At 40.8% G+C, this 72,089-nt stretch overlaps 1 protein-coding gene across 1 annotated transcript; it reads left to right on the top strand.

Moving 5' to 3' along the window:
* The first annotated feature begins 15,595 nt into the window (after nucleotides 1–15,595).
* Nucleotides 15,596–60,911, top strand: HECA (hdc homolog, cell cycle regulator). Its single transcript, XM_081044678.1, has 4 exons — nucleotides 15,596–16,134; nucleotides 46,799–47,839; nucleotides 54,260–54,414; nucleotides 57,347–60,911. The coding sequence occupies exons 1-4, from the start codon at nucleotides 15,864–15,866 to the stop codon at nucleotides 57,509–57,511; spliced, it is 1,632 nt and encodes a 543-aa protein (XP_080900804.1). The 5' UTR covers nucleotides 15,596–15,863; the 3' UTR covers nucleotides 57,512–60,911.
* Nucleotides 60,912–72,089: the final 11,178 nt, after the last annotated feature.

Here is a 72,089-nt window from a genome sequence, read left to right as displayed (position 1 = left end):
AGTTTTCACATGTTTTAACATAAGATATCTTAAATTGTCACTCTTTCAACCTAAAGGCTTCTCCACAAATTATAAAATAGCATCTTCCTGATAAAAAACTATGATTAATGGACAGAAATTATATGGATGAAGGATTCATCTCAACATACAAAGGAATTTTCTGGGAACAAAAATGTTCAATAATGTAGTAGGCTGACTTCCAGAGGGCTTAGCTCCTGTCATGGAAGCATTCAAGCTAAGTCTAAATGATCAAGCAAGACTTGAGTCAGGATAAGACTAAATGACCTTCTGTTTCAGGGTGCAGTGGAAGGAATTCCAGGGCTCAACAATAGATTGGATTGCAAAGTCTCTTCCGAATATCAGGTTATATGACATTAAATAAAATAAATCTCATACAGAATACTTTTGTTTCTGCCACCGGTCAGATTTTAGATAATTCAGTTCATCAAGTATTTATGAATAAGACACTAATTTAAAAGTAAGAGAATGTAGAATTTGGCCTTTGTAAGCTACCACCCCCTCACACTATATTGGAGGTTCCTTAGATAATGTTAGTACTTTAAAAAACTGAATTATAGTCCAGCTTCATTGTCTTGTATTCCTTTTACATGTATTTCTTTGGTCCCTTTTATGTCTTACCTGCCAATGTGTTCTTCTGCTTCATGTTTTACCTATTCATTATGTCAATTATATTTGATTATAGGGTACTTTCATGGTGGATTGATTTCCATTGCACACTTGGGTGAAATCACATACATCAGTTCACTAATAACCTTTGCAGCCTGAAGTCTTGGGCTCTGTATCTACTTCAGACATTAGGATCGCCAAAAATGGTCTATCACTGGTGCTTTGGATGAAAAACACATAACATAAAACAATTTATTTCTTTTAACTTGTTAGAAGCTATTTCAACTATGATAGCAAAGTTTATTCCTTAACAAAATGGGTGCAGATTAGATAGAGTCCTCCTCCCTAATGCTGGGCATTGCACATGTTGGGATAACAGCTGAGCTGGGGGATACTCACGGTCAGCCCCTGTCCTTGCAACTGGCTGAGGATCGCAGTCTGAGACTCTAAGGTGCAGCTGTGGGGGTTCTTGTCAGAGGTTTCTGAGCTACAGCAATGAGAAAAATAACCATTTTAGCTATTATATATATAACATACCGGCCTCCAGTAGATATCTTGGTAACGGAATATCTTGGTTAAGGAAGGATAAATGAAGTACACAGTAAAATAAAAATATTTTGAACAGTCTTCAAGTTATTTAGTCCACTCTTTTATTATCTTCAGAATAAAGAACACTGATTGTAAAGAAAAACAAAAATGAAGAGGTATTTGAATAAGAGAACATATGGGGATCAACATTGGTGCTCGAATATGTATAAATGTTGTGTGATTTAAGTTCTTAGAAGCTACAAGTAACACACCCATTCCAAATAAAATAAGACTGGTTATGAAAAAAGAGCGCATGGGAAAGATTATTTTGAGAGTAAGTGCATTAGACTTGTACAGCAGACCTGTCATGTACTCCATACACATAAGCTATAGAATTTTCTTCCACTCCCTTCTTTTTCTTCCTTCCCTTTTCATGCTATTCCATTCCTTTCTATTCTCTTCTAGTTCCCTTTTCATTCCCTTTGCCCCTCTCTCTCCTTTGCTTTCAAAAAGATTTCTTAAACATATTTGTGTCTGAGGTATTGTCAAATCTACCAGAAAGCAGCCCTCATATAGCTGCTGCTGTTGCACTCAGGGATATAGTGTCTTCGTAAATAATTCAAACATAAGTTAGAACATGCCCAATGGGGTAAGTACAGAGAAGCATGATTAGTATTGAGGGGTGGAAGAAACTGTATTCTGCCAGAAGTCACGGAAGGTCATGGAGGGAAAATGGTAGTAAAAATAGAATGGAGGGGGGTCTACTTGTGAGAGACGTTGAGGCAGAATTGACAGGATCTCAAATTCACTGGATAAAGCAGGCAAGAGTGAGGCGGAGTCAAAGATGCCATCAGCCGTTCAATTATGTTTACTGGTTCCTCACAGAGTTAGGAAAGCATTGATGAGTGCACCCGTCTTCTCAGGGCAGCCTCTGTTCTTGCTCCACTCCAGCTGTAAAGTACGATTGAACAATACTCATTACTGGTTTCCCCAAAGAAAATCTACCCCATGAACCAGTATAGAGAGGTTGGCATTTTACATGCAGTTTTATTTGTGTGTAAAAGACTATGTGGAGACTGGGACAGCTGGAAGGTAATTACAGGGCAAGACATTTCATTGGAAAAATGGGGACGGTCTCCTCCCCCAAATCTCTTTTCTCCCTGAAATCTTTTTTCTCCCCCTCACCGGCAGCTGATGAGTCTCTTATTCCATCTTTCCTCTTCCCTTCCTTTCATAAAACCCATAGCTACCTCCCCTTTGTTTTCTCCACACCTTCCTTTCCATTCTCTTATGCATAGAAAGACATCTCATCCCAACTCCTCACCCATCACTGAATACTATGTTCAAGAGTCTGTAAATCTGAAGATGACTTCATTTATGCTCAGCAAACAAAAGATCCTTATTCTGGAAGATCCACCTGCTTTATAGGGTGGCAGATAGATTTTTAAATACTCTGTCACACACACACAATTGTCAATCTTAGTATCTAAAGCAAGGCTGAGTGAAGATTTTAAATATCATTTTGTAATCTCAGCAACTAATCACATTACTTGGATATAAAGTCAGTGCAAATGTTTCTCATGCAGTCAGCAAGTAGGGTCATCTCTGACTTTTCATCTGCCAGTCAAGCTCATTTTGTGCATGTTTAAATGTGGGATTTAGCATTATCCTTTGTTATCTGGTCTTAGCCCCAATAGTAGTGCTATGGAGGCCCCTTCTGCTACTCACCTGCATGCCTTATGGGAGCTACTCTATACCCCTGGCTGAAGAAGCTAGTCACTGTATGAAGAGCTGGGAAATGCTACTTCCTTTTCACACCTGGCTGAACACTGAAGAAAAATATTACCTTCATAAAACCATCCACAGAAGCATATTACATTCTTTGTGCTTTTTTTCCCCTTCAAGACAAAATTTGTCAGCTCTTTTTATTGAATGGATGAGAAATCTAAGGCATTTTTTATTTTTGAGACTGGATGTGTGCATCATTTTAGGTTGAGAACTTCCTTTTGTGTCTACTCTTTATTATTTGGCAGAAATATAACTCTTGACCATATCCTTTTAAAATAATGCAACGTGGAATCAGAACTGATCCCCAAAGAACTCCTTTTGTTCTGTGTTCTTGGAGTTCTTGGGGAGCCAGCTTTAAACTTGATATAATTTTAAACCCTCATTGATTGTTTGGGTACTTACCCCTCATGTAGGCAGACTCTATTTTCTTATTTTTTTCTCATTATATTTAATTTTAAGGGTGAGGCATGATATGCAAACCACAAAGAAAATGAGAATCTTTCTATTAAAGGTATGTTTTAATTTTTTAATGTGAATTTTGCTGTGATGAGAAAGTCCTTTTAGAACAATATTCCATCCATAATAAAACTATGAGTTCTAGAAGAGTTAGGTGTTTGCAGCAAAACCTGTATATTTCCTTTGGAAATGGAATAGAAGTTTCCAGAATCTCCTTGATGACGATGTCTGCTCCAACCTTGGATCACGAAATTGAAGTTGCTCTGTTTTCCCATAGCAGTTGATGGTATTTCTATCACTGTACTTACTACATTGTAATGAAATTTTCTGCTTAAGTGAACCTCTGTAAAATTGCTTTCTCTGAACTGGACTTTGATCATAAGCCATCAGCCCATACTTAGAAGTGCTATAGGAAGCAGCCTCTCTCCATTTGCTATTAGGATATCTTTGAGGTTGTAGTTCAGTATATCATAGAGTATTGCAGTGCAGGTTCTTTGAGGGTTTGTTTGTTTGGCTTTATATCAGGACTAGTTATGTTTTTCCTGAGCAATTGTTCTGCTGTTATCTGGTGGAACCTATGGGTTGTGCAACTGATCATGTTTTTTCCCTTTTATAGAGATTGCTAAAAAGCTTAGAGCCAAATTCCTGGTGGATCCATAGCAAATACTTGTCGTCCTTCATTGCATTTTCATTTTGTGCATTAGTCCATCTGTATTGTATGATCCCATTAGTGCTTTCCTTTTGCCTTATCGTTCTCACTTGCTTCTAAATATACTTTATTTTCTTGTGTTGCATATGTTTTTCTTACTGTAAGTCCTATTGAAGAAAGGCATGAGAATAAAGACATAGCTGCATGTTCCTCTTACCACGATGTAAGTTCCTTGAGACTGGACTGGGATTGTTGGTGGCACTTTGCACTTAGATCTGGCACAGACCTTCATTATATGCTCAGTAAATATTTTTCAAAATGACCCAAATGAGTTTTCCATTATAAAATATAAAAGAATTGTCTAGTAATTTGAGTGATGCCAGTTTTCTTTTCTGTGGTAAGACAAAAGGAAAAGACTTTGAATCTAATTGTCACCCACAGATAAGAAGGCAGAAGATACTCCTTCTGTGGGTCAAGGACAAACCGATGGACTAAATAAAAATTCCTTCTTTTTAACCTGTTGATACTATGGTCATGACACTTGTGGCTTAGAAACCAAGGAAAACGAAAGGTGCTTGCTATCCATCTATTACAGACCTTTGCACAAAATTGGTACTAGATAAACACATTGAGTTAGCCCTGCCTCTGTGGTTACTAGGTTGGGAAACGGTCACCTAGAATATTTGGCAGAAAATATCTGGCACTTCTTTTATCTCAGACTGAAACCTCAAAATGTCTTGGGAAATCACTGAACTCAGGAAGGTTGACTTAATCCAGAGTTGGTACAACACACATCTAACTCACTGAGCAATGTCTTTTAATGACCAAGTTACCAATTTTACCCAGAACTTTCAAGTCTTGATTAATAGTAAATTAATTTTGTTCTTTAAAAGCAAACAAACTAACATAGTTAATATTGGGCTCTTTTTTACCCTTATAGGCTTTCCTAGAATAGAAGATGGCAACAACTTATTTGTGGGTATTGAAATTCATGGTATCCATCTAAATGGAAAAAGATGTCGATGAAATTGCCTTTTGTTAAAATCAATGATTTTTTTTGTCTTTAGGTTCTATGATTTCTTCTTCCATGTCTGCCACATACATTCTTTCATCTTGGTTCCCTTGGTTAACCACCTAATCCCAAACTTTCATGGCCTTGCCCCAGCAATGATACAATGGATTTTCAACTGGCTTCCCTGTCACCACTTTTTCTATTAAATCAATTCTGAATGTTACTGTCAGACTATTCTTGCAAAAATACTATTTTTATTACATAATTTAAAAAAGTTAGTAACTTATAATAACTCCTTATAGCCACACAAATCAACTTCAAACTCTTGGGCAAAGCATCGCTTCTCATAATCTCCTCCCATCCTGGCTTCCAGCTGTGTATACCAGCGTGTGCTCTGTTGCCACCTCAGCATTCTGCATGGGTGCCTGGTTTTGACTGTCCCTTTAAGGGACCCGTATTTGCATGCAACAGGAAATAGGGTGTGGTTTGTTCTTGGAGGAGACTAAAGTTGTGTGCTGAAAACAGTGTATCCTTGACCTAGAACGAGCATTGCTTTTAGAAAAAAAATTGTTCACAGTTAAAAGTCCAATAGCAATAGTGAATATAAACTTTAAATGCTTCTGCTACTAAAGATAATAGCTAATATTTATTGAGAGTTTACTATGTGCTAAGTACTACACAAACATTATCTATCTTAATTCTGAAATAGATACCATTATTATCCTTATTTCACAAATATGTTGCCCGAGGTCACACAGCTGCTAAGCCAAGATTGAAACCCAGGAAGTTTGGCTCCATGCATACACTCCTAACCACAAAACTATAATAACTCTTAATAAACCTAAATCTACTGTCTACCCTGAAACCTGAGAAATGGCTGCTCTAGGAAATAAGAAAGAATGTTTTGGGTTTATGTGCTAGAAGAAATTCCCTCTATCAGGAAGGAAAATGTTTTTTCCTGAACAAAAGTATGCTCTAGCACGAGCCCAAACCTGACACAGGTAGTCCTCTCACCACCCCGACTTTCACTTTTGCCTGGTTCCTTCAGTTATTGTTCAGATGGTGCATTTCACAAAGAAAACCCAGTTTAGTGAGGACATGGTTTTATCCCCAATCAGACTGTTTGCCTCAGTGCTACAAATCTGAGAGTGTTGTGGGATTATTTTGGAGTGGAGTTCATGCTGTGATCCTCTGTGGGAGCTTCTTGACTAACCCGTTTGACAATTTTAATGGTGCAAAAAATGGCACAAGTCAGAAAGACTGTAGCATCAATGTCTTGGCATTTAAAGAAGAAGCTTCCATTAGAAATGTGACCACAATATACAAGTAGAGAACTCTGACTCGGTGGTCAACTGAACACAGGAAATGCCGATGCCTAGAATTCATACAGACACAGGATGTTGCCTCAGTTGCCTATTGCAATGTAACCAAGTCCTATTGGCTCACAGGCGCCAATTGAGCACGCCTTTTTCCAGCCTTGGGTTCAGGGTTTATGTTGGTAGCCTAAAATTGGCCATTGAGTATTTCCACCATGGATAAATACAAATGCTACAAATCCGGGTTCCCTCTCTTGCGCCTCCTCAGTGGTTTAACAACAGTACACCACTGAAACTACCCCATCAGTCGCTTAAAACAGCAGCTATGTATCATTTCTCACACTTCTGTGGATTGACTGGGCTCATCTGGGCAATGTGCTGCAGATGGTAAAGCTCTGGTGACTCATGGCTGCACTCAGCCAGGAAAGCTTTTTCAACCTTGGTACTACATTAGATGCTGGATAACGTTGTTGTGAAGGCTGCCCTCTACACTATAAAATTTTAGCAGCATCTCTGGCCTCTCGTTACTAGATGCTAGGAGTGACAACCAAAAATGTTCCCAGAGGGCAAAATTGCCCACGCAGAGAACCACTGAGCTAGGGGCTTGGCTGAACCTGGAACACCAAAGGTGGCTTCTCATCTTCCAGGTATTGAGGATCCTTTGTTAAAAATGTATTCATGACACTTGTTAAAGATAGTAAAGCAGACTTTATTCTACTACAGAAACTACTACAGTGGGGTTTGCAATAGGGGAGAAAGATCAGGCTCAACTCCAAATACAAAGAAGAGTGGGAATTTATAGCCAAGGAGCAGGGTGGGGGTGACTGAATGGAAAATTACTAAGAGGAAACATCAAAGATAGGGAGATTTTGGTTAAACCGACTTGACGGGATTTTTGCTGAATGCAGAACATGGTGATAAGTTATCAAGGGCGATCTGATGCTAAATTTTTGAAATTTAGCAAGAACCCAACTTAGCAGCATTCTTGCTAAAACTAGACTAAGCAGGCCAAGGGCAAAGCCCAAGGTTAGGGCCTCATCAAAAAGAGGATTCATAGGAGTCTGACTTAAATTTGATCTAGGAGAGAATCTTTGTCACTTTCTCCACATGGCCTCTCATCATTCTATAGTCTAGTTCAAGTTCCTTCATAGCATGGTGGCTGACTTTAAGAGAGTAAGAGCAAAAGCTAGGATGGGGATTGAAGCAACATCAGTTTTGCTGCATTTCCAATTGGTCAAAGCAAGTCACAGGGCCAGGTCAGATTCAAGAGGAGAAGAAATAGTCTCCACCTCTTAAAGAAAAGAGTAGCAAATCTGTGGCCATCCTGAACCCCTGCAGTACCATATTTTCATTCAAGGACTCAGAATTAATATTTTTCAGAAGGCAAGGAAATCTTGAGAGATAATTCTATTCAGGATCAATCAAAATTAACTCCAGAAACAGACATAACAGCTCTTATTACTGGACTAAAGATGAAACTTGATATGTGATGGGAAAGAAAAGAATCACATCATATTCCAAGGATATTCTTCTAGATTCTATAGTATTTATTATATCAGAAGTAAGTTCTGAACAAGACTTGGAAGTTGCTTGTGGTTATAATATTGGTAAGGATGTATTCCCATTTAAGAAAAAGTAGTTCTCACGATGTTGTGAACACTAATTTTGTTCTTCAATGGAACACTGATAGCATAATTGATGTTTCTGAAATTGGAAGCAGTATTGTGAATATTCAATTGTTTCATGTAATTTAGAGTACTTAATGCATTTGTATCATTATAACAGTTGGAGTTTACAGAGTTTTAAAGATATTTCCCAAGACATCTTCTAAAGAACTGGTTGTTTACAAGGGGGATCCAGTGTTTGCCTTTTTACTTGAATTTTCACCATTGTATCAACTCACTTGAATGTTAATGGTAGAGGTAGGCATTTTGAGCACTAAGGCATTATTTCTCAAGCATGTATTTAGCAGAACTCTACTTTTATGGGCTATTAATGGGTATTACATGTAAAGGGATTCATAGGTTGTATAAACTTGGGAAATTCTAATTGAGAATAAGCAGATTTCTTTACTGTTGGGACTCTTATGGTCTTTACTATAGTAATGTATATTATGACTCATAAAAATACAGTGTTTCCTAGACTTATTTAATCACAGAAATAGAGGCATGTCTTATATAACTACTGTTCCTTGGGACATGCTTGTTAGAAAATATTCTAAGTGGGAATAAAGGAGGAGGAAGAATCCTGAGGAGAGAATTCAAGATCAATCAAAATTTACTCCAGAAACTGGCACAGCAGTAGCCCTTGCACTTACTAGGTGTCCTTGACACAGGCCCTCAGCTCTAACAATATACTATACGGTTGTCTTTGTTCCAAACATCAGTAGTGTCTTGAATATAGAGGACTGAAACAGTCCTTATGATTTCTAAAATGAACGTATATTAATCATTGTTATGAACTGAACTGTATTCCCTCCAAATTCATATGTTGAAGCCCTAATCTCTAGTACCTCAGAACGTGACTGTATTTAGAGAGATGATTAAGTTAAAATAGGGTCGTTAGGGCGGGCCCTATGACTGCTGTTCCTGCTGTTCTTTTTGTTTTTAAGGAGGGCGCAGATCACAGTGGCCAATGTGGGGACTGAACCAGCAACCTTGGTGTTATTAGCACCACACTTTAACCAACTGAGTTAACTGGCCACCCCCATGACTGCTGTTCTTATAAAAAGCAATTAGGACCCAGAAAACACAGACCAGGAGGACACAGCAATAAGGCAGCCATCTGCAAGCCAGTGAGAGAGTCCTCATAGAAAGCCAAACCTATAGAAATCAAATACTTCAGGGCAGGGTACAGGTAGAGCAAGTGGCTTTCAGATTTTTGAAACAGTTTTTAGAAAAGGTCATTTTGCAAAAGTGATTCTAAATTTATAAAATTTAATCGGCCAAGATCATCAAAAATTGATTAGTTAAAACAGTTAGAAAGGAAGAAGCAGAACAAGTTCTTATCTTTTCTCACTTTTTTTGTCTTATTGACATATAAAAATTGTATCTATGTATGGTGTATGAAGATGGATGTTTTGATATATGTATACACTGTGAAATCATTATCACAATCCACCCTTCCTTTCTTAAAAACGTGAGGGCTTTCGGAATTAAGAATTTGGATTGCAAGCAATATATTAACATCCTTGTAGGTAGGCAACTTCTCAGGTGGTTTTCAAATGATCCCGATTCCCTGGTATTCATACCTGTGCATAATTCTCTTCCTTTAATTATGGTCTGATCCTAGAGAGTTGCTTCTATGGAACAGAGTGCAGCAAAGTGATGATGTTACTTCTGAGATTAGGTTACTAACAAGACTGGTTTCTGCCCGGCTTACGCTCTCCTGCTCTCTCACTTGCTCATCTGGATGAAGCCAGCTGCCTATGCAGAGGCTCACATGTAGAAGGCCTCAAGCCAGCAGCCCTTAGGAACTGACTCCTGCCAACAACCTCAGGAGTGCATTTGGAAATGGCTCCTCCCCAAGCTGAGCTTTGACGTGACAGGACTGCAGCCTTCCTGACACCTCGACAGCCGCCATGTGACAGGTCCTGAGCCTGGGGACCCAGCTAGGCCATGCCGGGATTCCTGACACAGAACTGAGAGATAATGTGCGTTTGTTCTGAGCGGCTCAATTGGGAGGTAATTTGTTAGGCAGCCATAGATAACTAGTGCAAAATTAAGAGAGATATTTGGAGTAGGCCAAGCTGTGCTATCTAAATCAAACCTTGCAGACAGCAGAAGGAAGAGGAAAGCACTGTGGTTAAATCGTGCCTTAGAATGACAGCATAGGAAAATACGGATTTAATCGGGAAGAAACACAGAGGGTATGGAAGATGAAATCTAGGTGATGAAAACCTTTGAATTTTCAGTGCCAGTTCTAGAGGTATCAGAAAAACAAGTTGTAGAAATGGATAACCGCATGGCCACTGCAATTGCTGAAGAAGATACTGCTGTTCTATGGGTGGCCACCTTGTTACACCAAACTAGCCTTTGATTGGAACCACCCCTTTTGGTTTAAATGGTATGCGAGCTACAGGGGAAGGATGTTATATCTACTGAGAACACAGTAATGTGGTTTTAGAGGTTCCTATTTTTTTTTCTTTGAGGTCTAGTTTAGATTATTCCTTTTAGGTGTTCTCCTATATGTTCCTTTATTCCACAAGTACGTACTGAACACTTACTGTATGCTAGGCACTGTTTTAGGCACTGAGGATTCCACAGAGAAATCCTCATCCTCTTGAAACTTACTTTCTACAGAGGCAAGACAGACTAAACAAACTAAATAAATATAATGATTAAAAAATACATAGTACAGTAATTAAGTACTATTGGGAAAAAGAAAGCAAGGAAGGGAGAGAGGGAGGGTGAGCTTCCTCACCAATTATCAAGGTCTGGACTGTAACCCGCTGTGTGTCCACTGCGGCTTTGGGCCAATCGTGATCTGTTTTCCAACTCTACCCAACAAACACCAGAGTCTCTACACCTCCCCAAGAAGCCTTGTTTGACATTCTAGCCTCCAGTAACCCCTCTATCTTCTGGGTATCTGAGGGGACCACTCTACCTCTAAAACAAAAGGTAACAAAGCGAAACAAAATACGACCTGCCTTTCTTGTTTTCTTTATTTTCAGGTTAATAGTTGATTAATTTTTATTTCACATGTGTTTGTTGTTGTGTTGCCCTCTACCCCATTAGAATTTCAGGTTTTTGAGTTTGGTGTTTTTTTTTTGCGTATGCATGGAACTTGCAAGGAAAGCACTCTTGATGGTGGTAAGTTCACTGGAAGAAATATAAAAGGTGAAAGATCTGATGCCTGTCTTCGGAGAATTTAAAAATGTACTTGGAGAGATAAAATGCTCCTTCTGAGGTAAGAAGACCATGGAAAGACAGCCTATATAAATCAAATACTTCATGGCATGGTATAGCAAATAGCTTTCAGACTTTTTCTTTTTTTTTTGACTTGCACCCATCAGAAATGAAATTTATACTTTATACATTATGTCTTTCTCTCTCTCTCTCTCTCTCTCTCTCTCTCTCTCTCTCTATATATATATATATATATATATATATATATATATATATACATATATTTGTGTGTTTAAATTAAATTTTACAAAATAATATGTATGTTTTACAAAACAATACTTAATTTGTACAGTCAGTGCATTCTGATATTTTCTACTGTGTTCCAGTTTTCAAAAAATGCTGATAGTAACCCTCTGAATTGATTTCACAACCTGCAAAGGGAATATGTATGACCCACAGTTGGGAAAACATTGGTGTAGCCAGGTGGTAAGCACACGAAGGTGTGAAGTAGTGTAACAAAGAGAGAGTACTGAGTAGTATGAATTCAGGGAAGTCTATCTTGGGAAAAATTATACTTGACCTAGCTCTCAAAAGGAGCATCTTGCTTAGATTACTGGGGTCCAGGACAGTGTTAACGTTGAGTGGGACAACAGGACAAGCAAATAAGGCACTAAGGTTGGAGGAAGCAGCAAGTTCAGGGTTTGCTGAGAATGGAATTCTGACCTTTTGTATGACTGTTTTTGTATTATAGATTATGGAAAAAATGTAAATGTCAAACTAAAGGCCTGAAAAGAGATTTTGAGGTTTTGAGAAAAATACTGATACTTTGGAATAGTATAAAGGGAGAGCAGATCTATGACATTTAATAATCCATGTTATTATTTGCATTAGTATTCCATTTTTGTCAAAGTTCTTTATAATCACAATTATCATTATTTTTCAAAGTAAACCTGTAGGCATAGGAGAGGCTACTTCCAGAAGAAGAAAATGGTGCATAGAGATAACATACATGGTTCAAGGTATATTTACTTGCAGTGACTTTAGCAGATCAGGCTAAATTCTAGCCCAGATGACTTAATTGACCCCAAGAATTCAGAAGACAGATACACTGTCAAGCAAAAAACAAAACAAAACAAAACAACAACAACAAAACAAACAGAGCAAGAACATTGAAACAATGATTGCTTATTCCCATCCAGCCCATGATTAGCTTGTTCCTCTTCACAAGGATAAGTTGTGTACCTTTCATGATCGTGCTTTGTTGCTGTTTTGTTTAATTTTGCGAAGACCCGGGTGATGGAGTGGGTGATGAAATTTGGGGGAAGGAAACCTTGGGTAGAGATGCATTTTTTTTAAAGTTTATTTCAGAGCATATGAATTGATCAGGGAAATTATTGAAAGAGAAGCCAAGTGTGGATATAAAGAACACAGTGGATTCCTCGGATTTCTAGAGCTCATTATATTTCCTTATGGAAGCATCTGAGGGGAGGGTTTTCTGTCACCATTTGCCATGTTTTCTCTTCAGGTAGGTCTCTCTCTCTCTCATTCTCTCTCTCTCTCTATCTCTCTCTCTCTCTCCCCCTTCAGAAATGGTGGGACAAAAGATAAAAGGGTTAGAACAACAGGATTCCTGTTAAATTCCACATGTATGGAAGTAAGAACTGAAATCCTTTAACATCTAACATCTTGATTTTAGTACATTTTCTTTTTTTGTAACAATAAATCAGGACTTTTGACTAAGGCTGAAAATAGATTAGCAAGTTGAGCATGAAAGAGGTGGCCCAGCTTCTCCTTCCTCCTTTTCATTTTGTTTCGGTTTGAATGAGAAGTAGGTGGCTCACACAATGAACGAGAACAGCAACCGGCTCTCTGTCTGTGTACTTTGAGCCAATTATGATATTTTTGTGGGAAAGTTTCCAAGTCTTGAATCTCAGTTATGTAGAGGTGGGAGGCAGCTGGTGTGAATGTCTGTCTGCAGGGTACATGCACAATTACTCTGATCCAATATGGCATGACAGCGATGTTATTCTTTTTTTAAAAAATTTTTATTGGGGAATGTTGGGGAACACAATGTGTTTTTCCAGGACCCATCAGCTTAAGTCAAGCCATTGTTTTCACTCTAGTTGTGGAGGACGCAGCTCACTGGCCCATGTGGGAATCGAACCGGTGATGTTGGTGTTATGAGCACTGCGCTCTAACCAACTGAGCCAACTGGCTGCCTGCGATGTTGTTATTCAAGAAAACAATTATCTCAATTTTCTTGTACTCTAACCTAAGCTACTTCATCCTCACCACTTAAAACAAAACAAAAGAAAAAAGAAAGGCCGAAGATTTTGAACTCTCTCAGCCACCTCTAATGAGGAATACCAGTAATGAAATTAGGCTAAGTCTGAATGGGCCACTTTAATTCATTATCTTCATCTGCAGTTCCACTGTCTTCTCCCAGATGCCTGCATTTAATTAACCATCATTATTTCCTCCAGTTTTCAGAATTTCTTGACTTCACTCTCTCCTTCACATCTCATGGCCAAGTGGTCACCAAATCTTGCTGCATCTATCTTCAAAGCATTTTCCCATTCATTTATTCATGTACTTGTCATGCATTTATTAAATACCTACTGTGTCCCATGAACGGTACTAGGCACCAAGGATACAATGATGACTGGGACAGTTTCTGCCATCACAGAACTTATAGTCCAGTGGGAGCCCAGACAAGAGACAATAGGCAATTTCAATATGTATTTGTGTGCAAGCTGGTATGGTGGGGAAGGTACAGGGAGCAAACGGGGAGCAAACGGGGACGAATCTAGCTTTGGTTGTCAGAGAAGACTTCCTACAGAATTGCTGATTTAGCTGAGACTTCAAGGTTCAGAAAAACATAGCCATAAGAAGAGTGCTTTAAGCATCCTCCATTCAACAAAATTTTATTGAACACTTACTGTGGATCAGACTTTATTCTAGAATCTGCAGTTAGAAAGACACAATCCTGGCTCTCTTAGTGCTGAGAGGATGTCAGGGCATGGGAGAAATAGACTTGTAAATATAGGCACACAGTAGCTATCTATCTACTATAACCATGAATATGGCCCTCTAAAGTCATTTTTCTCTAATAAAAATTAGGGAATTAAAAGGTGCGTTATTTTCCTACTGAAAAGTCCAACCAGCATTTCTAGTTGGACTCCTTCTTGCAGCTCCAGGCTCTGCTATGGACTGCAATGAATGCCTCGAGTTCCCAATTAGAATCCCCTCCTTAGGTGAGCACGCGGTGGGTACTTTTCCCTGTACTTCCCTGCCTGTCTCTACATGCTCCGTAACACAGCCACAGAGTCTTACTGAAGAGCTGGGTTAATTAAAGAAGCTCACACTATAGGAGGGGAAAACTGTAAACTGTCAGCTAACATAGCTTTCCCTTCACTCTTCATGGGAAAGGAATTTAATTTATACATCAACAAATACATGCTAGCTGTTTCCTGAGGTGCCCAAGACAGAAAAAAAAATCTGTCCTATGGAGCTTTCATTTGAGTGAGAAGGAAACAAGTAAACATATACACTGACAAAATAATTAGAGATGGATAGGGGAAAGAAACAGGGTGATACTTCTGATAGCTCTTCTGGGAAGGTGCCTCACCCTGAAGGAAGTGGTGTGTTTGCGCTGGGACCTGAGGGATGGGAAGAAACTGATATGTGAAAAGGCAGAACGGAGTTGCAGTAAAGGACCACATGAAACGCTTCCCGGGGGTCCTCTGCCCTTAGATCATTGCCTCTCATCACACGTGTTACCTTCTAATCTCTGTAGGTCACAAGTGGCCACCCATCTTTCAGGACAACTCAGTCCTATCCACAGGGATTGTTGGTTTCCCCCCAGGCAGGGACTGCTTTTTGGTCACAGGCAACATTTAGTTACATCCCTGGATGGTGGGTCCTGTGCAATGAACTGTCACCACTAGGACTGGTCCTGAATGGCAAAGCTTTTTCATGGATTATTAGTCCGAAATTTGAAATCCTTTGTTTTACATTCCTGCTCTACTCACTCACCTATTTTTCCGGACCATATTGTGTCAATTCTCAAATTACATGTGGGTCAGGAGGCCACTGAATCACTTCAGATGCCATCGGACTGGCCTTCGGGGCCATTTCAGGAAGGACGGCTCGCAGACGCCGGGAGCTCCCGAGGCCTGCGATGAGGGCGCCCGGATGACGTCACTCGAAGGTGGCCAGCTCAGCGCGGGGCGTGACGTCACGCGGGAGGGCCCGTCCGCTGTGAGGTCACCTGGTGGGCGCGGCCAGGCCGAATCCCCAGTGTCGTCACGGACGGGGGGCGGGGCCAGAGCGTGTCAGCGAAGCCGAATCAAAACAAGCGGGAGACCCGCCTTTTCCCTCCTGCTCGGGAGCGTCTCGCTCGCGCCCCGAGCCCGTGGCGCCCGCGCGGCTGCGAGCCTCGGGTGGCCGCGCGCCGGCTCCAGGAAGCCGGGTAGGGCGCGGCGGCCGGGATGGCGCGGCGCGGGCCGCGCGGCTAGACGGGCGCTGAAGGAGACCCCGGCCCACTCCCTGCCTTCTCCGCGTCCCGGAGCCGGCTGCCCGGAGCGGCCGCGCCGTGGGGAGCCGCCTTCGCTGACGCCGGACACCTGGACGCTCCCGAGATGCCCAACCCCAAAAACAGTAAAGGCGGCCGCAAAAACAAGCGCGCCAACAGCAGCGGGGACGAGCAGGAAAATGGAGCCGGGGCCCTGGCAGCGGCGGGCGCGGCGGGCGCGTCGGCCGGGGGGGCCCTGGCGGCGGCGGCCGGCTGCGGAGCGGCGGCGGCGGGCGCGCCGGGCACCGGGGGCGCGACGGGCACCGGAGGCGCGGGGACGGGCGCCGCCAACGCCGCGGCCGCCGCGGGGGCTGCAGCCGCGGGCGACGCCAAGAACGGTAAGACGGGGCTGGCGGGGCGAGCGCCGACTTCCTCCTCGACGGGGTCGTCGCGGTGGCTGGGCCCTGGGTGGCGCGGGCAATGCGTGGACAATGCGAGTCAGGAAGTGCTCACCCCGCCCCTCCGCCCCGCCGTGGCTGCCCCTTCCCGGTCCCCACGCCTGACGGCGACGCTAGGTCTGCAGCCCCTGCCCGGTGTTCGCGCCGCGCACGGGTCGCGCGCCCTGGGCAGCCTGCGCCCCAGACCCCGAGGGGCGCCCGGGTGCCCGGCTGCGGCAGCGCTACCCTCGGGCCCTGCTGGTGGTGCCCGCGCTGGCAAAGCCGAGGGTGTGCTCGGGGCCGGGAGGGAGGGAGGGAGGGAGAGAGGAAGGAAGGAAGGAAGGGAGGAAGGGAGGAAGGGAGGAAGGGAGGAAGGAGCTGCCCAAGTTGAGAAGAATGATCCGATTGAAAACTTAGGCAACCAGTTCATTCTTCCTCGAGCTTCCTTCGCTCACCCTCCTTACTTCTCCCCCCCTTCACCTCCCCGGTGAACAGCCTTAAATCCAGCAAATCCGGGCTTGCTGTGTCGATTGCCACAGGTGAAGAGGCCCCGAGACATTTTTTACTGTAGGGCGTGTGTGTGTGGGTGTGTGTGTGTGTGTGTGTTCGGTTGATCGCTTGAGGAAGGAAGAGAATCTGAATTTGACTTCCGTTCTCAGCCTGGAGTTTAAAAAAAAAAAATCATCCCCTATTTAATTCTGTTTCACATTTTTAGAAGGAAGCCTAATAATCGTAGGTAGTGCCCGAATGCACCTTTTGAGGGGGGCACTTACTGAAATAGTGAAAATGTGACAGGATTGCTCTTGTCACCACAAAGATAATAGTTTTCGTTACAGGGTGCAAACACTTTTTACTTACTTGGAGACAGTTCCTTTGAAATCCTCTGGTCAGGCAGTTTTTCAGGGACGGAGTCCAGATAGGTTATAACGGAAGGAGATTGAGAGCTTTATTTCTGGCTTTTAACTTGTAGCTTTAAGCTTTTGAGGTCATACTTTATGTAGACATGTCACTTTTTAAACAGGGCACCTGCACTTGACACCACAGTGAAGTGTTGCCTATTAGAGATAGAACCTGCGGGCCCATTGGCTGTGTCAGTAACAGGGAAATAGGAAGTTTCCCAAACTCAACCACATTTGTGAATGTTTGGTAATACAGTTTTTGGCCAGACTGCCTGCCTTCTCCGTGTTCTTTGTTTTCTTAACTCTAAACTTCATTTTGGTATTGATATGATTGAGGGGAAGGAAGACAGACTCCTGGCTCAGGCATTTAGAACTTGATAGCATCTTGGGAAGGTCAGTCTTTCTGAGCCTCAATTTCCTCGCCTGTAGAATTCAAAAAAAGAAATGTATGTATTACATAGGCCCCCTCAGGGTTATTGTAAGGCTCAGAGTGGAGCTTAGTAAAGTTCCTCAAGAAAAATAAGTGATCGACAATGATCGCTGTTATCCAAAAATGAAGCACTTGCAGAGTTACAAATACTGTGTTAAGTGTTCAAGGATACAGTGGTAATCGCCAGAGAGGACCTCCTGGTCCTCAAGGAACTTGCATTCCTGTTCTGACAGTGGTTGTGGCTTCTCCTGTTAGGTTTTGTCTGTACGGAAGCATCAATTGTCTCTTTCTTTCTTTCTTCAGTTGACTCGACCGTTTTCAAGTGGTGTGAGGAAAGTTTTTTCTTAGGTTGGTGGTGTCTCCTCATTTGTAAACGTTGATCTGGTTATGGTGTCGCCAGTGTTACTCTCCTCTGAAGTGGCAGAGTCAGGTATATTTAGTAGTTATGTATGTATCTGTGTGAAGCTACATATTTCTGATTTGGAGCTTGTTTTATTAATTGAACAGGGGAAAGATGGAAGCAATGGGCCACACATTGCCATAATCAGGGTTAGAGAAAGTACCAGCTGAGGTTTGTGATGCCCAACCCTTGATTCTGACATGATGCGCAGTCTCAGTGAATGCTCCACCTTAATTTGAAGAATCTCTCACTGCAGTTGATGAGAACTGAACATGGATGCTGTGTGCAAAATTGATGAATTACAAATGCATTTTGTTTTACCATTTAAAGCTGTGCATTATAGTATGGGATGGGAGAATTGACATTGCTGAATTTTTAAAGGCAGGGGCAACAGATATGTGCAAACTCTCAATCAACTGATAAGGCCCAGTTTTTGATTTTTAAAATGATATTAATGGGACTATTACAGTATTTCGAAGTATATTTCGGTTTTTTACTTAACTGTGACATTCGATTTTGTGATTATGAGTGTTATAAATCAAACAATTCTTCCAAGGATGCAGTAGATCTACGCGTTCTGTTGAACTTTCAAGTGGTTTGTTCTCACTGTTTGAATCAGTTGTGATCTACATCTGCAAGAATGAAACTTAATGACTTCACTTGAAGTTAATAATATTTATTTGTAGTTATTTGGAGTTCATAGAATGGTTTTTATGTCTTGTAGTTCCTGGGCAGTGTGGTCACCAGGGCAGGGTAATATCAATTCTTAGTTTTTCACTGTTTGTCAGTAGGCATTGATAACTACTTATTCTGTAAAAGAGGATTGCTAGCGAGGGAAAGCTTGGGGATACTCTGGTGTGGTTGTAGGTGAAGAAGTTGAACCAGTTACAGTTGTGCATCTTGGGTAACTTGAATATTAATTGTAAAGACTTTGTACCCCAATAAGAAATTTAATAGTATTGTTAGATAGTGTCTGTGTATGTTTTTACCATTTTTTTCTGCTATTTTGCCAGTCATGAAGCATTTTGCAGGGATTGGAGTAAAAGATGATGAATCACAATTTTCTTCATACATAGTAAACATCTGTATGCATATATTGTATGTAGCATTTTTTTTTTTTCCGAGGGAAGTGCAGCTCACAGTGGCCCATGTGGGGATCAAGCTGGCAACCTTGGTGTTATCAGCACCACGCTCTAATCAACTGAGCTAACCGGCCACCCCCTCTATGTAGGTGGACAAGATTTGCCAATTATTATGTTTAGGATTTAATCATACAGGAGATTAACTATGTAGTTTCATTCTGGAATTCTGGTTCCATTAGACCTCCACATTTTTTTTTTTTTTTCGCTTCAGGCCTAAAAGTATATAAACCCTTGATCATTGTATCTAGTTTTCAGTGGGCCTGGATCCCAAGTCCTTTTATAAATCCCTATTTTCTGGATGACCGTGGTTCACCACGCCATTCATTCCTGACTGCCACCATAACCCCTGGGCTGCTGAGAATGCCTTAACTCATTCAACAGCTCTTTCTAGGAGGCGGAGTTAGTTTACATAGTGATTGGCTTTGCAATGGGTAGACCTAGATTCACATCCTGCCTCCTCAAATTACTTGCCATATGATCTTGGATAAGTCATTTGACTTCTTTGAGCCTCAGTTTCTGCATATTTAAAATGGGATTATAGTACCTAGCCATACATATATAGTAAGATCTTTATCTCTGTTATATACATAATATATATTTAATGCATATTATGCATAAATGTATATATAGATGGTGCCCAAAAAATGTATACACATTTTAAGAAGGAAAAAAACTTAAAATTGTAATACTCAATATATACTGATAGCAAAAGATGAATACAAGTCATGTTTGACTTCTGCAATTACAAGAGGTACTCAAAGTGGTTACCATCAGCATCCAGACATTTCTTTTTTTTTTTTTTTCAGACATTTCTGATTACTATGAACTACTGCTTGAGCAACGTTGACCAAAGTGTCCACTTGTATACATTTTTTGTGGCACCGCCAGTATATGTAAACAATGCCTGAGTTATAAAACGAGCTCATTGAATGTTACCATTTGCCTTAAATCCTGGAAATAGTCTCTGAGATGGAGATTTATTTGCAGAAGGTTTACTGGGGTTGCTGTTGACATGATTAGTAGTTGGGGTAGTGAGGGAAGGAGGTTTGCGCAGAGGGAGGAGTTAAACCGTGATGAAGTTATAACTGAGCTCGAGCTGGGATGGCCCTGCAGAGTTATCTAACCTGGGGGCATGGGGGCGGACCCTTAAACCTCTCCTCCCCCCAGTGGGGAGGAGTCATTTGGACATGGGCTAGTCCTTTGGACATGGGCTGCCCCCAGGAAGAGGGTATAACCTGGGGGTGGCATCTCTTTGCTGGGAGCCTTTTGCTCCCAGTGTAGAAGAGCAGCTCTTACTCTCCTAGCATTATGGGTTTCTTCACTTAGACCTCTAGTGCCATTCACCCAAAAATGCAGGTGTGGGATAATAGTTCTCACTACGACTAAATAGGCTTGGTGGTCCAGGCTGCGAGTTAACCACCATTATAACGTTGTTTTGTTGGCAAAATGTGTTCGGAATGCCATACACCTGTGTACAAATATTGGCACACCATCTGTTCCCTGTAAACAAAATTTGTAGTTTTCTTCATACTTAAGCCACTGAACACACTTTTTATAACCCCAGGTTTGTAGTATATTTTAAATTGTTTCTCCTTTTAGGTGTTTACTTGAATTCTTATTACATTTTAAATTACTTATATCCATTGGAAGGAAAATAAGAGTGTTTGCCAGCTGTTTGTTTTCAAATCCAGGAATATTTATTGAGGGAGTAAGGTACGTAGAGCACCATTGTGGTCTTGGAAGACATTTTCTTCTTGCCTTATCTAGAAATTACCTTTGTCAGTTTTTTAAAAATATCTGCTACTTTTGGACTTTGTCTTTTAGAAATCCACCTTTGTAATGGGCGTTGGTAGAAAATATTGCCTCATCCATCAAAGCTTCATCTTGTGTGCTTTGTTATAGTAAGAACTACTCTGTGCCTGCTAATGGTGTTTTATGCACAGCCCTTACTCTTTCTCTCTTTACTTGTTACAGGACCTGAGGTTAAATTCTAGAAACTAAACTTTCATTGTCAGCTTTCTTGTAAGTCCAAGAATATGTATCATTCCATAAAGAATTGAAAACAGGAGCTAAAACTGGGAAATCTCTTGCAGCTTAAGCCTTCTATGAATTTACTCCAGGCTTTTAGCAATGAACAATTTAAAGAACTTGAAGGTACCAAAAGGAAGACTTTTGGGGGAAAAAATGCCCTGATTATGATCCAGCTTTTTGGCATTTTTAAGGGGTTGATTTAATTAAAAATACTTCGTCATTTCATTATTTTACCAGTCATAAAATGGGCATTGTGGAAAAAATGAAAAAATAATAATAATGAAAGAAGACAGGCAAAGTTCTTTTTGGCTCTCTAGTCAAACACATAATCCCACTACTTAGATCACCATTGTTAACATTTTGATATATATTCTTGTAGCCTTCAAATTTTTTGTCTTACAGACTTTTAAAACTACATACAGTTTTTGAAAAGAGAGGGTCATGTATTTTATAATCTGCTTTTTACACGTAGAATATTTTGCGGACGTTTTAGCAGAGCAGTAAATGAACAGGTACGTCACTTTCTTTTTCCAGTTTTTAAAAATATGTTTATTTTTTCAAAGAAAAATGACAATAGCCAATAGGGAACCTACTTATTCTTCAACTCCAATTTTGTTTTCTTTAAATTTAGAAATGACTTACTGATTTACTATTTTAAACAAACCCTCCCTTTCCCCTTGAAAGATTTACCGTCTACTTGTGCTGAATCCCTCCGAGGAGATTGCTCCAGCATATATCTCCAGGTCCTCGCTTTGCTCCTTTTACCCAAAAATGCAAAATACAATTGCATTGACATCACCATTTTTAATGATTGCATAATATGCCATCGTATGTCTGCGTCTTGGATAATTTGATCATTCTGCTATTGTTTGATATTTCAGTTCTTATTCATACATCTCTGGGCATTATCCAATTACTTCCTTAGGATAAATTCTTACCTGTGGACTTGCTATGTCAAAGGATATACATATTTTTATGACTTTTAATGAATGCTGACAGATTGTCCTATAAAAAGGTTGTACCAGTTTGACCCTGCTGTAGTCAGAGTGCCCCTTCCCTATGGCCTAATTCTTGTTGTTTTAAAGGCATGCTGGAGAATTACTGGTACCCCAAAATGTCTCAGCAATAGGAGGGCCTCGTTTGGTTGAGCACCTGACCAGATGCTTCCATACTTAGGGGAATCCCTGCTGGGGACTTCTGTGCTCTTTAGTGATTTGGTGCCAACAAGAATTCAACAAAATATCTAATAATTACTGATATTTTAGCAGTAATAGTGAGTAGAGGTAAGAGTATAGGCTTTTGAAATTCAGTCCGTACCATTATTCTAATCTTAAGTAAGGCCTAGGATTTTTAAAGTTTTAGTCAAAAAGTATGTGTTTTGAGTAGATCTGGGTGTAAACCGAGGCGCCACACTTACTAGCAAAGTGACTTTGGAGCGAATATTTAACCTTTTTTCACCTCCATTTTCCAAATGCAACTCTTTGGAGTGTTTTCGAAGATTAGCAAAAATATATATGAAAAATCTTGGCACAGGACCCGGCAGATGTGAGCACTGTCAACAATAACCTGTATAAGTTTCGTGATTTGTTCAACCTTATCCAATAACAAAACTTGTCAAACTGTTATGCTGTTGAGAACAGATACTGAGAGACAGTAAGGTGGTGGTGAAGGGTCTGTGAATATTAATATAGAAAAAGACTGGTATACAAGTTTTTAATTCAAGCTTTGATTTAACTGTAAATGATCTTCTTCCCTCATTACCTCTCTAATCATGGTTCACTTGGAAAAATCAGATGATTTAGTAAGAAAAAAAGAGAGAAAGTAGAAAGCAAAGTGTGAAAACTGTTACATCTTCCTTTCTTCATTCATTCACTTATCCATCTCATACATGTGAGTTTGTATTGTTTGTCAGGTACTATACTAGGCTCTGGGATTAGGGGTTACAGGGACAGAAAAATTGGGCCCAAAGGGATTTTGGTCTAGTTGGGAGACTTTATAGAAACAAGTGCAAGTCAAGTTATTACATGTACTGCACAAGGGCAGCTATAAAATAAAGAGCAGAAGCTTCTGAGGTGGTAAATACTAGATTAAATATGGGGATTGGATGTGAAGATACGGAGAAATGAAAGGAGTTTGTGGAGTTGAAGAGTCACCGAGAGGAGGTAAGGAGCTCAGGGTGTTCTTCAGGGGTCAGTCAGGGCGGGCGTGAGGGGCATTAAATGAAGGCCCTCCCATCTCCAGACAACCAGCAGGACGTCCATTCGTTAGTTCGTTCACTTGTTCATTTGTTTGCTTAGGCATTGTTTTGTTCATCTACTCACTCATCCGTGTACTAAACTTTGATCACCGTGTTTCCCCGCAAATGAGACCGACCCAGACCATCAGCTCTAATGCGTCTTTTGGAGCAAAAATTAGTATAAGACCCGGTCTTATTTTACTATAATATAAGACTGAGTATAATATAATATAATATAGTATAGTATAGTATAATATAATATAATATAACATAACATAACATGACATAACACCTGGTATAACATAACATAACAACATAACATAACATAACACATAACAATATAATACCTGGTATAATATAATATAATATAATAAATATAATATAATAAATATAATATAATACCTGGTATAATATAATATAATATAGACTGGGTCTTATATTAATTTTTGCTCCAAAAGGCCAAGTCCAGCTTGGTCTTATTTTCGGGGAAACTCGGTATGTGCTTACTTTACTGTCTTCTAAGACTGGAAGCATAATGTTGAATTATGTTGGAGGAGTTAGAATCTACACCCCCATGGGCTCTTGGTGAAGCTGTGACAGAGACATGTATGTAAACACTGGGAACCATGGTAATGTGCTGTGCTTTCTCAGTGGAAAAAATAGTTTGTTTTCTGGAGGGGACAGTTGAGCTGATTCTTGCAGGAAGAGAAGCAGTTAGCTCTGAAAACAGCGGAAGGATGTTTCAAGCAGAGGGAGGTAGGCAAGAGCCTTGGTTCTGGTTGCTGCCAGGAGTCTGTATCTGATGTGAGGTACCACTGGTACGGCAGGCGGGCCCAGACAGTCAGATATGGATGTTTTGTAGCCAATTCAGAACCATACCTGCGGTTTGTCAGCAGGGGCATGGTCAGCTGAACCTGTGGAAGGGAATAATCGTATGTGGTTGACAAACTTGTAAAGTTACTGTACATTTTAACAGAATGGGTATTTTGGCAATTTTTCTTTTGATACAGATAGTCATGGATTTGTGGTCCAACCAGTCCTCACATCCTGGATTGTGACTTTTCAGCAGAGCAGTGAATGGACAGTCTGCACAGCAGGCTGATAGTGTCCCAGCACCCACGGCTGCTGTGAGCAGTCTGTCTTAATTGTGAGCACCAACATTCCTGTGCTTCTGAGCCGTGGGGGGGCTAGCTAATTGAAGTTAACTTCAGAGAACCAAATGCCAAGGAGGGATTGGGCCCATCTGAGCAGAAAGGCTTTTCTCTGGAGAGAGGGGAGTCCCTATGGTTTATTTTTCATGCTTTGGTACAAAGTGTATATCTCTGTGCCAGCTTGGACTAATTATCTTGGTTTGTCATTTTATTTTTATCATCAAATCAGTTTTAAAACAATAAACTCTGGTGAGGGGGATATCATGGTTTTATACAAAGTGACTGTGTGTGTTTTAATTCTGTATATTTCAGAGAGCTTCCAGTTCTCAGTGGTTGGTGAAATAGCAACTTGATTTATTTAATCAACATGATGTTTTAGCTTGATTGTACTTGAGAGGTTTTTACAAACTGGCAAAAAGTGGGTAGCATTTTTAATACTTAATAATTATCTGTACTGATTTATTAGAAGTAGAAAGGGAAAACAAATTATTTCTGCTAAATTATACTTATGACGATAATACTTGAAAAAAATTGAAGAGTTAGAAACAAAGATTAAGAGGAAGTTTAAAGAAAAGTGAAGAAAGAGGAAGACTTAAAGAGGAAGCGTTAAATATTAATCATATAATAATTTAGACTGCAATTAATAAGAAAGTCAGTATGGTTCTCATATACACTCATAATACAGTGTATTTCATAGATTTAAATTGTCAGGGAGGAAGAACTTTTCATCTACCCTCTTAGGTTCAGTATTTGCGGGCCTGCAAATTAAACTGACCAAAGATAGATTAGCAAGAGAAAAGACAGACTTAATCACAGAAAAATATGACTCAGAGGCACCTCGGGTTAGAATTTGTGGCTTATGTATCATCTTAATAGGAGAAGGGTGACTTATGGGAAAACAAATGACTTCTTAATAGAAGGGCAGGGGAAGGGTACCTATAGGCAAACAAATAACTTTTTGGAAAGATATTATAAGTGAGTCCTTAGAGAACAGATGAGAGCTATGATAGTTTTGTGACAATGTCTGTTTAGATGTAGTGTGGAGACTCATCTCTGGTGATACAACTCAATCTTGCCTGGTTGCTCCTAGGGAGGGGATTTATGACAATTGAGTTATTTTGAGAGGTCCTGCTTTAAGGCAAATGAGAGATTTCAGGAACTCCAGTGCCTTCAGCTCAAAATAATTTTTAGGCCGTAGTGGCATATTCTGGACCCCTTCAAAATATATTGCAGCTCAAATCACATTATCCCCCATAATAGCAATTACAGATAGTCAGATAACAAAAGACAGTATCATAACTCAGTATTTCTATTTTTCATTTTATTGGAACTTTATTAGAAATAGATAGCCTTAAGGCATATGCCTTTATAGAGCTTGTAAAGGGGATGACTCGAGGCAAAAATTAGCAGGATATCAAATTGCTTATGGAAGCAAGGGAGATATTTGCTAAATATAAAATGCATATTTTTCCCTAGGGGTAAGATTCACTTTGGTGATATTGTAGATTATGTCCCTTTAAGTTAAAGCATCTCAAGAATGTCTTTCAACATTAATGTTGAAACTGAATCACAAACTATTTTAGGTTTTTAAATGAGCAGTCCTGAATGTGATGATGATTTGCGTACAATATTTAGTAGAACTTTGTGATAACACAAACTCTGTGTCTGGGCAGAAGTGGAAACTGGGGAATGGACAGAAGCAAGTTCTGGCTATTTTTGATTGGCAGCAGGTGCAGTCTGTAATCTGAGAGACTGAGCCTGGGATGGTTGGCGACGCTTGTTACTGAACAGACAGTGTTGCCAGAGCCATGTAGAGAGCCTGGCATTGAGAATAGGAAGTGTCCTCCAGTGGTGGAGGCAAAAATGTGCATATCTAATGTGGAGCAGGTCCAAGAATTCTTCCAAATGGTTTCAGCTCCTCAGGTCTCTTCTTACTGTGTAGTGCTTACACGTGGCAGGAACGTTAGCCCTGTAGTGATACGGTTCCACTATAATAGGCCTTTGGTTTTGGAGGTGCGGGTGATGGTTTGCAATATAGAAGCAAATGAGGTTAGATTCCTGGGTGGTTGGTGTATTGGGGCTGCAGAACCCATAGAATCCACAGAAAGAAGTGGCCGTTCCTGACGATAGGAATGATGATGATATTAGTGCTCTTTGTTGAGAGCTTCCTAAAACCAGGAGTGACACCCAGCAGTCTGCAGTGTCCATTTGAGGACAAGGACAGTGAGCTCCACAGAAGGCCTCCTCCCCTCTCACAGAGACTGCACGTGTCGGTCTGGGAGGCGTACATGACTCCACGCCGCAGTTGGATCCTACCTGACTGATGTTGGATTCATCTTGAGTGACTCACACGTGTGCATGAAGAATGAACAAGTTTTTACCAGAGGACTTAAATTCAGTATAAAAACATCAAGGAAGCAATAGAGCGATTTAAATTACTTTTAGAAGGCCTCATGCTTATCATTCTGGCACTTGAATGGAAGTTAAATTTGTAAAACAAAAAACGCTAGAACGAGGAGGCACCTTGCTCACACATTATACACTCAAGGTGACCTGATTCCTTCTCTTGATAGGACTTCCTGCTCTCGAAATTGTGGAGATTGTGCACATTTGAGTGGACACTTGCTGTTCTGAATGGATCACAGTTCACAACTAGGAACTGATTATCTTCTTCAGGCTAAAGTCCTAGAAGTGGGATCACTGGTCACAAGGCCTGTGGCGTTTCAGACTTTGATTCATGTTGCCAAACCACTCTCCAGAAAGCGTCTGTTACAACCTTTTTACTAACGTTGGCCCTGCATGGAGTGCTGCTTTGTTTACATTCCTCAGCATGGAGTTTGGTGACCATTTTCATCTTTGCCAGTCAGATAGATGAAAAAATGCACAGCCCCTTGTTATTTTTATTTGCATTTGTGGGATTATCAGTGAGTGAGTGTATGTATTGCTCATTAGTATTGTTTTCCTGTTTGTTCTTTTTGCCCATTTTACTAATGGGACATTTGGGTTCTTATTGATTTGCACAGTCTGTATATTCAGGATACTTCCTGATGTACGTTTTCCTAGGTTTATGGTTTGTCTTTTTGCTCTGTTTAAGATGTTCTCATTGGTTCAAAATGTTACAGTTTTGTATGATCACAGAACATCCTCATAGAGTAGAACCTGGAGAGGAAGACGGGAGAATGAGGAAAGCTGCATAAAAAATAGTTCGCAGGAAAAGTAAGTAGTTTGGGCATGACGTAAGGTTAGTGACTGGGTTCATTTGGGTATCAGTGTACAATAACACTGTTACACTTGTGGGGCTTTGTTTCCTTTTGGTGTTTAATTTTGGAGGCTCTGTTTCGCAGAACTGGTTGCAACTCCTGCCACCCTCCCTGACCCTCCACTTCCCTGACCACTGCTGTCCATTTGACAGCTGAGCTCCAGTGCTCAACATCTGCCACTTCTTGCACGTTTCTAAATCCCGTGCAGTTTTTATTCCAGTCAGTTCCAAGGACTTTGAAACTTGTAGATAAAGGCACATTATTTTCTTATCGCTTCTTCTCAAGAACCAAGCTGCAAACTGAGGCCTCTTATAGGCTAAATTGTCCATAAACCTCCTCGTGATAAGAAACTTAAATGCTGAATCATAAGAAAGTTCTCATTTTTCTCATTCTGGCACTTGGATTGAAATTACATTTGTATGTTAATAAAATGAGAACATAGCACTCAACTGAAACACGAGTTTATTCGCACCCCGTACATCATGCTGATCCGGTCAGCCATTGTGCCTTCTCAGATGTCTGAGACTTGGAAAAGGTTCCCAAACTCGTTGCTTGTTCTAAAGAGTGTGAGATTTGAGATTTGGTTAATAGCTTGGGAGCTGCCATTTTGCGAGGCCAGTGAACCTTTCTGAGCCCAAATGTTTTCTTATCTGTAGAAAGGGAGGATAACATGATATTGTTTGTGACTGCCTTTCAAACAAACTGTAAAGCTGTTGGAAAAAGCAAATAGTTGTGTCACGATTTAGTGTTTTCAGTGTTTTCTAGCTGGGTTTTCGGTTTTCAGTTTGTCATGTGGTAGTGTGGCTGCTTCCCAACTTGTGATGAAATGCACTCTGTGATTTGTTGGAAGAACTCAGGGCAGAACTTTGCTTTCCCCCATGGGAGTTTGCAGCAGTGTAACTCTCCTAAAATCCTTATTCTGCCTCCTTTAGGGAGCCTTTAGTTTCTCTTCAAGTGCAGATCTGGGAGCATTTGCTGTGTGGATTTTCCCAGAGACTTCTGGGCTTGCCTGCTGGTTTCAGGGCAAGCCAGGTTCCTTGAGTGAGTTGAGCCCTTCTGCAATTTCTGCAAAGGCCTTTCTGACCCCGAGTGGGGAAGCACTGTGGCCGCGGAAGCCTTGGGGAGGGTTCTTTCACCAGTGTGAGTCTAGCTGACTTGAGGATTGTTTTGTTGTGATCTGTGAATCATCCTGTGCCCAGGTTTCACCGTAACAGCAGATTCCACTGTGATTTTAACCATTTGATCAACAGAACCTTGCTTTTGGCCTGTTAGACTGCATGATTTGCAGGTATGTGCCTGTACTTGTAATCAGGCCTCACATAGTTTGTATCTTGATTCACTTCAGGCCTTTCTGCTTTCTGCTCTTTACCTGCCTCTAGGGTCCTATGAAGTGGGAGTTTAAAGTGTCGTAAAAGCATTGAAATGCTTACATATGACTTTAATTTGTTTCCCTACCTCCCTTTTAGATTTTGCATTTTAGGTTAAAGAAAAAGAAAAAGAAAACAAAGAACAAAGAAAACAAAACAAAAACAAACAGATTAGTGGTTACCAGTGGGGAAGTGGGGTGACGGGGAGTAAAGGGGGGGGTGAAACAAGTAAAGGGGGTCAATTGTATGGTGAGGGACGGAAACTGCACTTTTGGTGATGGACATGATATAATAGATGCAGACATCGATTTATAATGTTGCACACCTGAAACTTACATAATGTTATAAACCAATGTAACCTCAAAAAAATTTTTTTAAAAAAAGAATTGTGAGTAAACCAAATTGTACTATGGATTTTTTTTCAGAATAACTTCTAGAAGCATGTGATATTTGGTATGTATATGTATTGTATGTATATAAATGCGTCAATATTCTTATATTGAATCATTGCTTTTCTTGGGATTTATTGATTAAAAACAATTTGTAAACTTCATCTTTGAGCTGTTCAGATTTGAAATTTTTGACTTTGGAATAAATCAGTTTTCTTCATAACTTATTTTTTAACATTCTGTGCAATATGTGATATAAAGATTATGTGGAAGAATTTTTTAAGAATTAATTTGAAATGTTTTTCTCCAGATTTGGAACTCCAATTAGGTTGGTGCAAAAGTAATTGCGGCTTTTGCAGTTATTTTTAACCTTTTAAACTGCAATTACTTTTGCACCAACCTAATATTTAGAATTCATTTGGAATATAATCATATATACATTTGTCTATATTTACATATTTTAATAGAATTATATGTAATATGAAAAATTCTCTTATGGCAAAAAGAAATTTCTAGATATTTTTGGTAACTTTTATAAATGGTATATTATTTTTTCCTTCTAGTTTGGAAATGAACAGTTTTGAGTCTTTGAGAATAGTCATAGTATAAACTTGTATCTGTGTTTCACAAGTTAGTAATTGGGAAAGGAATGAATGTTTAGTTATAATGACATCACTGGTTTAATACATCAGTGGGGTCTAAACTTTGAGTTTCCTTTGCAGTAGGAAATTTTATGAAATACACTCTTGAAAACAAGTCATAAAGCAAACTGTGCTGAGTGTACTTAGGTGGTGAACTGCTGGGCCAACTACACGTGACTGATTCTTGTCTAGTTTTCGTTTTTACTGAGGTTTATATAAAACTTCGACGCGCCTCTCCTTTGACAAGTCTTTCCTTGTTGCAACAGATCCTGTAACTTGCTTGTTGGTTGCTGACAGCATCTGCCAATAGTGTGGCCCCCAGGCAAAGGCCTTGTCTTTTCTCCCTACAGCCCAGCAGAGTGACTGCCAGGGGGGAGGGATCGCTGGAAAGTGTTTTCCCAGGTTTAGTTTGAAGGGAAGGCAGGGGAGCAGAAAGAGTGTATTTTTCAGGGAGATCAGCAGGTCAGAAAAGGTACATGGAAAACAAAGGTAAGGAAATGAAGTTAGCCACATTGTGCTGGTGTTTTAAAAACGGTGGTCTTCAAAATGGTCCTGGGAGGTGGCATGTTGACCCAGTGCCTTGACCCAAACAGGGTTCAAGCAAGCCATGTTGAGCTCTGTTTCTCAATGTCAGTGCCTTTTCTGGTGCTCAATTTGATAGTCTCCATACTGACAGCGTAGTTTTTCTTTACATTCTTTCCAAGGAAAATTGATTATTCTCATTGAATGACAAGTAAGCCTTTGCTTATGACATTTTTTTTTTCCTTTTTAGTTTTGTAGTTCTGTTCGCTAGAGTAGATTTACTTCATTGTCTGTCTATTTTTGTTTTTAAGGAGTGCAAAGATTGGGGTCAGGAAACCTTTATAATGTAACTGGGTTTAGGCACTTGTGTCTTTAATTTGGTTTTCCTTATACCTAGTTTTCAAGTAATTCTGAGGATTAATACGAGTATTGAACATTTTGAATAAACTTTTGTATAACCGGATCATAGTGAATAGTTCTATAATTTTGAGTAAAATGCTATTCCAAATTATAGAACCACTTATTATGATCTGGTTACACAATGCCGTTGGTCACTGCCTCTCCTTATAAACTGGATCTATGCTGTTTGACTGGTCTGTGGTCCCGGGTGAGAAGGGAAGAGAGAAGTCCATTCACTATCTAAGTGACCTTGGGCGGATCACTAAAGGATCACCTGGGAGTGGGCTCAGGACTTGTTTGTAGAGTATGAACCAAGGGATTGCCTTATTTCTGTTCTGTGGAACTTTGGTATTTTTAAGAAACATTCAGGAAAAACTGAAACCATTATCTTCATCCTGATATTCAGCCTAAACCAGGCTTATTTGGGGTTCATGTACTTTTGGATATTGACATAGCCTCTGTTAGAGAAGGAAAATACGAATTTTCTACTTTATAGTCCATATTGATATAACATCAGAATGTTAGAGCCAGAATGGAAATAAAAAATAGGTAAAATAGAAGTCTATTGCTTTCTGTTTAGTTTGAGCTTTAGGCTGTGTAGGCTGGTGAGTTTTAATCGAATGTAAGAAATGAGTGTGTCTAGTGCTGGTGAGGTTGTCGAGAAAAGGGAATCCTTGTGCACTGCTTGTGGGATTGCAGATTGGTGCAGCCACTATGGAAAACAGTATGGAGGTATCTCAAAAATCTGAAAATGGAACTACCTTATGACCCAGCAATTCCACTCCTAGGTATCTATCCAGAGAAATCCAAAACTCTAATTTGAAAACATTTATGCACCCTTATGTTTATTGCAGCACTATACACAATAGCCAAGACGTGGAAACAACCGAAATGCCCATCGTTAGATGACTGGATTCAGAAACTGGTACATTTATACAATGGAGTATTACTCAGCCATAAAGAAGAAAGAGATCTTACCATTTGCAACAATATGGATGGACCTAGAGAATATTATGCTAAGTGAAATAAGTTAGACATAGAAAGACAAGTACCATATGATCTCACTTATACGTGGAATCTAAAGAAAAGAATAAGTGAATGAACTAATCAGAAATTGTCTCAGAGACATAGAGGAAAAACTGAGGGTTGCTGGATGGGTGGGGATAAGGGGGAAGGTGAGGGGATTGAAAGCACAATCGATAACCAAAAGATTGCCACGGGGATACGAAAGTCACTTTGGGGAACATAATCAAAAATGTTGTAAAGATTTTGTAGGGTATCCGATGGACACTTGTCTCGTTAGGGAGACCACATCAGGGATGGTGTAGATGCCTGATCACTGCACTGTACACCTGAAGCTGAAGCTGAACAATAATGAATGTCAACTCTAATTTTATATATATATTCACAAGAAGTGGAGTATAGAATTAGGAATAGAGACAGTGGAAATGTAACAGCTATGTACGATGTCAGACGGGTAGTAGATTGGGGGAGGGCGGTTATCACTTTGTGAAGGGTATAAATGATAAATGTCTAACTAGTACGTTGTTTTATACACCTGAAATGAGTGGGTCTAGGAGAATAAACTGAATGTATTGAGATAATGTTAAAAATCCAAGTTGTTATAGTTGAAGGGTTCATTGTTATTTTGTGGGGCATGTGAAGCTCCCATGTTTATTTGGGTAGAGTGGTTTGAGTAAAAGCCTTGTGTTTAAACCCTACTTTAAGCATAAAAAAGTTTAACTAACTATAATAACCATGTTCTCAACTTGCTACCCACTTTGGAACAGTCTCACATACTAAAATAACATAAGGAAGGATAAACTAAACCAGATAGGTAATACTTAAGTGAGCTTAGTGTAGCTCCTACACTAATTGAAGCAAAAGGAGAAAATATGTTTGTATTAACTTTATATATTGGACTAGTGTCTTTTCGAAATTTTTAGTAGAAAAAAGATCTCAAAATTGTTGAGAAAATTTATTTAAAAACCTTTTTAGTTTTTACTTAAAAATAATACTCACCAGTTAATCCAGAAATGATTTTTAGACACTCAGTGAATTTGAGGTGTGGTGTGGGGCATGAGCGGCCTGCAGTTAACCTTCTAACTCGTCTGGGTCCGCTCCTGCCCCCTCTAATCTGCTTTCTGCTGCGCAGCCGGGGGGATCACAGCTGAAGCAGAGGCTTTGCTCCTGGGCCTGGTGGGCGATCAGGTGGAAAGGCCCGAAGGAGGCCTAATTGTGGAGCTCCCTGAACAAATCCAAAGAACTTGGGGCTTCAGTCTGGGGGTTTTGAGGTTCCTGAATGTGTATACGGCATAATCATAGTGTAATTTTCAGAAGGCTGATTTGAAGGTGATGGTCAAACTTTTCTGCTTGTGTGTCCCCTAAAAGAATTTGAAAAAAACAGTCCTTCTTGAAACATTTAATGTTGTCATATCGTTTTTTTTAAAGGTTTACATAAATGCAGAGGATGCAGTTTCTAATTTATTGTAAACATTTTCATTTAAATGTATTTAAACAGTCCAAATATCATATTAGCTTGATAACCATTGTCGACCATTTAAAAATAAGTCAGAAATTTTACATTTTTTCTTTATTCAGTGTCGTGCGGGGGATCAGGCGGGGCGGCCTGCGGGGTCTCTGGTCCCGCTCCGCACATAAGAACACAGGATATGGTGAGGCCAACAAGGAACACCCACGGAGCCATAGATAGGGGAGTCAAACCAATATATTCTCGCTGGCGGCTGGGTTGGAGACACAGGAAGCAGGATCTACATAATCTGCAACCCGCCGTCCTAACAGCAGTCCACGCTTGCCAGCCACCATCTTCTTGCTAGCCCCATTTTTCTTCTGCTAGTGTAGCCACGGCAGTTATATTAGTGGCCAATGGCTCACTGGTTACAGCTGACGGCCAACTAGCCACAGCTGATGGCCATCCAATCACAGTTGATGGCCATTTACTATCCAAGCCAGCACCTTTCTGTGTGAGGCCGTGAGCCTTGTTACTGCTTTTTGGGACTTTGTCCCCACATTCAGTTCTTACACAGAATTTTATCCTAAGAGTATTACTTGCTTGAAAGGCTTTTATTGATTATCCTATCACTTTTCTATAAAAAATGTATATAAACTTAAACATTTATATTAAGAAGCACTTCTGGGATGGCAGGATAAGGACCTCTAGAAGTCTGCTTCTCCATAAAGGTAATGAAAACACTGGCAAAATGGCCAAAATCAACTTTTTCAGAAATCTAGAAATTAACCAAAGGCTTCCAATAATCTTAGGAGTGTTTATTTAAGGGAAATGGCTGAATTGTAGTAAGAACAATGAATTTTGTTTGATTTGAACTTGCCCTATTCCCACGCCCTCTTTCTCTCCCTTTGTGGTCACTTTAAAACAAGCAGCCTACTAGTCATTAGAGGGGGAAGCTCCCCCAAAAGCCCTAGACCCAGAGAATTGTCACTATTTGACTTGTTTGAAAGCTCCCAGATAAAGCTTCATTCAAAGAGCTTGTCTTTACTTGAGCCGATCTAGAGATCATCCAGTGGTAACAGCCCTCTTCTTGGGTGTCCGTTGAAAACAATCAGCAGCAGGTGTTTAACATGGCAGTTGCCTGCAGCAGTGATACCAGTTGGGACAAACAAGAAGTGGGCCAAACAAAATAGGATATTGTGGGAATGAGATGTCCACAGGGGCTTTGAAAAACTCTGATATATTCCTGGTGCTTGAGAAGACCATGCAGGAGCAGGGCTGTGCGCATACCCAGGAGAGACCTTGGGGCTCTGCAGAAGCCGAAAGTAAAGGCTAAATCAGAGGTGTAAACAGTCAAAACATTAACGGCTGTGTCCTAACACACACACAGAGCCTTTTGGTGAGTTCGGGGTGGGAGACTTACCGGTGTGGAGGCCTGGGTGACCAGAGAACACCTGATGCACCCGGCATTCAGATTTATATGTCACAACAACAGAAAGCCTCGTACTGGTCTAATCAGACACACTGCAGGCCAAACCAGCCCAGTGGAACTCTGAAGTAGAGCAATCTAGAAATCTAGAAATCATAGATCAAATAAATCAAATCTAGAAATAGTAGGAGCAATATGTGACATCATCTGTGCAATCTTTCTTAAAAATTGCTTCTCTCAGTTGAGCTTTTGGAAGATATTGAACAGCAAGCAGTGAGTTATAGGTCGTGTTCTCTGACAGATACCTGGTCTGCACATGACCCCCGTTGCCAGTGAAGCATGCACCCATATGTTCCTGTTGGACAGACTAGGGAGGAAGTAGAGTCACTCGTCTTTTCAGCTGAGGCCGTTGGGAACCGTAGGTAAGGGGAGGGGGCCAGCTCCACTATGGAATTTGGTCTCCAGGCACCATTTGGGGCCCACCGAGAGAGAGAAGCAGGCCAGCGTTTTGGGGGTGCCATGCTGTAATTTAGGTGGTCAATAGGGATCGCATGTAAAAATAGGATGTAGGAGTTTTGATTATGGCCACACTTTGAATATTTGTGCTGGCAAAGGGGAGGGTGTTGACAGGGTAATAAATCAAGTGCTGTAGTGTTTCAGAAGAGGCAAGGAAAATGCTTTAAAATTGGAATATAGTACTGAAGGATTACAGGAAGTCTTTCCTGTAGTCTTTAAAAATGGGACAGTTTAACAACTGGACGGTTTCCCTCCCTGTTACCTATATGCACATGTGTGCACACACTCATGCATGTAACATACACTGTAACCTGGGGTTCTGTTCCCATCTTAACAGGTTGTGATTTGGTTCTGAGAGCTCTTGGACCCAGCTTCCCTTCAGGGTGAGTGCTGTGTAGTTCTCTGATCCAGCCACCCTCAGGTTCTTGCTCTGTCCAATTATTAGCTGACCACTGAGCTAACTGAACAGAAACTTAAGTGGCTGCCCATGCCAAAAAAATACAGACTTGACAGAATTAGTTCACGGAAGATACCAAATACAGACAACAGCAGCAACAGCATTTCCTAGGAGGAGAGGGAATCAGATTTTTAGAATTGGCACCTTATGTTATTTAAAGGGTCTTGTTTTCAACAAGAAAAAGTATCAGGTAGTCAAAGAAAGAGGAATGTAGCGTGGCTTACAATCTTACCATTTGCATCCCGTGCTAACCTCTGCCCTGGCCACATAACAGGTATTCAAAACGTCATTTGATTTGACTTGCGTTGATTAGTCCTTGGTCGTAATTAGCTGATTTTCAGATCCCATGTATTTTCTTTCTTCTATAGTAAGCGTTTAACCCTGGTGTTTTTATTCTGTCTTCTAGAACAGGGTCCTTATTAAATGACAGCTATTTAAGAAAGCCATTCGTTTTCCCAAATGAGTGTTTATTAGTATCCTGGAAAATTTGAAGGCTCTTTCTTTATACACAGTAAACCTGCTAAGAAAACTGACTTCGTCACAGACCAGATCACCTTGAAATGTTTCCGAGATGAAGTTTGTCTTTATAGGTGGTTGTTAAAGTGTTTTGAGAATATAACTATATAGGTTTTGCAGAAGTCCAGATCTCTAGTGACCTATAGTCAAGTACTCACGTTATCCTATATATGACATTTTTATTATAATGATTCGGAGGATTTTGGTGTGTCATACCTAGTAAATTGGTGTTAAATCTAATCAGCACGTGCTGATTTTAAAAATCTGGCTCAAATCTATAATATTTGCAGATGACAAATGTACCATTTTCATGATCAGTTGTGATGATGGAAGAAATTCAGGGTCGTAATGTACTGTATTGATGTTCCCTGATTCAGTCCAGGAGCAGAAAAGAAGAAACTGGAAAGCCTGATGTCATCACACCTGTGCACAGAGTGTTACCAATATTTCCTGTTTCCAAATACTCATTTGTGTATAATTTTCTATATTTTTCATCATTCTGTTTACTCCAGTGTCTGAAAAATAAAGTAAACTTGCTAGACTGGCAAGCTTCAAAAATCCTGGGTCACTTTCAGGAGAAGATGCTTGCATCGCCGCTGAGCAGGGGCAGGGCTGATCTTAGTATCTTAGAGAAGGTGGTCAGAATTCCAAATGGTGGTGGCAGATTCAACTGGCCAACGTTCAGAGTGACATGAGAAAGGGCAACCTATAAAGTACAGTTGTTTAATGGCAATTGTAAGCAAGGCCAAGACGGGGGTTTACAATGGGTCACGTGGTTAAAGTTTAACTGTTAAGGAACTTGGTTAACAAAACCATTAACTCCTTTTTGAAGACTAGTTTGGGTTCATGATAAATTGAAGGCCCTCGTCTTCTCTACTTTTTGTTTCATAGTTTTTTGTTTGCAGAAAGCATAAGAACATAAGCAATTCTATGAAAGAGCATTTTGAATTTTTTGCACTAGAGCAAGTGAAAGTAATACGCAAGGGTTTTCTTTGTTCTTTGTGGAAATTATATTGCATCTAGAGTAGATGTGTGCATGTGTATCAAATCACACGGATATGGTTATATCTTTATTCATAGATAAGCTCATGTACATGATTGAGTGTGTGTGCCTTACTTCAATTGGCAGCTGTTATAAGCTTATTTTTCTTAATATTATATATGAGTATATATGTATTTTTTCCTGTAATTCTTATATTTAAGAATATAACACAATATCTTATATTATTTTCTTATAATTCTTATATGTGAGTATAGTAATTGGATTAGGTTACCAATGAGAGACTTTTTCTTATTATTAAAAGAAGCTGCCATTATAATTGCTAATGCCATTAACAAAGCCTAGAAAAGCACAGTAGTCTGTTAGTGTCCCTATTAAGTTGTCACGCTGACGTTTCGTACGTAGCCACTCTGAGGCAGTGGATTTATTGGCCTGTAGTTGTCAGTGGTGTGACGTGACCCAGCAGCAGGGTAAGATGATGTGGTCACATCTGTCTCACTTGCCGTTTCTCAGTTCCTTGCTCTTTTTTCTCTGCCTCTCCCCATAGATCTAGTCTCTGACGTAGATATGGGACTCTTCATATTTGCCAGAAATTAATTCCCAGGTCTGATGGGTGGGAAGGAGGGGCGAGAAGAGGAAGTAAAGTGGGTGCTGCTCAGCGTTAAGTGGAGACAACACTGGGCCCACACGAGGAGCACTTCACCCCGAGGAGTCTAGAGCCAAGGAGGGGGACCTCTTGGAAAAGACAAGGCAACTGAGAGTTGGGAGGGATCCAGACCCACTTCACGGTCTTGGTTTCGCCAGTGAGGCTGGGAGCAAGTGAGGGTGGGGGGAAGCTGCATGGCCCAGGTGGGGCCCGAAGGCCTGAGCGACAGGAGCCGGCCTAAGAAGTACCTGAGAGAAGAGCCGAGAGAGAAAGCAGGGGAGCTGGGAACAGGAACAGGCTCAGGAAGGAATGGAGTCTGAAGCTGAGGGAGCAGAGCTAAGGGGAAGTGGATGAGAGGTGTGGGACGGGTGAGGGGAGCGCGTCAGGACGGCCAGCTCTTATGCCTGTGCCACCAGCTGCTTCTCTGAGGGGCCAGCACCGCGCGTGGCAAAGAGAGTGGCCCTTCAGCAAAGGTGCTGTGTTTGTGGGGCTCCTGGGACCAGTGGGTCTACACTGGCCTCCCTTCTCACCCTTCTCTGGTCAGCTCTGCAAAGTGAAGAGGGAGGCGAGCCCTTTGGCACCTGGCAGGCACAGATTTTATACATATTAGGCGCAACTGATTAGAAAGTTATGAGAAGAGTGTTTTTTTTTTGTTTTGATCATTTGTACCCTTCTTCCAGAAAAAGTGGCTTACAAAAATATACATACTATTGTAAGGAATAATAAATGTGAGAATATTAGTAGTAGGGACAATACTATTAGGAAAAATAATGGATGTCTTGAGTCATTACAAGAGGTAAGTCACAAACTGGGTTTTCAGATTTCTTACACATAGAGGCAGGAGACAAACAAAAGTAGTGGTGTGCTCTGCAGTATCTATCAGATTTTTAAAAAAGTCACTTAGCCATTTATAAGACATTTAACATACTGAGCAGTGTCCATGACAGTATACCATTTCATAAACAAATTTATTAGGCCTGCTCACATCATTAAAATCAGTCTGTCCCAGGGAATGAAACAGTGTGGCCCAGGGAAGCAGCGCTGACACCTGGCTTAACTGAGGGACAGATTTTATCTAGCACAGGAGTCACCTTCAAACACCTCCAGGGTCCTGGCACATGAATAAGTATGTGAACGGGATGGGGGTGGAGGCCTGGATGATGGGAGAGCCTGCCGTGCTGCCCAAAAGGCATTCAGATTTATGTCACAACAACAACAGAAAGCCTCGTACTGGTCTACTAAGACGCACTGCAGGTCAAACCAGCCCACTGAAACTCTGACATAGAGCAATATGTGACATCATCTGTGCAGTCTTTCTTAAAAATTGTTTCTCTCAGTTGAGCTTTTGGAAGATATTGAACAGCAAGCAGTGAGTTATAGGTCGTGTTCTCTGACAGATACCTGGTCTGCACATGACCCACGTTGCCAGTGAAGCATGCACCCATATGTTCCTGTTGGACAGACTAGGGAGGAAGTAGAGTCACTCGTCTTTTCAGCTGAGGCCGTTGGGAACCGTAGGTAAGGGGAGGGGGCCAGCTCCACTATGGAATTTGGTCTCCAGGCACCATTTGGGGCCCACCGAGAGAGAGAGAAGCAGGCCAGCGTTTTGGGGGTGCCATGCTGTAATTTAGGTGGTCAGTAGGGATCGCATGTAAAAATAGGATGTAGGAGTTTTGATTATGGCCACACTTTGAATATTTGTGCTGGCAAAGGGGAGGGTGTTGACAGGGTAATAAATCACGTGCTGTAGTGTTTCAGAAGAGGCAAGGAAAATGCTTTAAAATTGGACTATAGTACTGAAGGATGACAGGAAGTCTTTCCTGGAGTCTTTAAAAATGGGACAGTTTAACAACTGGATGGTTTCCCTCCCTGTTACCTATATGCACCTGTGTGCACACTCATGCATGTAACATACACTGTAACCTGGGGTTCTGTTCCCATCTTAACAGGTTGTGATTTGGTTCTGAGAGCTCTTGGACCCAGCTTCCCTTCAGGGTATGTGCCCGTAGTACATGTAATGCGCGGGAGCTGTAGTTCTCCATGATCCAGCGCCCTCAGGGTCATGCCCGGGCAAGCGGAAACGCAGGCTGCTAATTTATTTCCTAGTGCAGTGTGATTCCATTATATGCAAATTGAATTGTACAAATCTCAACTAATGACACATAAATAATATTAATAGAAGCTTCACATTGTGTGTAAAATTTCATTGGATACATTCCCCCAAATTATGCATCGAGCCATCTCATATTTTCAAAGCTAGCAGGTCAGCTGAATTGTAAAAATGCTGTGTTACCCAGTGTCATCACCTTTTCTTATAAAGAGAAAAACTTACCCTTGTCACTATTATGTAAGCTCTTATCGTTTATAGAATTTCTTCAAGGATTTTGGTGAAATTTGTGTTACTGTATTAAAATTAACTGTTGTAATTTAGATCTTTATTATAGCTTTCAAAATATCCAAGTGTGCTAATACTGGTGCTGAAAAAAATCCTGAAAAATCAGTAACTTTGGAACAAAAATGTGATTAAACACGGTATGATATGCCATTCTGTCAATTTATGAGATGCAACTGAGAAGTTATTAGAAATAATGCTGATAATAAAAAGCATCAGTATAGCAACAATACAACACAATGGCTGCAGATTTATGTGTTCTGAGGATGCCTTCCCCACACTATCCTCAGACCATGGGATAATCAATTTTGAATTATGTAAGTTCTTCAGGAACACGTCCCATGAATCAAGTGCAGCCATGCTTTATGAATTCCTGGTACCTAGACTTGGAAAAAAAATCACTTCGGTTGAAAAATACATATAGCAACGTACTTATTTGACACTGAGTAGAACATCTTTAAGGGGTTAGAAGAAAAGAATTTTGGTTCTATTTCTTTAAAACTTCTAAGTAAATATTTAGCAAATTATATGGTGCATTCCACCCTGCTTTGTTTGTTGTGGGAAAGAAATCCATACTTTTTGTCCTTATTTATGTATGGAGATAGGAAGATGGTCACTTCCTGGTTGTAGCTTTGCTCTAAATGCATTCAAAGCATCAAGCAATACGTCAAGTAATACAGGACTTTCAATAATAATTGCTTGTATTTTAATGGTGCTTATTATATGCCAGGCACTGTTCCAAACAGCCTTAATAACTCCTTTAATCCCCAAGGCAACCCTTTGAGGTGGGTACTATTGTTTTTGCCAGTTTATAGGGAAGACAACAGAAGCACAGGAGGTTGAGTGACTTGCCAAAATCTAAAGACTAATGAATTGCAGAGCTGAGAGTCAAATCCAGGCTGGCTGGCTCCTAAGTCTGTGTCCTCAACCTCTGGCCTGTCAGGAAGCTGGAGATGAGGAGTTTTTTGGTAAAGCCTCCTACCCTGAAGGAAACTTGCTCAGCATGAGGGGATGTGTTCTGTGTAAGGGGAATTACTGTGTAGAAAAGATCTGTATAATAAAATAGTTGTTCAGAAACCCTAATATTTACATTTGGTAACTGGATACTGAAGGAGGATGGCGGCATAGATTGTAGTAAGTTTAAGGCGGTGAGGGAGGGCCAGGCTCTGCCCTGGGAGAGAAGTCCCGAGCTGAGTCTGGAAGATCTGCTGAGAGCTCCTGTGGAGCTGGGCAGCAGGGTGCGCTCCCCAGGAGGCCGCCGTCTTCCCTCTCCATGTACTCTCTGGGGAGTACAGAATCTGACTGGGCCATACTGTCCTTCAATTAGACATTTGTTGAACACTAGTGCGATTTTCATCGTAGTGGGTTTACAAGGGTGAAGAGGACCAAGTCCCTACCTTAGGTTTTGCCCAGAAAGCCTCATATGACTTCAGCAGATCCCCCTCACCACTCTGCCCTGCAGAACTCCCCTCCTGATTGTGATGGTTACAACCATTTAATGAAAACATTTAATTTCACAGGTGCAAAGCTGAAGATGGCAATGCCTGGTTTAAGGGTCTCCTGTTAGTGTGTCAAGGGGTTTGGGTTTGTTGGGCAGCCAGTGTAAATGACTATTGTCAGATCCTTCCTCTTAATGGGTAGCAGATCATGGAGACCTGAGTGGGGGCGAGGGATACAGGATGAGGAGCCTGGGGAGAGGGACAGTCTTTGCCCAGGTGCCCTCAGACTAGTTATCCTGTTGTCCAGAATTGAAACTGTTTGAGATTGTTGCCCAGTGAGGTGAGCCCTGATTATTTTCACTTGGGCAGAAAGAAATAGAATCTGAGTACTGAATATTTGATGGTGAAGCTATAAAAACAGGCACTGGAGAACTTACATACATTCTTTAATACAATACTGACTCAGCGTAAAGTAACATTTGCCCATATTGCTTGTTAGTCCAGCTCTCAGAGCTCAGATGAATGTCCCAAAGGATGTATGACACAAGCTCTTGGTGAATGTGGGATTCCCTTCTCCCCTTTCTTCAGTTAAAGGTATAGTGGTGTCACAGCAATCTGTATTCCATTTATACCTTTGTGGCACAGCTGTTGTTGAGAGCTAGGGGTTTTGTAAATTTAGACACAGCTTTCAGGAAGCAGTAAAATATGTTTCTATAATACTGCTAATTTCTTACAGGTGTCAATTTGAATGCCACCAGTGCAGTTTCTTACAGTTACAAAATCTTTTCCTGTGTGTCTTGGTGAATTGTAAGACTTGGGAAATTGAAAAAGAGGCACGGCATTATCCATTTATTTACCTACTTTTTAAACACCTGCTGTGTGTCCAAAACCTTAGGTAGAAAAGGTAGGAAGTATATTAGAGTAGTCTGCATTTCGATGGGGAGCTGAATTCACACGTATAAAGTTATTGTAGTGGAAGCATAGAAAAGGTGGGTTTTTTTTTAACTTTACAGTTTGCAAAGTGCGTCTACATATATTTGAGGTGAGTGAGAGCAGGTGTTTTCATCCTCACTTTGCAGGTGAGGAAACTGAGGAAACTGCTCCATGTCAAAGCTAGTCAGTTGCAGCACTGGTACCCAAACTCCTCTCATTTCTAAGAAAGCTGCCTTTCCAGTGTAATCAGTGGGAATTGGGTGGGGAGAGGGGACCTGGCAGGGAGATATGTTTGAAGCAAGCTTTGAAATAAATCATGTCTGAGTGTAGAGGTTGCCTACTGCAGCTTCCTCAGCAGGCTGTGAGATGCAGAAGCCTTGTCAGAGGTCCTGACTGTTGCCAAGGCTCACCCTGTTACTCACGGTCTCCCTGGGGCCTCGCCCTCAGGCTGGCGTGGGGTAACAGGGACAGGAGTCTGTTGCATATTGTTTGGTGTTAAACAAGCCCTTGGCTTTGTGTTTTTGAGGCCTAACCGCAAGGCCACATCCAAGTGGCTGAGATGTAAACAAGCAGGCTGGCAAGTCGGGGTGGGGGCTCTTGGTTGTTGAGTCTTGGAGGGTAGAAAGCAGGTTGAATGGCTGTGATTACAGGCCAGGTGACAGGGACGGAGCTGGAGCCAGTGCCTCCTCTGTGATCCAGCTTCTGTGAGAGCGCTCAGCAGGCATTTGCCAGTCTTCCCAGCTCCCAAGGCAGGAAATGCTCAGTGTTGGTTAAGTGGTACACTTGCAGCTCTTTTGAAAATATATAAATAGGATTTCTTCCCTGTTAGTCTATCTTTCTTTAACGTGAAAATACTTTTAAAAGAAATATCAAGTCAATCTCAGTATTTAAATTTTTGAAATTTGGATATTGGGAATGCAAAGGTATAGTTAGGCCATTCTTTAATTGCATTAGAGCTGGGGTCATATCACTTGGGTTACTGCCATCACGTTTCAGAGACATTTCCTTAAGGCTATTCCTTGAAGGATTGAAGATAAAAGCAACTGAACTTGTCACTAACATATTAAAGGACACTGAAGGTCACAACCAGGTGACTGCAGTTAATTTACTCAGTATTCAAACCACTCTTCTACCTCTTTTCAGTACAGTCAGGTCTTTTTCTCTAGGGTTATAGCTCTCTCTCTTCCGTCTGCTCTGCTTGTTATGTGGGGATTTCGGGTGCCAGTGTCTTTTTAATGCCAGTTTATTCAGCAGCGGATGTCTGCAAGGGCCCAGTGATTCCAGGGTCACAAAGATGAGTAAGAGGCAGCCAGCCTCTCCTGCGTCGTCACCTGGTGGGACCACAGTGGGGATTCAAGTCCGGGTCAGAGCAGACTGTGCTGGAATGGGTCAGGGTACAGGGAAGGTGGAGAGCCCTGGGGAAACTGGGCCTTGAGGGAAGTTTACTGTGTGCCAGGTCCTGCGCTGGGTGCCACCTGTGTATCCGTAGATTTCATTCTTAGGTGACAACCATCTAAGGTACATTCAGTTGTTACCTGCATCTTACACAGGAAACTGACTCAAAGAGAAGTTAAGTAACTTGCCCAAGAGCACACAGCTCATCAGTGGTGCTGCTGGGATTCTAACTCAGGTAGTGTGGCTGCAGAGTCCATGCTTTAGATTGCGCCAACAGGAGAGTGGGATTCGGACACATGAAGATTAAGGGTTGTGGCCTCCCAGGAGGTAGATGAGGAGGCTGTAGTGATCAAAGGTGCTCAGCTACACCAGTTGGTGAGGGCTGCCTTGCTGAGGTCCTGGGATCCCACACTGACGGGGATGAGTGTAACATACAGTCGTGGGCTTGACGGGTCCCATCGCTGTGCTGTCATTTGCTGGAAAGTCGAGTTTGTAATTCTGTGTCAGAGGTGAGGTTGTGAAGGTTTCTGATTAGCTTGTTCCCTCCTGCATCTTCAAGCTGTCCCAGGTTTTTGACATTCATTCCTCCGGTTGGTGAACATACTCAGGACTCAGCCTTTGCAGCCTTTGCCCATTCTGTTGGCTCCCCTCTACCGTTGTACTTCTGGAAAGAGTTTTCCGGAGGGTCATGTGTACTGCTTCTACTTTTTCACCTCACCTCCACTCCTTACCATGTGCCTGTGACCTGTCCCCCGCCATCCCACTGGAACTGTCCTTACGGAGGTGTCAGTGACTGACTTAACTGCCCATTTTGGTGAGGACTTCTCAGTCTGTATGTTCTGAGTAGTTCCCACCCAGGGGTGACCTTGCCCGCAGTGGCTGTCTGGCAGTGAGCAGAGACATTAGGGGTGTCACTGCTGGCATGTAGCAGGAGTGCTGCTGCTGAACATCAGCAGTGCAGAGGGCAGCTCCCCCAGCAGACTTACCCAGCCCCAAGTGTCAGTAGTGCAGGTCCCGAGAAACACTGATCTCACCTGGCCCGCCAGGATGTTTCAAGCCCTCCATTCTTACAACTTTTTGGACTGCCTTGATAGAATTCTCTCCTGACTTGTCTTCCAGTGAATTCTCGGTTCATTCCTTACCAATCTCTGTGGAGGACTCTTCTTCTCCCGCCTTTTAACGTTGCTTCCCAGGATTCTTTTCCTCTCTTCACGTTCTTCTTGGCCCAGCTCATCACTCGGGCGGTTTAACCTCCATATCTGGATATGTTCCTCCACATCTGTATTCACAGCTCCAAGCCTCTTGAGCTCCAATCACATCTTTCTTCACCTCAGTGGTACACAGGCACTCCCAATTCAGCAGGTCCAAAAACAAGGCCAGACCAGAGTCCTCTTCTGCTCAAACCTGCCCTTCCCATGTTTGCTGTCCACGGCGCCTGACCACCCCCAACACGGAGCCATGTTACTCTGCTGCCGTAGCCCAGGCACTGGTCATTTCTCACCTGGACTACGGCGGTGCCCCCACAGCCCACTCCGGCCTCCCTGCCTCCAGCCTCATGTCCCACACTGCCCCCAGGGTGAGATTTCTAAAGCGGAACTTGGACTGAGGGGCTCTGTGGGTTAGTCCTCATTTAGCTTCTCAGCTATAACAGGTAAAGTCTAAACTGAGCACGGCGTATGGAACTTTCCTTTATCCTACAAAGGGGCCTTTTGAAAATGTTATGGACATTGAAGTAACGGGAATTCGGTAGAGTTCCAATCTCCATAAATCCTATTTACTTCTTAAGAAATGGGTTCTACTTTGTGTCACCAAGTTTTTCCTCCTTTCTGGAAACGTGCTTGGCCTTTTGGACGCCCTGTGGGGCATGTAGTTAAATGGGGTAGAAAAATCTTGGTGTTTTCCCTTTCTGTCCTGTTAGCTTTAGGAGAATTCTGTTTTTCCTTCATGACCTGGCAGTGTAATTCTGTGTAGACCAGTAATTCGTTTGATCAAACATCCTTGTCATGAGGTGTCAGACCATTCTAGAAGAGAATGGGGGAGGGGCCAGTCTGTTTTCTCGTCTGTTTTTTGTGGCATTCAGGATAATAACCTAAACCCTGTTAAGGGCTTTGAAGGCCATTTTGGAGCTGCCACATGAACTGGTTGGTTAAGTGGCTTCATCATATTATTTCCTAGTTCATTGGCGTGATTCATTTTTAGGACAACCCTGGGACTGCCTGTCATTACGGCCATGCCTTGGGAAACCTTATGCTGCACTGTCGCAAGTACTGACATACAGCTGATTGCTCTGTGAAGGATTTGGACTTTCTGAAGCTTATTGGTATATTTTCCAGCAGATAACAAATATGAGAAAATAAATTCCCCTGGCACAGCACCATGCCAGAGAAAATGGTAAATGTTTTCTAATCACGTCTGGTGTTATCCCAGTGGTGGGGATCCCGGCCCCAGAAAAGTATGTTTGGCACGAGTGGGCTAATGTAGGATGCTCGCTTTGATCTCTGACTTGGTGGCAGCTGGAGTCCCACGTGCCGCCCGCTGACTCGCTGTCCTTGTGTTTCTCCCCAGAAGCCCCCTGCGCCACGCCCCTGATCTGCAGCTTCGGGAGGCCGGTTGAGCTGGAGAAGGACGACTATCAGAAGGTGCTGTGCAACAACGAGCACTGTCCGCACAGCGGCTGGATGCACCGGCAGTGCTTCTACGAGTGGGAGAGCAGCATCCTGGCCCAGTTTAACTGCATCGGCCGCGCGCGCAGCTGGAACGAGAAGCAGTGCCGCCAGAACATGTGGACCAAGAAGGGCTACGACCTGGCCTTCCGCTTCTGCTCCTGCCGCTGCGGCCAGGGCCACCTAAAGAAGGACACAGACTGGTACCAGGTGAAGCGGATGCAGGACGAGAAGAAGAAGAAGTCCGGGTCGGAGAAGAACACGGGGAGGCCCCCTGGCGAGGCGGGGGAGGAGGCAAAAAAGTGCAGGCCCCCGAGCAAGCCCCAGAAAGGCCTGAACCACGACCTCCCCCGCCGCCATTCCATGGACAGGCAGAACTCCCAGGAGAAAGCCCTCAGCGCCGGGGCCTACGCAGCCCGCTCCCCCTGTGGCTCCCCGGGCCAGTCCCCGCCCAGCGGCTACTCCATCCTCTCTCCTGCCCACTTCAGCGGCCCCCGCTCCTCCAGATACCTTGGGGAATTCTTAAAGAACGCCATCCATCTTGAGCCTCACAAAAAGGCCATGGCCGGGGGCCACGTGTTCCGAAACGCCCACTTTGACTACAGCCCTGCTGGGTTATCGGTTCACAGGGGCAGCCACTTTGATGCGCCCGTGCAGTTCCTGCGGCGACTGGACCTCTCTGAGCTGCTCACTCACATCCCCAGGCATAAACTGAACACTTTCCACGTGCGGATGGAAGACGATGCCCAAATGGGCCAGGGCGAGGATCTGCGCAAGTTCATTCTTGCAGCCCTCAGTGCCAGCCACAGAAATGTTGTAAACTGTGCCCTGTGCCACCGGGCACTCCCGGTGTTCGAACAGTTCCCACTGGTGGACGGAACTCTGTTCTTAAGCCCATCGAGACATGATGAGATCGAGTATGATGTTCCTTGTCACCTTCAAGGTACAGGTGTTAATTCACCTTGCCTGCTTTCTGTTCATTAAAAGCTGGACAGCGAACAAGACAGGACTTCTCTGTTCGGGCTTAATTGTAACTGATGGTACTTTTGTGTTCTAGTCAGGTGATGGGTAACAGCTGAATATTTCAGCTCGTCTAGTGAGGTGGTGGAGGTGGTGGTTGGTTTTGCTTTGATGTCACTGTCCCAATAGTACAGTTGCCCTGGTGGGTAACTTGATGTTTTTGTTGTACTGTAATTTGAAGAGCGGATTCCTGGTGTATTATTTCTCATAATTGGGAGGAAATTTAGAGAAGAACTGCACTGCCAAATAGTTACCTTTGAAACCTTTGTTAATGAGCCCAGGAAGATGTGTATTCTCTTTGATTCTTGGAAACATACAGAGTGAGGGAAAGGACGGGTCACAGAGGGCCAAGTGTTTTTAGATTAGTTGAATTAATCTTTTTTTTTTTTTAATTAATTTTATTGGGGTGACAATTGTTAGTAAATTTACATAGATTTCAGGTGTACAATTCTGTATTACATCGTCTATAAATCCCATTGTGTGTTCACCACCCAGAGTCAGTTCTCCTTCCATCACCATATATTTGATAAAATTAATCTTGACCTTTATGAAAGATGAGACTTTCTTGATAGCAGCAAATGGAAAATGGGTATTATAGAAAGCTCAGACATTCCCCTGGGGGTGAGAGTTGGGAGCTTATTAGCGCTGGGGATGACATACAAGGAATTGGTGACATTTCGGCCATAAGGTGAATGACAGGATTGGTCAGTATAAGAGAAATCTGTCAATTCATGTAAAACTATGGCATTTTTATAAAGATGGGATACATGTCATATAATAAATATGTTTACAAGTGTCTAAAAAAGCCTGTAGTAAAAATGATATATCCCACCTATCTTCTTCCCATCAACTCCTGCTGTCTCAGTTCCCAGAGACAAACACTTTAAAATCTTAACTGATTCTTCAGGTTTTAACTATCATAATTTTAAAACTGTTATCTTTATTCTCCAATTTTAGATATTACCTATTGACAAAATTTTAAGGTTGATGACTATGAGCTCTTATGTCTTCCTCTTTCTCTCAGGGTAATATATCACAATTCTTGGATAATCCGTAATTTTATTTTTTTACTATTTTTAGAATGTAAGTGCAAAGGATGCCAAAAAAAATGTATACACATTTTAAGAAAGGAAAAAAAACTATATTAAAATTGTAATAATATATATCGATAACAAAAGATAAATACAAGTCATGTGTACACATTGTTTTTTGGCACCCTGGTATTTAGTGTTGAGCCAAGTATAGGTATATTTCCTATATAGAGTGTAGTACATTCTAGGATACCTTTTGTTTTTATTGAAGTTAATAATTCACGTTTTCGTTTGCTTAGCCGTTTTTGAATCTTTGGCTGATTATTCTCACTCTCCAGCAGCGATACAGCACACCTTTCAAAAACATTTCCACATATTTGTCAGACATTTTATGGATTTTTTCTTCTAGAAATTTCCCTCATGGAGACTTGCATCTTCCTTCTCCTGTCTGTCCCGGTGCACTCAGTACCCGCTATACTACATAGCTGTCCTTCTGGGAATTCCTTCAGTTCTTTCCCATTTTTTGTCTTCTGTTTCCTAGATCCTCTATTTGCTTTTTTCTTGATTTATTCCCTCAATTTCTTAAGAAACATACCCTAGCAGCTTTCTGAAAAAAGGAGCATGGGAAGAGATGTTTTAAGACTTTGAAAGTCTGATAATGTTTTGATGCTATCTTCTTGCTTGATTGCTCGTTGGTTGGGTATAGTCTTCCAGGTTATAAATCTTTTCTCCTTAGAATTTTGAAGGCATTTTGTTACTGTCTCCTGTCTTCCAGTATCTGTATTGAGAAACCTAATACTGTTTTTATTCCTGTCCCCTTATCGCTCCATTCCTCCAAGAGTTTTAAAATTTTCTCTTTATCCCTTATATTCTGAAGTTTCACCCTGATGTTGGTCTTTTTTTTTATTCAATGTGCAGGGTGCTTTCTTGGCTTTTTGACTTTGTAAACTTACGTTTTTTAAGTTTGGGGAAATTTTCTTTTGATTTACCTTTATTATATAGTTTTTGGTCCTGTTGTTCATCTCTTTCATTCTGCATTCTGGAAGATTTCCTTGACTTTATATTCTAGTATTTTTACAGAGTTTAAAGATTTTCTGTTCTCATGTTTCTAATTCCCAAGAGCTCTTTTTAATAGTGTCCTAGTTTCAGGGATGCAATTTCTTGTCTTTTTCTCAGTAGGGAGTGGTCTCATTCATTTTCTAGAGTTTTCTAATCCCCTATGTCTTTTAGCCCTTGTTATAAGGCACACCACTCCAAAACGTAGTGGTATAAAACAGTGATGATTTATAATGTCTTACAATTGTATGGATTGTCTGGCCAGGATGGCTTCGCACACAAACCTAGCAGTTGGTAGACTAGATGCCTCTGGAGCCTCAGCTAGAATGGCTCGTCCCTGTTCTGTGGCCTCTCATCTCCCAACAGGCTAGCCCGGGCTTTTCACACGGTGTCCTCAGCAGGGTGACAGTGGAGCTACCGCGTCTCACTAGAAACTTAAGCTTGAAACTGAGTAATATCACTTCTATCACATTCTGTTCTTCAAAATAGGTTGTAAGACTAGCCCAGATACAGGGGATGATTAAATAGACTCTGCTTCTTAATGGACAAAGTTGCACGTAATGTATGGTCACTTGTGTACCCCACTATTTCCCTTTCAGACCTATTCCCACTCTTCTCCATACTTGTGGTCCAATTTCCGAGCTAAAACACTATTCCTTTCACCCAGTTTCTGACCTCACATTCCGTTCCAGGGTTGAGGTACTGCATAGTTTCATGGAAGATGGAGGTTGTGCTTTGTTCCTTGTTCTTTATACTGTTTTGGAGGTAATTTTAGAGGAAAGTAAGTGGGAATACCTTTACCATTTTTAGGCTGGGGATACTCTTTATGAAGATGAATGAGAGTACAAGGGTAAACGGTACACGAGAGTAGTGTTGTTCTTTTCCATTCGTGATAGACACATTCTTTTAATTGAATCCGTTCATCAACCAACCAAACATGAATTTCATACATGTTCTGGGGACTGTCAGTCCTTGCTGTTCATCGACTTACAGTCATAGGATGTAAGATGCTTTTTATAAAAATGTAACTAACTACTAGGCCTAAGGCCCTAGTACCACCAGTGGAACTACAATTACCGGGCTATTGTGTGCAGTAAGCATGCTGTAATTCCCAAAGAGAAAGGGGCCACTGTGGCCCTGGTAACCAGAGGCAGTATGAAGGCATATATCAAAAGGCAGGCTGGATTTTGATAAACAGAGGTTCTAGCCACCCCAGGTGTTTGTGGATAAGGAGAGGGAGCAATGTGAGCAAAGGAACAGTGCTTTTAAAAAACCCGGGAGACAGAACTGGAGAGAACCGTTTGGTTGAGCAGAGGTTCTAGAGTGGAAAATAAGTATGGCAGATGGAGAACAGGTTGTGGACGCTCTTTCAGGCCATAATAAAGAGTGTTGCCGTGTTCTTCATGAATTGAAGTGTTAAAAAAATGTTCTTTTAAAGCAGACGATTGCTTGGAGGAAAAGTCGTTTGAATGGGATGGAACTTAGATGCAGAAAGTTGGAACTCATATCTCTGATGTAGATGGAAGGAGATCAGAAACAGCTGGGTGCTGATAGTGGGACTACCTGCAAGAGATTATTTTAAAGGAGAAATTCCTTCAGGGACAACGTGTGACTGTAGAGGATGAAGATGTGTCCTCGTTGGCTCACTTTGGTTCTAGATCAGGTACAACGATGCTGTCACAGACCGGAGTGGAGAATGTTGGGAAAGGGACCTGGTCTTGGGGGAAAGACGAGGGCACTGGCGTATATATTGGGCTTGAAAAGGTGTGGGGGCTTTGTGTGGAGATGTCTAGCGAGCACTACTACTAATAAACATTTGGGATGAATTGGGGAGCTTATAATGGTGCTCAAACATCTTCAGAGCGGAAGAGCTCTTGAATGGGGAGAAAAGAGAAAGAAGAGTATATGACAGAGCCGAAGACCCAAGCTTGAGGGTACGCATCAGGGAGTGAGTGGATGGAGGAAGGTGAAAATTGGGCCTGAGAACGTGTGTGTGTGTGTGTGTGTGTGTGTGTGTGTACACACCTAAGAGCATATGCATCCACAAATAGATAATGGAGGTGTAGGTCTTGAAAACTGTGTTGACGATACAATCTGAAGCTCAGGGTGTCTTATCAGTACCAGACAAGTCAGTGCCACAGGTGGGGCCTTGACGTGTGCAGTGTTTTTATTGCCACATCTCCGAGAAGTCCATGCATTCTTTTTGATAGCAAGCTGGTATATGTGAATCATTTCTACCATCACACAGCCCCAGCCGCGGATTCCTTAAAGTGTTTTCAACCCCAACAGAAAGGCCCCGTTCCAGGCCACAGGATTCCAGGCTGCAGTTGATTATATACTGCTGAAATAACTTGTTATTTCCAGTGCTGGCCCATGCGGGTTGTCACTCCCTTACCATGCCCCTTGCCCTTCACTGCCCTCCTGGTCTCCAGTTCCAGCTTCTGCTCTCTGACTTTTCCTCTGATAAGATGTTTTTGTTTGATTTTAATAATTTAGTAAGACTGAGCTAATTATGCTTGTTTCCCACTTAGAACCACAGGTGACTGTTCTCTCGGGAATCTCCTTTTTGTTTGAACTCACAACCCTAAAGTTTAGAAATTTAAAATTCTCTGTATTTAGGACAATGTGTAATAGTAACTGAAACAAATCTAGAGACTCAGCCCAGGCATTCCCATGAGTTTGACAGATAGGAATTTAAGCCTAGTCTTTTATACTTAATGTCTTTGTGAACCTGGGCAAGCTACTCAAAGTCTCTAAACTTCAGTTCCTGCTATCTGAAGTGGGCTGACAATAATGCCTGCTCTGTAGTGTTGCTGTGGGGTTAAGTGAAACGATTCACGTAGCTTTGCAGCACAGCGCAGGCCAGACCCCGGTAAGAACTCAGGAAGTGTTCCAGGTCACTGCTACCAACACCTGACCTCTGTCTGTCCCTGCCCCCTCCCTTCCTGGCACTTCCATGGTGTCTGAATATTTGAGAATTGCAGTGAGTACGTCTAGGGCGCAGACTAGAAATGAAGCACGTCCTAAAATGCCCCCAGCCACTCTGAGTGGGGATGGCATGTGAACCCTTTTTATATTCAGTGCCCGAGAGCAGAGGTGGGCCGTATTGCAAGAAGCTCTTGTCACCCTTCCCATTTTCGACATATAGGTGCTCAAGGTTATATTGTCTTTGGCTATTAACATGCCCCTTCATTCATCCAACAGACAATTATGGGGTACTTTCCACATTTCAAATACTGGGTAGACATGAGCCTACAAGGATGAAGAAGGCATATTCCTGCCCTCAAGAGGGAGTCTTGTAAGCAAACGCAGTGAAAGATAGCTGAGCACTGTGTACCCCTCTGCAGTCAGTGTCAGGAGCAGGCTGGGCCTTAGCACAACAGGTGAAGAGTCAGGCTCTGGCTGACGGCCGAGAGCAGCTCGTTCTGAGTAGAAAGCCCCTGAGCAGTGTGTGTTCTCCTGATGGTAGTTTTGGGCGCCGTGGAGCTTCCTGACCCCACATGGAAAGCAGCGATGTTGCTGTCACACACCGCCCAGGCAGATCCTGCACATTCTGACTTTCCCCCTTCTATAGAAACTGGGTGGCCTCTTTCCTTTACAAGCCTTAGCTGTTGATAAATAATGGAGGAATGGGGATGTGACTTTTAAAGCCCAGTAAATAACAAGACATTGAACTCCTTTTAAAAAAGCACTTACAAGTAGGATGTAATTCTGGTTCCTAAGTTAGATGTGATGGTTGAGCGGTTGGAGACAAGGACAGTTAACATAGTAATTTGGGCTGTGGTACAGTTCTGCGCTCCCAGTACCAGGGCAGACTTTCGACTTTGTGATGGGACCTGTCCCTGGACAAGAGCTCATGACCACAGACCAGTGTTGCTAGTTCCGTCTCTATGCCACGTGCAGGCTTCCGAGCAGGGAAGCCTACATGGGCAGGGCTGGTTTTGAGCATCTGTGCCTTGGTCATTTGAGTTTGGATGTCCGTGTTGTAAACCTGGCAGCACTTTTTGGAAAAGTGCATTGAAGCAGGCACTTAAGATTGAACTTAAAGTACATGTTCCATTGACAATAGGAGTAATCATTACTCTAAAAGGACAACTTGCGGGTATATGATAAATGCCGTCTCTTTTGCTTTTTATATTCATCCAAATGATAACATGTTTGCCTATAATTGATAGTGAGCCCATTTTTAATCCCCTTTGTGGACAAAAGGTGGTTTCCTTGATGGCCACGCTCAGCACTGTGTCTTCTGTGTGCAGGGAGACTCATGCACCTGTACGCGGTGTGTGTGGACTGCCTGGAAGGCGTTCACAAGATCATCTGCATCAAGTGCAAGTCGCGGTGGGACGGCAGCTGGCACCAGCTGGGCACCATGTACACCTACGACATCCTGGCCGCCTCTCCGTGCTGTCAGGTTGGTATGGACCCCACAGCGCCAGCCGTCCCCACGTGAACGCGCAGGAGCTCAAAGCAGCCCTGCAGTTCTCCTGGGGGAGGCGGAGGGCGGGCGTGGTGCAGGGGCTTCAGTACTGAGCAGTCGTGGAACCCCCCAAAGTCCGGCAATGAGTGGTGCAGCCAGTACTGGACTACTACTGTGCAGTCAGGAAAAGGGATGTTGTAGAAAAATGCATGATTGTGTGGGGAGTATATTCAGTATTTGAAGTTAAAAAAGATTATAAATGGGATAATAGAACGCTTCCATTTGTAAAAAGTGAACACGCATGGGGACCTGCTAATGAATTATCGGGCGGTTTCTGGGTGTTGGGATGCTAGGTTGTTTCTTTAGTTTTCTTTTTGCTTGCTTCTATTTTCTGATGTTTTGTATGATTAGCATATCCTAAGTTTCTAGTAAGAAAAAGTTATTTTTAAAAAGGAAGTAGAATGTCTCACTTTTTAAAAAATTTATTGGGGTGACAATTGTTAGTAAAATTACACAGATTTCAGGTGTACAATTCTGTATTACATCATCTATAAATCCCATTGTGTGTTCACCACCCAGAGTCAGTTCTTCCATCACCATATATTTGATCCCCCTTACCCTCATCTCCCACGTCCCAACCCCCTTACCCTCTGACGTTTCACTTTAATAGACAGGATTTTCTTTTTGTGGGACGTTACAATTACCCAGGAAGCACCTGTCTTGTCAGGTGTTTGAGGTTGCCCTGAAAGATTTGTACTCCTTAAAAGACTGCTAAGAGGAGACGTTTCACACTGCTAAGAGAACATCTGAAATTTAGCCATCATCAGGAAAAGAGGGAAGTATGAACATGTGAAAACAAGTCCATAGGGAACTGTCTTGTCCACAGGAGACAAGACAAAATCTTGGAAATGCCTTGGTTTATTTCCAAGTGCTGGAAAAAGCAAGCCCTTGTTTTGTAAGTTCTTGATCTTCACGGGTAGGAGCAATATTTCCTTTGCTCTTCAGTGGCCAACCCTGACTTTCTATGTAAGTGCCCAAGAAACACTTTATTAGATTACTACATAGTTTTGTATCTTTAGCATTATGGTTTGATTTTTGTAAGGAGAATAGCCTTACTATTAGCAGTTTATTCAGAATATAAATTAAAAGGTTGGCAGAGTTGAGATTTTAGCTATACTTTGTCTATGCTACTGATCTTAGAAGAGAAATATGATTGGGAGAGACCTAAATGGCCCTCTGTGGCCTGCCATTTGATTCTAGATAGGGCTGACTACTTTTACACTATTCTAATGCATGGCACACATTGCCATTTTAAAAGTTAGCCACAGTCTTTTTCATTGTAGCATTTTATAATACTGTGCCTTAATGCCACTTCTTGAGGTTAGAGAAACAAAAGGAAGTGGCTCCTACGTCCTCACACGTACACCTGAGAGGGTTATCTTTTCGAGAAGCAAGGAAGGAAAAGAATGTTTTGGCCTGTGATGCATACACTATTAGTTTTAGAAAGAACCTGGAAGGTCTGGTCTAGCCTCCTCCTTTTCCACATGCAGTGGAGGCCTAAAAAGTAGAATGTTTTTCACAAGTTTGTTACAGCCACTACTAAAACCTATGAAACGTATAAACTCCCAGACCCGTGTTCTTTCTACTACACCACTGAAAACAATGGCTTTATTTCCTTACCTTTAGGGAGAAAAGCAGAAGGGCATCCAGCCACACCCAGCCTACTGGTACTCAGTGTCTGTCTTCCTTAAAACTGTGTAAGCCCAGACCTTTATTTTCTGGCCCCCTACTGAAATGGAAAACATGTTTGATTACTGTTTGGCTTAACTATATTCCCTGTGACAAGTGTTGGACATGACTAAGAAATCAAAGAAAGTCTTCCAATACAACTTTGAGCCAAAAATAAGCAATAATTTGTTATTAGAAAAGAATAACAAGTTAAAGAGAGTGGTTAAAGAGAAAGGTTTGCTTGGATTCTCACTTTTAATGTTGTTCAGAGAGATTAGTGAGTTAAAAGGGAGGTTATCTCAGGTTACAAAACGTAGTACATATAACGGCTAGGAGCGTGGGCTCCACTTTGGTTCGAACCTCAGCCTTTCTACCTCCTAACTCTGTGGTCTTGGGCATGTTACTTTATCACTACATGCTTCTGTTTCATAATCTAAAAATTCACATACTACTACTTACCTCACAGTAGTGTTTTGAAGACAAAATGAGGTTATTGTTTTATGTTATGTTTATAGAATGAATCTAAATTGAGAGTCTGTTGTGTTTATTGTTTCTGGTTATTCACTTAAGGCCTGTTGGTGAAAGCCTTAGTATTATGCCATTAGAGAGAAGACTGGGTATGAATGAAGATATACTGCACTAGTGGGTTCCAGAAGCCTCTGGAGAAACATAGCACTTCTCCCTAGGCTGTTAGTTTTGAGTGTTTTAGGGAAATTTTATTTTTACATCAAAGAAAACACAAGTATAGTAAGAAGGAGAATGAGAAATGTATATGAATTTTTTAAATAAACTCAGAATCTTCAAAGAAGTTTTATGCAGGTTTGGGTTGAGGGAAGTCAGCTTCAGCCACTCTTTAAAATCCAGGGGGAACACATGTCCTAATGTTAGGGGGACTATAGTGCAGAACTTTAGGGCAGTACAGATTTATAGTTTCTTCCCACGGGTGGGAGAAATCAGTAGCGATGCTACGTATTGGCTGAGAAATTAGCTGTTAATCTTTGAGACTGATGATAAGTATTTGAACATACACCTTAGGCTTGTCTTATGCTTTGCCTGCCCTGTTTTTGGTAATCAAAACGACACTTTACTCAATTCGGGATCCGTTTCCCAGACACAGCTGTCTCGCGTTTGGGTTCAGATGATTGGCAGTGTTGGGGGTGGAAGGTACGGAGCTCACGGCCCCTGTGCTTCCCCCCAGGCCCGCCTGAACTGTAAGCACTGCGGCAAGCCGGTGATCGACGTGCGGATCGGGATGCAGTACTTCTCCGAGTACAGCAACGTCCAGCAGTGTCCACACTGTGGGAACCTGGACTACCATTTTGTGAAGCCATTTTCCTCCTTCAAAGTTCTCGAAGCTTATTGATGAAAGCTTTGCTTTGGTAATAGCTATTTTATTGATATTATTACTTTATTACATATCTTTTCTAGGAAAACATTCTGTGATGGTAATTTCTTTTCTAATTTAAAGGAGAGTTCCTTTGTGTATGTGTGCCACTAAAGTGGGGGCTGCCCCTTGCCCTCTCTTGACTCCGAATGTTAGTCTGTGGTCATGACCTGAGCCCTAATGGGCAATCTTGTGAGTGTGGGGTATTGGCTCCCTGTCACTCAGAGCCTCCCGTGAAGTTTTGAGGGTGCTGGGGAGGATGGGGTGAATGGAGGAAAGGGATCATGCGGTTCTAAACTAGGAGTTGGGAAGAAACTCTTACTATAATAAAATGTTAGCCGTCTAAAGACCCACTTTTAGATCTGCTTTGGGCCTCGGGAAGAACATGTGACCAGTGAATGTAAGTCTGTGCCTGCAGAGCCACGAGGGTTTCAGTCTGTCTTGGTTTAGCGTTGTACAGGCTCACTGCCCTGCAGTTTACCCTCACTGACAGATTACGTGAAAGTGAACACGAGTGCTCTTTCCATCACTGTTGTAATTTAAGTCAGTTTTCATACTGAACATAACATCCCACTTATAAGACATATAAAAGCCATTGGTATTGCGGATATTTGCAAGTAAGCAGACCTGTAACAGAGAATATGCTAACCGAGAATCTGGAAATGACACACGCTGATGCAAGAGGCCAAAAGGCAGAAAATGGTGATTTGAAGTTGGTCACATGGCTCTTAACAAGAATCCAGGAGTAACATGATTTGGCGGCACCAATTTATAGAGCTTGCATTCACTGTTGAAGTGCCATTTGATGTCAGATCCTTCTCACAGGTAAATCTTAGCCGCAGACCTAACTGGTGAGTTTGAGAACCAGTCAGTGCCACACTTATCTTCCACAGAATTGCTTACAGCGATGTCTTACCCATTTAAAGCTGAGTTTCTAAAATCAAAGGTTTGACCCTAGGAAGAAAAGGCAAAAAATTATTTGTGAGGTTATGAGAAAAAGAGTAATTGTAATATTTCTGTTTAAAGTGTGTTTCATTTTGGAGTATCACTGATCGTAATGTACAACAATATGTTTGAAAATAGATCATTCTGAAGTTCTCCATGATACCTTGTCTTTGGTGAAAAAAGATCATTTATATACTTAATTTGTTAGAGCAAAATACATCTTGCGGTTCTTTAGACCTTGGTGATTTAAATAGACATATGCCCTGTACCATTATAGAACTGGACTATGATTTCTCAAAAATGAATTTGATAATGTCAAATATGACATGCATATATGCTAAAAGAATGCTGAAAATACACTCATTTTATGAGTAGCCAAATTTGGGGTTCTGTGAGCATTTTATGTTACTCACTTGGTTTATACCATTTTTTCCCCCTCAGAAAAACAGTTAATTTTTCTTCTCAGAAGTGTTTAGGTATTATTGCAAGTGAGCTTCAGTTCTACTACATGAAATATTTGATGTTTTGTTTGAAACAGCACAGCCTTAAAGAACCAATATGTTAATGTTCTTCATCTTTCAGTTTAGATGATTGTAATTTGGTTTACCATATCTAATTTGCTGTTTGATGATCTGAAAAATATTTCACAGTGAAAGGAAATGCTCAATGCCAGTAAGAAGCAGAAAATCGTTATTGGTGTGACAGTATTTGATGCAACTTAAAGAGGTCTATAGGACATAACCCGTGCAAATTTATCTTTAATATGCAAAGCTGTAATTATGAGTTAACTGTTCCCTATTGATTCTCTCATGTACCCAAGTACAAAAGTTTCTCTTGTCTTCAGGGTACCGTTTGGATTTTACTTTGGAATTTAAAATGAGTAGTAAAATATTTGTAATGCTGTTCTTTAACCCACCTAAATTTTTGTAAAGAAACCTGCTTACATTGTTGTTCTGAAGCTTAAAGTTTACATATAGATCACATCCAGCAAGCTCCTCAGTCTAAAACTGCTGTGAGGATAGTGCCTGATGCATTCAGTATTTTCTCTTTATATTGTTTTCTATTCCTAAAAAATAAGCATGAGGAGGTGTCACTGTAATTAGGTAAAATTGGCTGTTGGCTTTTATTTTGATGATGAAGTTAGGAATTCTGTGGATACTGCAATTTTGTAAAAGAAGAGGCATAGGTATCACATCTGAGAATATCTTTTGCCTTCAAAGCATTGCATTTGTGTCTAAAATGGAAAATCTGGTTGATTTGAGAATAAAATCTAATTGAATATCCAATAATGTAAAGAATAAATCTTATTTTGGAAATCTGCTGACCTTAATGTTTCCCTATGCTTTCTCAAAGTACTTTGCTCTGAGTACCTTGATGGAAATTGGAATATGTCAAAAAAGATGATTTTTTTTTTGTGGTTTGGATATTAGATGATACTAGTCACCCAAGAGATCCATTTTCTGTTTTTCTGATGAATAGTGTTCAGTAATACGAACCACTCATAAGTGACTTATAATTTCAAAACAATTTTTCATCTACCTTAACTTTTTAATCATTTATTGTTAAGAATTATATATCTTGAACAAATAAAATTATTTACTTTAGTTTAGTGGGAAGACTTTCTGATGGTCTCATCATATTTTCTTCAGGCCAGCTTAGTTCTCCACTTTCTTCTGGTTTCATCTGAAGCAGTTGATATACTGGGTTTATACCTTAAAAGACATTGGCCATGAAATTGGGCTGCAGGGTCAGTTATCCCATTGTAATTAATAAAGAGCTTTCCCCAAAGTATTTATTTTACTGTTTTTGTAAAAAAAAGTTCATTTTCAGAGTAAAAAGTGTTTTCATATCTGAGGGAAGTTAACTTACCAGGAAAGATCATTATTAGGTGTTTAAACTCTAAAACTAACAGATATACTGATACATTACTTATTAGACCAACAAAACTAACTTGCTGAAATCTTTCCTTTTGTCCTGTAAGACCAATACTTAACATACAGTCTTTTGTTCTGTGCCCAGGTCAGTAACTCCAGTTTGCTTTTCTCTTTATTCTCATGGTAGCAGCTGTTGAGTAATTTTAGTTGGAGGTTCGGGACGCTGTATGGAGAAAGTGCTCTTGTTCAGTGTTTTGGTTCCTGTGATCGGATGCTGCCTAACTCAGCTCATCTCCATGTCCTGTTGACTTTATTATTATTCCAGGTAATTGGAAGAAACTGTAATGGATGGGCATCTTTAAAACCAGCTCAAAAATATATTCTTGTCAGTAAAGATTTCTTGTCAAGATGTCTTGGATTGCACTTTTGTTGAGGGAAGACAGTGTAAATAGTTAAAGAATGTTGATAAAATTGAAACATTTGGTTATGGAATTGTGTGGTATTAGAAGGTTTCTGTTTGTGAAATATATGTATTAAAAATAATAAAATTTCAGAAACTAACATTGTATTGTCTCTTCAGTGTGTCACTTTATTGTTTTGCTGGGGTTCAAGGTCTTTGAGCTTGGAATTGTTGACAGAAAAGACAGTAGAGAAGACCTGAGGTTTTGATCACTATTCAGGTAACCATTTCAAAGTCACTGCTGCAGCTAATAAAACTATGAACTTTTTATGCCGTTTGAAGGTGGTTTGTCACGTGTAAATTCCCTTTGCAAAAAAAATAAGCATTCTGTGTAACAAAGTTGATTCCATATGAATAATCCAAATTTTTATTTTGGTTATAGGGAATTCTATTGAAAAGATAGATAATCCTGTTCTGCGAATGTTTTCTTTGGTCCGTAGGCCTGTAACATTTTTCATAATGAAAAGATTTGATCACGTGCTTCTTCATTATAAATGAAAACTGAGTTGTAATTAAACTTCTTTCTGACTTTATGTACTGTGGTCAAAGATTAGTGAAAGATTAATTTATAATCTTTCAAATTTCCTTGTCCCCTTCATTTCTGGGGTTTTTTTTGTTTTGTTTTTTTGAGCCCTAATCTGTTACTGAGACATTTACATTTCAAAGCGTAGGTATATACTCAGTTAGTTTTTTTATTTGTTTGTTTGTTTTCCTTTTCACCCATCCCTCCACGCCATCCCCTTTGACAATCATCAGTTTGTTCTCTGTATCTATGGTCTGTTTCTTTTATGTTTGTTCATTTGTTTCGTTTTTAGAGTCCATGCATGTATAAGTGAAATCACACGTTATTTTGCTTTCTCTGGCTGACTTACTTTACTTCCACAATACCATCAAGGTCCATCCATGTTGTCCTTCATTTCAAATGTCATTCTCAGCCAATGGATTCCAATCCACAAAGTCATTAGAATGCAGGATAAGATGTGGAAACGTGGGTGAGGAAAGAGTCCAGGCTGCTAGTGGATTAAAGCCTGTTTTACCACTTATTTACTGCAGACATCTGAGGCATACATTTTATTTAAAAGCTCAAAGACTTGGGATATTGTGATTTCTACTAGTGTAATTTATGTCAGTAAAATTCCTTTGCAATTATAAGGAAAGTACAGTTCTTACAGTAGTAGAAAGAAAAAAAAGTTAAACAGTGATTGTAAAGAACTAAGGTTAATGGAAGAAAAATCTTATTTGTTTTTAGTGGTTTCCATTTCTTTAAATCTTGCTTATATTATTTTGACTTAAACTTGGCAGCAATTAGATTGCTAATTATCTAGTAGACTATCTAGTAAAGAGTTAAATTTTGGGGGAAAAAAACTTTGTCTCGAGCTTTTTGTTCTCTTCATATTCTCCCAGCCCTCCGCACCTAGGATAAACCTTATCTAATGAATGTGAAATATCTTTGAAGATAGTAAAGTATGATACAGTAGTACTATTTGAAATAATGTGTTTTTAAGGCATATTTTTTCTAATGATGGCCTTTAGCATTGTGATAATTACTTTATAGAAGCTTGATCTGGTATTGCTAGGCCTTAGGGACAACAGAAATGAAAATAACAAAACACTTTGTCTTTCAGAGCTCAGCAGGACAATACTAACGACATTTGTCAGCGTTCAGATGGGATTGGCCCAGAGTACTACTTCCTGGTGATGGACCCAGGCCTAAGTGCCTTCTGACACACACAATTGGAAATTTAGATCATATCTTCAAGTTTAGAATCATCTAATTACATTCCATAACCCTAAATGGGGAAAAGTCATAGTCACAGAATTTAGAGATGGCAGAATTTGGAGCCAGGGCTATTTTTTTTGTTGTATTCATAATAATATGTGTTCGTTAAATTACATTGAATAGTGTACTTATTTTAGAGATAAACTGAGGCCCAGAGAGCTTAAATCTAAATAATAAGTTCACGTAGATATTGGCTATCTGGGAATGAAGTCTGGATGCCCTTGGCCTAGTCCTCAAAATGAGATCAGTGGGGCAGTACATTGTTTGCAGTGGAGACATAACTTTGGGCCTGTTTTGACAACGCAGTGGATTTAAAAGTTGTAGTAGCCTTGGTTTCAGCAGCACAGGTGCTAAAATGGAAATAATTCTGAGAGGTCTTGCTGGGGTTCCTCCATGAGGGTGATGAACACATTTGAAAGTATCCCCCAATATTAGGAAAAAATAACAACAAAACAACAGGAACAATTTTCTAAAAGAGAAAAATAATACTTGCAATCAGTAATTGTGTCCTCTACCTCATTTTTCATGTGTTCATTTGTTGACATCTGTTCCCTATTGTTAAGATACATTGTTGCTTGAGGAGATCTGTGTCTGGGTATAAGATGACATTTTAACAGTCTACACTAGGAATCCATCATTTTATTCACTTTGGGATCTGACTTAGAGATGTCTTTGGATTCCAGTGTGTCAAGCTGTCAGATTAGGTAACATTGATCTATCTAATTTGGGCAGGGTTTTCCTTTTTTGAGTAACTTCAAACAGTTTCTCTTGGTGTATTTGATTTTCAGTTTTTTACTATCTTGTCTGAAGCTCTAGTATCACAGACTTTTTTGAGTTGTTAAACCTAATCATGTTATTTCAATTCCATACAACCTTAGGGGAAAAAAAGTGCTGGTTACAGGTTTCTTTCAGAGAGTTAAAATTTTCTTGGTTTTTAGGGTCTTTTGAGCTAGTAAGTAGTGATATTCTGAGTTATTGCGAAAATGTGGGTTGGCAATCAGTGCTTTACATTTTCTTGTTATTTTCATCACATTAACAAATCACGTATTTTTCTGAAGCTCTAATGACACAGCAAGTGGTTGATGAAGGAAGTAAAGCCGGGTGAAACCCCTAGGCTAGGATTTGTCTGAGGCTACAGAAACTCATGGCTCTAAAAAGAGTGGTTTGGGCAAGGAGCAGATGGTTTGAGTCCTGAGGGGGCTACTGTGAATATTTCAAACAGCTTAATGGAAATTATAACATTGCCTACCACAAGACTGCACAGGATATCTAAAAGGTCATTTTATTTTTGACAGGAGTTATAGCAACCTTGGTTATCTCATACTCAGAAACACTAGCAGTAGCATATGCCTTTGATGAATAATATATGAGAACACAAATGAATTATTACCTAATAAATACTGTTTATTCTATAGACGTAACCTTTAAGACAGGATAGGGTCATACTAGGTGGGGGGGGCAGGTCTTTGGTCTTTGGTGATGGCAGAGTTGGGAAAATGTTAGGAAATTTTTAAAAAGTGCCTACTTTTTCTAATCCTTTTGCCTGTGTGATACTTTTGCCTTATCTTTTCTGTACCTGCCCATCTCTCTTTTCTACCTTCTCCTTTCTCCTGGCTTTCCTATTGCATCAAGTTTATTAACCATTAGAATATGGTAAGAGTCTCCTGACAAACCCAGACATGAACTTGTCAGTAAATCAGAAAAGTTAGTTTAAAAAAATATATTGGCATAAAACTAGACAAGTTGATCAATGGAAGGATAGAGTCCAGAAATAGATGTGCACTTACATATATGGTCAACTGATTTTTGACAAAGATAAAGAGAAAATAAGTGAAGAAAGGATAATGTAACAAATGGAACTGGAACAATTTGATGTCCATATGCAAAAACCAAAACGATCAACCAAACTTGGATTCATGTTCACACCATGTTTAAAAGAACTCAAAGTGGATGTAGATCTAAGTGTAAAATCTGAAAATGGATACATTGGATTTTATTAAAATTAAGAACTTCTCAAAAGACATTGTTAAGAGAATAAAAAGACAAACCACAGACTGTATCCAGAACATATAAAGAACTCCTAACATGTACTAATAAAAAAAACCACTCACTTAAAAAAGGGAGATAAAATATTTGAACAGACACTTCACCTAAAAAGAAAAAGACTAATCATAAGATTAACACAGGATAAGACACTCAACATTATTAGTCATTAGGGAAATGTAAGTTAAAACCACAATACAATACCACTAACACCTATTGGAATGACAAATTAAAAAAGACTACCAATAGCTGGCAAAGATGTAAAGTAACAAACTCTCATACACTGCCAATAGGAAACAGTTTGGCAGTTTCCCAAAAGGTTAAACACATGCCTATCCTATGACCCAACCGTGCCTCTTCTATGTATTTACCCCAGAAATATGAAAGCATGTCTCAGACTTGTTCATGAATGTTTATAGCAGCTTTATTTTGTAATAGCCCAAAATGGAAACAATTCAAATGTCCATCAACAGGATAATGGATGAACGAAATGTGGAATATATACAGTAGAATACTACTCAGCAAGAAAAAGGAACAAGCTATTGATAACATGCAACAGCATGGATGAATCTCAAAATAATTACACTGCCGTGAAAGAAGCCAGAGGAAAAAAAAGAGTACACACTATAATTCCATTTATGTAACACTTCAGAAAATGTAAATGAATCTATAGTGACACCTCCTCCGAGGGATGACTTATATACCCTAAACATTTTATTTAAATTTAAATCAGGAATATACAGTCATTTGACAGATGCAGTTCTTTAGTTTGTTTTAATACGTGATTCCTGCAGTTGTTGGACCATGTTGCCTTTCTTGCAAAATCTTTTGTGATGCATTCTCTAATCATACTTTGCATTTGGTTGTCTTTAAAATGGAGTAAGAACTTAAAAGACACAATGTACATGTAAAAACTCTGTAGACTTTTGGGATTTTTGTCCCCTAATCTCTTTCTGTTTTATCTTCTACATTTAACTCAGTATTTTTCATGTGTGTGTAATTTGTCATTCCAAAACTTCCTACTGAGTTATTGAAATGGTATTTTCTTTTTATAATTCTATTTCATTGGCCTGTATACTATTTTTATTAAATTTCATTGTTACAGTGACAAGTGTAACTGGCATAAACAAGTTTGGGAACAAACACGATTAAATTTTGGTAAGCACACAAACTGCTGAGGGAAACCGAAGGCAGACCCTGCCTAGTAGTTGGTCCACCAGCCACCAGCATTCACACACTGAGGCTATTCATCACTGTGCCGTATGACAAAATGAATTAGAATCAGCGCATTTGCTGAGTAAAGGTCAGTTAAGGGAGATTCTACTGCCCAAGCTCTCTAATGCACACTTCCCTCATCTGTAAATATTAAGAGTATCTACTTGTGGGTATGGGTATGACTGAAGTATAAGTGAAGTAATGTAAGTGAAGTGCTGAAAATGGGCCTAATTAGGATCATTTATTTTAGAAAGCACTCACAGTTAGGGCAGGAAGGACCTTAGGTGCTGTCTGACTCAACTTGTCTGTTTTACAGATGGGGAAAGTGGCTCAGCAACACACATCAGCATAGAGGGCTGGAGGCCCTGAGCCTCACCAACAAGGGGGTAACCCTAAGGAAACTCCCTAGGGGGCTTCTTACCAAAGGGCTCCTGCAAATCTGGAGAGTTATCTGACACTAGGGGAGGGATTACAGACCTTACGTCAGACACATGCAAGAGCTTCTCTCGGGAGCAGCCTTTTCAGAAGGCTGACCATCTGACCATCGCTATGGCTGACAATAGCTATGAACTGTCTTTTAAAAATGTTTGCTGAATAATACCTTTTGAATTGTCGGTATTCCTTCACATAGCTCAAATCAGTGGGTGTGTGAAGCAAGGTAAAACCAGGCCTCAGTGAGACAGTGAATTAAGAAGGGGATGAAAAGGTTGTGGGTCTAATAAATAGATGAAATGTGACTTAGTAAGGCAGGTTAGAAATTTTGGCAAAGCCCTACTTGATTTTTCCCATTTGGGTTTAACTTCAAACTGATACCTATATTAAAAAATCCTATTTCTTCTTGGGCTGGAAGATACTCCATTTCTTCCCCGTGGTGAGGAAAACAGTTGCTTTGTAGTGATTGTTTCTTCATCTGAAGTATGCCCATGAAGCGTGGCATCCACACTCCTGACTTAGTGCAGGGAATGTCACAATGGATAACACTTGGGATGTGATGGAAACATCACGGCCACTCTGCTGGCTCCGCTGATGCCTGCACTGTTGGTGTTTGCTTCTCCGGGCCCTATGCAGCTCGGGGGATCTAGGCTGCACATCGTACCGGCCGGGTCGTGAACCCCTGGCCCAGTGCATGACAACGTGCTGGTCTCAGGTCAGGGGCCTGGGTTTCAATTGTGCCTCGTACACACTCAGGCAAATCACTTAACCTTTCAGATCATGCTTTCCGTTACAGCATGAAAACACAAACATCAACTTTCTAATATTCTTGAGATTAACTGAATTAATAAACTCAATGAATTTGTAAACCCTTCAGTGAGAAATAGGAGAAGTTATTAAAGTGAGCGAGTCCGCGATGATTCCATTCATTGGTACTTAACAAAAAAGAGCATCTATCCCAAATGCCTTTGATCTTTGGTGTTAAAAAACAGTGACTGTCTCACTAAAAATAGTCTTTCACAGGTCATGATCGATGGGCTAAATGCTATTCAATTTAGCATTTCCTGAGCACATACTATGTTCAAGGAGTAGGAGCTAACAGGAAGCTTTTCAAGAGGCTGATCATCTTCAAAGCTGTGAACATCTTTTTTAAAACTTCACCACATTCTCCTTTTGAAGTGTCCGCGTTCCATGAGAGGTGACACAACACCTTGAGGTATAAACACCTAAAATAGTTCTTGCTGAGAATGACTGTGCTCATCTGTGATAGTCTACCCTAACACTGAAATGAAATTTTAATCTTAGATCTTTTTAAAAAGAACGAATGGAAATTCTAACACAGCATTTAACTTTATAAGGTTTGTATTTTTAGATTAAGAAGAAATGCATTCGGTTGAAAAAATTCTGAGAGAAATTTCACTTCTGGCCTGGCTCTCATGCACATTTTTGTCAGGTTTATTAATACACGTGTGGCACTTTGTGTGCAAAGAAGCAGGGGTTTTTGAAGAATTGAGTTTGACTTTCATTTTCCAGATGTCTTTAATCTGGTGTCTCTGTAGGCGGGATATGGGCTGTGGTTCTTATTCTTTTGAAATTGGGATTTTGATATTAAGCACTTAAATGATGCTTAGTGTAAGAAGTACTAATGTTTTATAGCTTTTGGGGTGAAAAAATTGTAAAGGAGGTGACAAGCATATTCTGTTTCTGTTGCTAAAAATTTTATGATTTCTCTTAAAGCTGATGTGTATATTTGGATTTGCATTAGTTGAAAGTTTTAAGAAAATATCTAGCAAATCATCTAAACTATGTGAGAAAGCTTATTCATAATTGCTAAGGTCTAAAATTCAAAAGAGATGATTTTATCTAAGAAGGATATTGTTTAAAATAGTCAAGTTGAAGGTTTTTTGTTTTTTGTGTTTTTGTTTTTACTAGAACTGCCTGTCTTTTAAGGTTGGAGCAAAGACTTTGGCACTTGATTTACACATAATTTAAATTAATAAGATATTAATTATGTGTCTAAAGATTTCAAAATTTATTATTAAACCCAAAAGAAAGGAAATCAGGTCTTGAAGTAAATGGAGTTCTTTGCTGTGGGGATGTACTCATTTTGCAAGTATACACTTCCGGATCAGATTTCTAATACAGTCCAAAGAAGTAAGCTTTCAACTCTTCCAACACAGTACTGTCTTTGCAACTGGGGGGTTGGGTATGGGTGGGTGGAGGGCAGAGCCAGATGAAAACAGAGGTTTATAGGATTGTAGTGTCAGCGTTTAGGAAGGGTGAACTTGTTGGGCATGAAGTTGCCCAGACTTGAGGTACAGAGAAATTGCTAGGCTGTTGTGCTCTGGAGGTCATGCGATGTGACTCCATGTAGATACCATGCTGCTTATGCTCTCCTCGAGGGCAAGGACTATATTTTTGACATCTTGGGTTCGTAATACGTGGTAGGACCTTGCCCATAGGCAGTCCATTCAGTGAACGTGCTGGCAGCTATGCATAGGAGCTAGTTGTGGAAGGATTCAGTTCATTTATCTTTTCATCTCTTGTGCTATAGTACACATTTGTACTGTGCTTTCTGGTTTGCTTGCTGATGCCTGTTCCTTTGGGGATTCCTTTCAGGAAATCAACTGTCAAAATATGGCAAGCAAAGAAAATACCTGGGTTATAAGAACTGACCTCTATTCTGGGCCATTGGTAAAAATCACTTTATCTTTTACATTTTTAGAGTAAATGTGATCGTGTTTCAGATTATTTAAGTAGTTAAGAATAAAAATTAGAATTAGAAAATGTCAGAAATAGAAGTTACCTTAGAAATCCTCTTTCTTAATCCCCTTACTGTATAGAAAGAAAACAGATACAAGGATTGCTGGGCCTTGAGGCACCTAGAGCTGTGCCATCAGGTACAGCAGCCACTAGCGACATGCGGCTGTTCAAATTAAATTTTTAAACATTTAAATTAAAAGCCACATTTCTAGTTTTCAATAGCTGCACGTGGCTCACACAGGACAGTGCCAATTCTAAAACAATTCCATCATTAGAGAAAGTTCTACTGGACTATGCTGGACTAGACTTTTTCACCAAAGCTCTTTCCTCTCCACTGTGGAAAACTTAATGAATGGGTGTCTGATGATTGTCCCCTAACACTGTGCCATATGTTTCAATAAATGATTTAAAATTGGAAACAGTGTGTGAAATGATTTTGTTGCTTACCCTTTTTGGTTATTCTAGGATGGAGGTGGACCCAGGAAACTCATGGAGTGTGTGGGGTTCATTCAGTGCATGTTGAACAGCATGAAGTGAGCAATCACAGAGCCATGTCCCTGAGATAGAGTGGGAAAGGGCTTGTTTGTTGATCAACATAGTACTAGTAGTCCTCGCCAGAGCAATCAGGCAAGAGAAAGAAATAAAAGTCATCCGAATTGGGAATGAAGAAGTAATACTCACTTTGCAGATGACATGATTCTTTATATAGAAAATCCCAGACTCTACCAAAAACAACAACAAAAAAACTATTAGAAAAAAATAAATACAGTCAAGTCGCGGGATACAAAATCAGTGTATGGAAATCCGTTGTGTTCCTAGATGTACTAACAATGAAATTTCAGAAAAATAAATGAGAAAAAGAAATCCTTTTGCAACTGCAACTAAAAGAATAAAATACCTAGGAATAAACTTAAAGGTTGTGAAGGATCTATACACTGAAAACTACAAGACATTATTAAAACAAATTGAAGACACAAAGAAATGGAAATATATTCCTTATTCATGATTGGAAGAATCAACATAGTTAAAGTGGCCATATTACCCAAAGCAATATAGACCTTTAATGCAATCCTTATCAAAATCACAATGTCATTTTGAAAATAAATAGAACAAAAAAAATCATCAGGGTTTTATGGCACCACAAAAGACTTGAAATAGCTAAAGCAATCCTGAGGAAAAAAAACAAAAACACAAAGCCAGAGGTATCACACTTCCTTACTTCAAATTACAGAACAACAAGCATCAAAACAACATGGTATGGCAGAAAAAGCAGACACAGAGACCAATGGACTAGAATTGAGAACCCAGAAATAAACCTACATATACATAGGCAAATAATCTTTGATGAAGGAGCCCAACACATGCAGCGGAAAAAAGAAAGCCTCTTTAATAAATGGTGCTGGGAAAATTTGAAAGCCACATGCAAAAGAATGAAAGCACACTGATATTTGTCAACCATATACAAAAATTAAACATGGATCAAAGACCTAAATATAAGACCTGAAACAATAAAATACATAGAAGAAAACTTATTATGGACCTTGGTTTTAGAGAGGATTTTATGAATTTGACCTCAATGACAAGGAAAGTAAGAGCAAAAATAATGGAATGAGACTGTATCAAACTAAAAAGCTGCACAGCAAAAGAAACCATCAACAAAACAAAAGGGCAACCAACTGAATGGGAGAAGATATTTGTAAACAATGCCTCCAATAAGGGCTAATATCCAAAATACATAAAGAACTCATACAACTTAACAAAAACACTGCAATTAAAATATGGGCAGAAGACCTGAACAGACACTTCTTCCAAGAAGATATACAAATGGTCAACAGATATATGAAAAGATGCTCAACTTTACTACTAGCTATAAAGGGAATGCAAATCAAAACCACAATGAGCTACCACCTCACACCTGTTAGAATGGTGTCGTGCAGGGACTCACGCGGGGTCTCTGGTCTGGCTCCCCACATAACGCAGGACATGGTGAGGCCAAGAAGGAACACCCACAGAGCCATAGGTAGGGGAGTCATACCACTATGGTCTCACTGGAGGCTGGATTCACACGACGTGCGACCTGCTGTCCGCTTTTCTGCCAACTGACCAACTCCACTCGACTGGACTCACCAACCAGTGCAGCCGCGGGAGTTATATCAGTGGCCAGTTGGCTAACCAGCTATAGCTGATGGCCATCTACTACCCGAGCCAGCACCTTTCCACGTGAGGCCGAGAGCCTGGAAACTGCTCTCTGGGGCTCTGTCCCCACAAATGGCTATTATCAACAAGACAGTAATAACAAATGTTGGAGAGGCTGTGGAGAAAAAGGAACTCTCATATACTGCTGATGGGAATGTAAACCGGTACAGCCACTATGGAAAACAGTATGGAGGTTCTTCAAAAATTTAAGAATAGAATTACCATATCCAGAATCCCTCTTCTGGGTATGTACCCCCAAAATTTAAAAACATTTATTCATAAATATATATGTACCCTGATGTTCATTGCAGCATTATTCACGGTGGCCGTGATGTGGAAACAACCAGTGTCCTTTGATAGATGATTGGATAAAGAAGATACTGTGAATGAACTAATCAGAAACAGTTTTGGAGACAAAGAGGAAAAACTGAGGGTTGCTAGATGGGCGAGAGGGTGGGGATAAGGGGGAAGATGAGGGATTAGAAAGCAGTTGGTAACCACAAGATGACCACAGGGTTTTGAAAATTAATTTGGGGAACATAATAATGTAAAGATTTTGTAGGGTATCCGATGGACACTTTTCTCATTAGGGAGACCACCTCAGGGATGATGTAGATGCCTGATCATTGCACTGTACACCTGAAGCTGAACAATAATGAATGCCAACTATAATTTTACATATATATGTATACATATGTATGTATATACTTACAAGAAGCAGCGTACAGCATTAGGAATAGAGACAGTGGAAATGTAATGGCTCTGTGCGATGTCAGAGGGATAGTGGATGGGGGAGGGGGGTTCACACAGTGTGAGGGATATAAATGATAAACGTCTAAGCATTTGTCT

This window comes from Rhinolophus hipposideros, assembly GCF_964194185.1.
Source record: "Rhinolophus hipposideros genome assembly, chromosome: 3".
Classification (NCBI taxonomy): Eukaryota; Metazoa; Chordata; class Mammalia; order Chiroptera; family Rhinolophidae; genus Rhinolophus; species Rhinolophus hipposideros.
The sequence above is the reverse complement of the archived record's forward strand: the minus strand, read 5'-3'. Positions and strand labels throughout refer to the sequence as shown.

Coding starts and splice junctions, on each gene's coding strand:
- HECA (XM_081044678.1), top strand. CDS start 15,864: ATGCCCAACCCCAAAAACAGTAAAGGCGGCCGCAAAAACAAGCGCGCC. Junction 16,135..46,798: donor CGCGGGCGACGCCAAGAACG/GTAAGACGGGGC, acceptor GTTTCTCCCCAG/AAGCCCCCTGCGCCACGCCC. Junction 54,415..57,346: donor CCGCCTCTCCGTGCTGTCAG/GTTGGTATGGAC, acceptor GCTTCCCCCCAG/GCCCGCCTGAACTGTAAGCA.